Raw genomic sequence first — 72,089 nt, forward strand, 5'->3', positions numbered from 1 at the left:
TCACACTTTTGCTCAGGCCTACAAAGTGGCGATTTTAGCAACGTGCTATAATTAATTATCTGTGGAGTATTTTGAGCTAAAACTTCACATATGTACTTTGGGGACAACAAAGATTTATTTTACATCCTAAAATTGTCTTGTGAAATGGCCTCTTTAAATGTGTAACCTTATACCATGTACAGTAAATACTGTGGTATACAATGAAGATAGAGTGAAAAAAGGCTCTTCTGGCTAAATGTTGATCATTTGTGTTGTTATGTTGCCCTATTTTGACAATCTACATACCTCCCAATTATGACACTTTAACCCACAGACAAAACTTCAGCAAACTCCAGACTAAAATGCATGTTTGTGCCGTCTTAACTAAAAACAACTTACACTGACTGATCTTAAAATATTTATGTGCCATTGTTTTGTGTTGTGCACACCAGTAGACTCCTGAGACACATTAAAACTAAACGCTGCTTAAATGCCATAACTAACTACAGCTTATTCCTGACTTAATATCTGTGTGTAAAACCAGGCCATGTCTTTTTAAACATTATAGAAGCTTATGCTTCTTTTAATGCATTCATTTAAAAATGTATATAATCAATTATCTGTAGTTTAAACTTCTATTTACTTTTTTCCCATCCAAATGTGAATTGTATGTGTAAATATCTCACTACTAGAGGACAAATACTCGCACTGGCTTGGATGTTGAATCAGTTTAATGACACACATCAGAGAAATTTGATCTGTTATTCTCTTATTTCACCACAAAATTCAAATCATATTAATTCATTTATGACAGAGCATTTCCACAAAGGTTTGGCTACTTGAGACGATAGCCGTTTCTCATTGTCAAGGAAGGATCCTCGGAAGCTAGAATTTCAAGGATGCTACGTCATCGACGTCCGTCGAAGGACTGTTCCAATGTCGAGGATCCTTGAAATTTCAGCCAAGGACTGAGTCCTTCGTTCGAGAAATATCCCATATACAGGAAAGAATGCAAATTTGTATCCTTCGTGCTCTTCACGCGCTGAAATCACCCGCAGCACCGAAAGCACACCTTTCAATCACGCAATCACGCAATGACGTGCACTTGCTAGCCTGTTCCATTTAACGTGTTCTCTGAATGCTTAAAAGGAGCCTCGCCTAGCCTCTGAAGGAAGTGACTTGTAAGGACTAGTCCTGCCAAGGAAGTATCCTTGACATTGAGAAACGGCTTGTGACTTTCTGTATGAGACTGACATCTAGTGGATTTGTTTATTATATGACTGACACACCAGTTTGCACACGTTTCATAAACACAACCAGGAAATACTTTGAGTTCAGAGAAATTGAAACTGATTCCGGGCTGTTTAGTTTTATTGTTTGTAAGTAAATACGGTGAAATGGCAGAATCCAGTATTTCAATGGTTCAGGATCAGTTCATCTGTTCAATCTGTCTGGATCTACTGAAGGATCCAGTGACCATTCCCTGTGGACACAGTTACTGTATGAGCTGTATTACAGACTGCTGGGATCAAGATGATCAGAAGAGAGACTACAGCTGCCCTCAATGCAGACAGACCTTCACTACAAGACCTGTTTTAAATAAAAATGTGGTGTTTGCTCAGATGGTGGAGATACTGAAGAAGACAAAACTCCAGACTGATCAACCTTCTCCCAGTTATGCTGAAGCTGGAGATGTGAAGTGTGACGTCTGTACTGAGAGAAAACACAAAGCTGTCAAGTCCTGTCTGGTGTGTCTGAACTCTTACTGTCAAAATCATCTTGAACAACATGAGAAATTCTTCAAAGGCAAGAGACACAACCTGATAGACGCCACTGGACGACTTCAGCAGATGATCTGCCCTCAACATGAGAAACTTTTAGAGATTTACTGTAAAACTGATCAGATCTGTATATGTCTCTTGTGTATTGTCGGAAAGCACAAAAATCACAACACTATACCAGCGAAAGAAGAGAGGACTGAGAAACAGGTAAGAGATGAAATGTGTTAATGTGATCAGATCTGAGTTTGACTGGTAAAAAAATAACTCTACTGTACATTTTATCTGTTTAATTATTATTTCCAAATCCAACAGAAAGAACTGAAGGAGACACAGAGAAAATACCAGCAGAGAATCCAGGAGAGTCCGAAGAAGCTTCAGGAGCTGAGAGATGCTGTGGAGACTCATAAGGTGAGTTTTGATCAGAAGAACAACTGCTGTCTGCTGTTTCAGATCTGTTTCAGACTCAGTTAAGACTCTCATCCAATCAGTCAGTGAGGAGTTCAGTGCTGGATGACTTTCACTGAAGTTCACTGTGTGTAACAGACTGTGTGATGTACCAGTAAGAGCTGAATGAATGCTGCTGATTCTAATGCTCCTCTCTCTGTGTGTCCTAACAGCGCTCTGCACAGACAGCAGTGGACGACACTGAGAGGATCTTTACTCAAATGATCACATCCATTGAGAGAAGACGATCTGAGGTGATACAGCTGATCAGAGATCAGGAAAAGACTGCAGTGAGTGAAGCTGAAGGACTCTTGAAGCGACTGGAGCAGGAGATTGATGATCTGAGGAGGAGAGACGCTGAGCTGGAGCAGCTTTCACACACAGATGATCACATCTATTTCCTCCAGGTAACAAAATCTGAAAAACACAACAGTGATCTTTAGTAAGTGAAGAGCATGTTTTACTGAGATTATATTTTCTATGAAATGTTTCAGTGTCATGAGTTTATGTTTGTGTTGTTTGTCTTTGTGTTTGTGTAGAGTTTTCAGTCTCTCTCTGTTCCTCCTGGATCTTCAGACTCACTCAGCATCACTGTCAGCTCTCTCATCTCTTTTGATGATGTTGGAAAATCTGTGTCTCATCTGAGAGAGAAACTGGAGGATTTCTGCAGAGAAGAGATAGACAAGATATTTGATAAAGGTAAATCACTTATTTCTCTCATATCATGTAAAAATATTTTTTTAAACTGTAAAAAAAAATCCGTAGAAATTGCAGCTGGGTTGCTGTTAATTTACTGTAGATTTAAATTTATGTTTTTAACTGGCAACATTTTGTTCAAAGTTAAATGAACATTAAACATTTACAAGTCTTTGTTTTTATAGAGTAAAACTAAAAAAAAAACAGCATCAAGCAAAGCATTCTGTTAAACAAAATCTGAAGCAAAAAACAGAAAAAGTTTGATGATGATTTCTGGTTCCCAGAATGCTTTGCATGAGGCTGTTATTGTATAGTTTTATTCTGTAAAGATTAATACTTGTTAATATTTAAAATTTATTTAACTTTGAACAAATTCTTGCCAGTAAATAACATAAATGTAAATCTACGGTAAATTACCGGCAACCCAGCTGCAATAACATTTTAATTTCTACGGATTTTTTTTACAGTGTATTTTGTAGAAATCGAGAGAATATCGCTCGCTGTTTCTGAATGAATATTTTTCCACATAGTTATTTCTGAACCTAAAGACATGAACAGTGATAATCTGCATTTCAGTCATTTTAAACTCCTCTATAATGATACTCATGAATCAAACTGAATGTGCAGAATAAACAGAAAATAAATAACTGTGCTCACTTACAATGAAACATAAATGTGAGATCAAACAGCAGTTCATAAATCAAGTTTCTTATTTGATATTCAAATTTCATTAGCCATTAAGTTTTTCTATAAACAAAAATTCTTAACACTTAAATTTAATGATAACAAAATATATTTTAAACTGTACAACTACGGAACAGAGAGACTTTAACAATGTTCACACATTCACAATCCTTTTACACACACAGGATTAATATAACAGTAAAACAATCAGATTAGATTCTGTCTATACTGTAAATGATCTCTATTCAGTCTTCAAAAACTAAAATAAATAAGACTTTTTAATAAGTTTCATTTTAATTATTGAAATGTACAGTTTTACATTCAAATGATGTTTTTGATTTGTCTCCATCAGATTATCATCACTTCACTGCAGATCCAAACACAGCATATAAACGTCTCTGTCTGTCTGAGGGGAACAGAGTGATTACTAAAACTGACACAGTCCAGCCGTATCCTGATCATCCAGACAGATTTGATCGTTTTCCTCAGGTGTTGTGTAGTGAGAGTGTGAGTGGACGCTGTTACTGGGAGGTTGAGTGGAGTGGTTCAGTGTTTATATCAGTGTCATATAAGAGCATCAAGAGGAAGGGAGTGGGTAACGAGTGTTTGTTTGGACGTAATGATCAGTCCTGGAGTTTGTGCTGCTATGACTCCAGTTGTTTATTCAAACACAATAACATTGAGACTAAACTCCCAGTAGTGTCCAGATCTTCTAGAATAGGAGTTTATGTGGATCACAGTGCAGGATCTCTGTCCTTCTACAGCGTCTCTGACACAATGACCCTCATCCACAGAGTCAACACCACATTCACTCAACCTCTCTATCCTGGGTTTTATGTTTGTCCTGGATTAGTGAAAATGTGTAATATAATATAGATGATACAGATAGTCTTTAAATGATTTTGTCATATTAGAAGTCTGAAAATGATGAATCAACAAAAAAGTCTTTCATTTTCTAAGTTTTTCATATTAAAAGTCTGAAAATGATGAATCAACAAATAAGACTTTCATTTTCTAATCAGCAATTTTAATTGTAGTTCTAAACGTAGTTTCGAGAGGAGCCTAAACATTCAGGTCTGTCAATCATCATTATAGGAGTATATAAGGCAGCCTTCTGGCCTCCGGGTCCAGCTGCAGTTTTTCCGGCATCCCTCCTCCTCCCCATCTTTTCCTTCACTGCTCTCTTTCTTCCTCTGTGCATTTCTTTTGCAAGGAGGGGTTGAACTTGGGGCTCGAGCCCCGGCCTCAGGTTCGCTCTCTCTGAAAGTTCAGAGCTCAGCTGTAGAGCTCCCTTCGAGGACAGCAAGCCAAGTTTGTTTACCATTAATCATTAAGATCTGAATGCGCAGGGGAACTATTGAAATAACTGATTGTAATCTTATATTGGTAACACTTTACAATAAGGTTCATTAGTTAACATTAGTTAATGTGTTAACTAACTTAAACAAAATATGAGCAATAGATTTGTTACAGTATTTATTCATCTTTGTTAATGTTAGTTAATAAAAATGTAAGCTTTAATTGTTTGTTCATTTTAGTTCAGAGTGCATTAACTAATGTTAACAAGATTTTAATAAAGTATTAGTAACTGTTGAAATTAACATTAACAAAGATTAATAAATGCTGTATAAGTGCAGTTCATTCTCAGTTCATGTTAACTAATGTAGCTAACTAATGTTAACTAATGAACCTTATTGTAAATTGTAAGTGTTACCCTTATAATTATATTTTGTCCTGTCAAACAGAGGTAGCTGCAGTAGTTATTCACAGTTAATATTATTCATCTACAGTCATGTATTCTTTTATGTGTACAAACCACTATAAATAAAATGTTATACAAGCCACTAAAATGTATGGGTCTGAATTCGAAATGAATCTCAATTCACTTATTTTTAAGAAAAACATTTAATTTTTGCATTTAGTTCGACATAAGTTTAATCCAAAATTTACAATGCAAAATATACAACAGTGGATTTATAGTAAACATTTCTAAAAGTATGTTTAAAGAACATCACTAAAGATAATTAAAGTCTGAATTGCACATTACTTTAATAAAATGTCTCTGTAAAATAAAACCATTAAAGGGGACATACCATGAAAATCTGACTTTTAGACCGAATAATGAGGTCTATGATGACGTGATCATAGCAACCAGCGCAGGGTGAGAGGCGCGCAAATGCAGCAAACATGTTGGTGATGCGAAAAGATACAGAACAACAAGTTTTCCTTTTATAGTTTAACCAGCTTGTAAAACCTTTAACTGTATCATCAACACAAGGAAGACACAGTGGTAATAAAATTGAATTTTTTAACAAAAGATGAAAACAAGAAAACTAAAAACACTACTAAACGATACTAAAATACTAAAGAATAGAAAAAAATGGAAACTAAAATGCAAAGAATAGAAAATACAAGTGACTGAGTTGAATTTAATAAATGTTGAAATTGATATATTTTAATCATACTGTAATGTTGAATTTCTATCATTAATGTTTTAAAAAAGCTATTTCATAGAGACATCCGACAAATTGATTTTGGAATATTTTTAACCAAAAAAGTTATGGATTGCGGCTTTAAAGTCATTTCTGTCAGGATCCTGCCAGATATCTGTTTGTATTTAGATCTAGTTCCACTTGGCAGGGTTTGACAGTACAATGTTTTATGTGGGAGATGCGTGGTTTTAGTATTGGTTTATTCTGACCACGCATTTCCCAGGTCTCGTCATTCCCCCCCCCCCCCCCCCCCCCCCCGATCCCTTACTCATTATTCTTTTCAGGTGTGGGTCATTAAGTTTTCCCTATTTAAAGTCCTTGTGTTTGGTGTCTTGTAATGGTCCGTTTTGCCCTGTCAGTGAGTATCTAAAGTCTGTTTAGTTTAGCCTAAGTCCAGTTGCTTGCTATTGTTTTTGTAGTTTAGTCTAGTTAGTACAGTTCTGTGTAAATCCTGTCTTTTGTTCAGTTTATTGTTTGTTATTTGCCCCATTGTGGGTTTTGTTTTCTTGTTTTATATTTAATAGTGTTTATTGTTCATATACGTCTATGCTTGGGTTCGTCTCTGAAAATCCTGAGACATATCGTTACATTAACCAGAAACAAACATAAACAAGTATAATACACATTACACTGAATTTTTTGTTTGTTTTTGGTGCCACCCCATTAAAATTTTCTTTTGGCGCCACTATGACAAACACACTTAAATTGAACGAGAACTAAACGTTTATTAACAATAAGGTTTTTGTTAGACCGCTTTGTTGAACGCTTTTTCCTCTGTCATCTCTTGTCAATCTTGCCTCTCTCATGAGCAGTCAGGTTGTATTACTGTACAGTGAGATTTTATTTCTGTCCCATGGGAAAATTAATCATGGTTTTAATATTGATATTGTAACCATGTTTTTTTTTGGCAGGTTGATAACTACTTGACTCGTCATAGTTTAACTACAAATACCATTGTTGTTTTTTTATTATTTTCAGACCAAATACTATTGTTATATTCTGGTTACTTTATTAAGACAATGTCACTATAGTTTGCTACAAATGAAACCAAAAACAAGTTGCTTTAGTTAAATTATGTATAATTTTCATCAGGGATGTTTTTAACTTAAAGAGATCATATTGTGACATTTTTAAGATCTAAAATAGGTCTTTGGTGTCCTCAGAGTGCATATGTGAAGTTTAAGCTCAAAATACCTCCAACATGTTAAAATTGCCACTTTGTAGGTGTGTGCAAAAGTCTGCCATTTTGGGTGTCTTTAAATGCAAATGAGCGGATGAAATGCAAACACTGATCACAAAAATGGTGGTTTGTTATTTTTTCTTTCTCTCTGCGCTAAATGGCAGTGCCGTGGTTGGATAGTGCAGATTAAGGGGCGGTATTATTGTAATTGGACTTGCTACCTACATCACAAAACAGGCAAAATCTGAATAACCTATATTTTTTCACAAGGTTGCAAAGAATGGTTTCCCAAATCTTTTTTTTTTTTACCAAAAAAGTTACTGAGTTTTCACATTTTCAGAAGCACTGAGGATCCAATTATAGCACTTAAAGTCCCCATTAAACGGAAGTAGCGATTGCCTTATTATCCCAGTGCTGACGTATATACGAGTGAAACCAGAGGGCTGTTCCATCAAACTCGCTTGGAAAAGCGAGAATTAAAATGAAAAACCTGACTTGAATTACCCAAATGTATCAGTCGTGCTTAAATCAGTTCCATAACGGTTAGTTGAGGTTTACGCAGTCCTACTAATTTGAACGAGGCTCAAGAAGTCAAGATAATTGCGCGTGCACGCTAATCTTGAGCAGCCCTATGTCGAGCGTGGATCAAATCGATCAAAGTTAAAGAGAGAGCGGTGATTTGTGATAGAAATGTATGAAGAATTTACTACTGACTAAAAATGATAATTCTGCTGCAATAAACAAAATCATATAAACAGCCGTGAAGTCCTTATGGACTAAATACTTTCATGCAGTTTCTAAATTAAAATCTACAAATTACGGTGAAATCACAGCCTGAAATTATTTCAACCTCGCCAGAAATTATAACCTAGTGGTCAGTGCGCTCAAACTCCTCAACAGTGCCGTCTATGACCTGAGTTCGATTCCCGTCTCATGATACTTTTGTCTCTCCTCTTTGCTTTTTATTTATATAGCACCTTTCCAATAGCCCTAAGGCTAGCCAAAGTGATTCACATAAAGGAGAAAATAAAATACAACGTACAGAAAACAAATTATAATAAAATGTATAATGCATTGGTCTAAACATTTGAGAGGCCTATTACATACCATATAATTAAACATTGTCTATATTGTATTCATTATTATTGTAACAAATTGTGTTTAATTTATAAGGCTATAAAAGTACATCTTTACACTGATAGTGGTTGTAAGGGTGGATTCACTACAGTGGTTCAGTCTGTAGGAACGCCGAAATGACTGAGAAATGTTAACAGCAAGATATTATAAAACTGTGTATTTCTGGTCAATTATCACCCTTCTGCAACCTATACCAACAACGGAAATAAGTGCAGTTATAATAGCAAAATATGTGGGAGAGCATTGCTAGAATATAAATATATTGAATTGCAATATGTAGCGTTTAAGTATTAACACTAAATCAAAACTAAACAACAGATTTGTAAATGAAAAGGTTTAATAACAGTACTGACTTAAAGTTACAATTGAAATCGTTACACTATAAATCATGAAATGGTACTTAATACAAACAATTAACTGTTTCCAATGTATGTGAGATATTACCTGATAAGATAGAGAAAGAAAGAAAGTTTATGTGGCGAAGTGGTCTTTTTACAGCAATATTCAACACTCAAAAGATATACAATAGACTACGCCACCCTGGGACTATACCAGGGAATCACAGTTCACTTAAAAATGTTATAAGGAACACAGGTTCATTCTACTGAACAAAGTGAGCAAGAGACGTGGGTAGCAAAATAGAATTTGTTTATTTGTACAAAAGTTTAAAAATGCAGAAATAAAAGTAGTCACCCAGCCAATTACTAAAGCTGGAAATCACAATCCACAATAAGGATTTACATTTAATTCAGAGCTGTAGCCTATTGGCATCAGATGGGCTAAGAGAGGGAGCAAAGAGGAGAATCACACTAAGTGCACACACGCACACACACACTCACTCCAATACCCGTGATTTTATCAGTGGTGCTCACACAGCATAACACAGCACACAGTGAAGGAAAGCCTCACTGCCGTCGGACACACAGCTCCTGTAATTGTGATACAAAACAAAATAAATCAAATCAATAGAAATTAATCAATGAAAACTTATTAAATGCAGGGGAGCAAAAGAAACCCTTCCAACATAAAGAAAAGAAATAAATTCTAGCTTAAACAGCTAGATAATAACACAAAAGGAAAAGGAAAAGAAATTTAAAGACAACAATGTCCAAGAGAAAATCTCAGCATCCTGAATCAGTCCAAAATGAGAAACACCACAAAGGAAAAATGAAGAAATAGATAATCTGAATGAGCGCGGCCCTCGAACTCGTTATTTCCCAACGTACGAGGAAAAGATCTTTAAATACAGTCACAGTAGGAGCAGGTTTCAACCAACAACTCCAAAATCGGGCCGCGCTAAATCACCCAGGACAAAATGATGAAAACACACAGCAAAAATATAAAGAAAAAGAAACGAAAGCAAATCCAGCAGGAACAAAACAGCAGCGTGCTTCTATATGTAGTAGGGGAATGCAGCACGCACAGTCTTAGCCCTAACAGATAATATAAGATGATTAGTAAACTAATTATAGTTTATGAACAGCAATCGGAAATATAAACGCACATACCAAATAACGCAGCCGCTTGCCAAACCAAAAGCAAAGCTGACGTCAGTATCCACGGGATAGAGATGGAGATGCCAAACAGCATATATTGGATGTCCCAACTCAAACGGTAAACACACAGGAATGCTGCAGTAAAGATAAACATAGCTGACCCCCACACCACATCACCTAAAACCTCTGGTAATATTAAATCTTACATACCTGGAACTAGGCAGTGTAACGAGCCAGACCGCGCGTAACGGTTGTTTACAGTAGGCTATAAATGACACAAGCACTAGTGTTACCATACCATAATCCGGTATTAGATAGAGCCGAACGCTAAAGCTAAAAATGCTTACCTCTACAGCGTACACAAAGCCCCCACAATGACACAAGCAGTGCTAGAATAGACACACAGCTGTGTGTTAACCACAGACCTCTGTTGAATGCCGGTAAACGGGAAGAGCGCAGGCACAGAACAGATGACGCACATCCGGCCCGCACAAAACAGCCATTTATACACACCTCCCTGCGGGACGATAGGCTACCAATAACATGACGTCACTACAGGGAGGATCTAACTACCCTGCCACATTTAGAAGAAAGAGAATGACCATTAAGAACTGTAATCTAGGCCTAAAGGCCTAAACCCAAGAACTCAGGTAAAGAAGAAAAGCAGAGGGCAGAAAGCAAATGGCCAATGCCAAAAGGCAAAAGCCCTGGGCTGCGTTTCCCAACAACGTTGTCTCTTAGCGCGCTACGAAGACTCTTAAGTTAAACCTTAACTACAGGTTTACCTTTTCTAGGCGTGTTTCCTGAACTGTACCTTAGAGGGTTTCTTAAGGTATACTTTCTTACGTACGACGTTACCAGCTGCTGTCCATGGCGATGGTGCTGAATAGGTTGATATCGATTGCTCGACAATCAATTGTTCACTTTATGTAATAGGTACTTCGCTGCGTTATGAGAGAGCGGTGTTATTTATTAAAGAAACATTTCAGAAATAGTTCAAGTTACATTTATTGGGAATATCTGGTAAAAATATTTCAAATTGCAAACAACTAAATATAAACCTTGTATATGTCACGGCCGGGGGCGGACCCGAATAAACTAAAGGTCACACCCCTCTCAGTTCTTCCACCTCGAGGAGGTTCCCAAGACCACCCCAATGACCAGACAGACCAGTGTACTATAATTAAAATAAACTTTATTAAATATTTAAAAAAGGGAAAAGGGGGAAGGGAAAAAAGGGAAATTTAAAACTAATGTGGCTCTTCTTTGCCTCCAGGGCCACTTGGGGAAAAGACTGGGGACCGGGGCTCTGGCCCAGCAATCCGTGGCGCGCTCCGCTTCTCCTGGAGGCAGAATCAAACACAGTCAGACCAGGGTAAGTACTCCTTTGCTACTCATAGTACTGGGGGATCCTCGTTCCCACACAGAGCTTCACTGATGCAGGTAGGTAGTTGCTATAAGCACAGCACAGGTTTATTTCACAGGTTGCATTACTCACAGTGCCGGGGGATCCTCGTTCCCACACAGAGCTTCACTGGTTCAGGTAGGTAGTTGCTATAAGCACAGTACAGGTTTAGTTCACAGGTGGCGTTACTCACAATGCCGGGGGATCCTCGTTCCCACACAGAGCTTCACTGGTTCAGGTAGGTAGTTGCTATAAGCACAGCACAGGTTTATTTCACAGGTTGCATTACTCACAGTGCCGGGGGATCCTCGTTCCCACACAAAGCTTCACTGGTGCAGGTAGGTAGTTGCTATAAGCACAGAACAGGGTTATTTCACAGGTTGCGTTACTCACAGTGCCGGGGGATCCTCGTTCCCACACAGAGCTTCACTGGTTCAGGTAGGTAGTTGCTATAAGCACAGCACAGGTTTACTTCACAGGTTGCGTTACTCACAGTACTGGGGGATCCTCGTTCCCACACAAAGCTTCACTGGTGCAGGTAGGTAGTTGCTATAAGCACAGCACAGGTTTACTTCACAGGTTGCGTTACTCACAGTTCTGGGGGATCCTCGTTCCCACACAGAGCTTCACCAACACAGGCATGTAGATGCTAAAAGCACAGAACAGGTTTATTTCACAGGTTGCGTTACTCACAGTGCCGGGGGATCCTCGTTCCCACACAAAGCTTCACTGGTTTCAGGTAGGTAGTTGCTATAAGCACAGAACAGGTTTATTTCACAGGTTACGTTACTCACAGTGCCGGGGATCCTCGTTCCCACACAGAGCTTCACTGGTTCAGGTAGGTAGTTGCTACAAACAGTGGATTTCGCTACAGTGTCGGTGTACCGTATTCCTTCGCCCCTCCACTTTGGCTGTCCGGGCGTCGTAGGGACTAGTGGGTCCGATGACACGGAGCCGAACGCTTCCCAAACTCCCCCTCCTTCTTCCACGACCGGGGTCACGAGCTGGGGCGAACTTTCGTCGGGGCTCCGTTCACCACAAGCTTCTGTTGAAGAGGTCAGTACACACACCGTTACGACCCACAATCCGCACGGTACACACTTGATACTACTCACTGTGTTTTACCACTGTCCGTTCTGTGTACAAACGAAGCTCTCGTTGTCACACCCCGGGCACAGGGCTTGGTTTTCTCTCTCTCTGTAGGACTCAGGCCACAACGGATGTCGTCATCTCGTGACTCGTCGGAGGCTCGGCAGTTTGAACGCTACAAGCACAGCATACACACAGCAAGTAAAGCGTAAACACCATCAATCAGTGAAACTCACCCACAGCACTCTTATACAATTTCACGTGAATTTTAGATCGTCCTTGCCACCTGACTACGACGACCTCGAGAGGATGGTTGGGCAACAACTGGATCACAAATGAGGGAGAGATGTGCGATATTCACAGGCCCGGCGTGTTGGTTATCACTCCCCTGGCTCACCTGCACTTCCTCTTTCCCACAGGGCCACTGGCTTACTGGTGAACGGTGCTTCGTCCGTGCTTCCGGTCAACCCGCGGCTCACCCACGCTTTCCTCTCCAGTGGGGCCAGGGACCTCAAGAAACACAAAAAGCACACACCAGGACAACTCTTCATACAAGTTATGTACAGATAAGTACCACAGCGGTTACTCATGCTTTGTTGCCAATAACCTCTGTTCACTGCGCTCTTGATGGCTCTGTGTCCACTCTTTCTCACTGAAACTCCACAATATTCCTTCGTCAGCTGATTGTCTCTTCCTCTCTTCCCCAGGAGAGCGATCCGACCAGCATGGTCCGTCTGCAAAGCAGCAACACAGCGTACACAAAGTATACCACCAGCACCGGTGTAGTGTCCCTTTAATTAGTTCCACAGCCCCGTCCTTCTCGCCTCTTCTGGCAGCCGCACTCTTTCCTTACACCATAAGTGTTTTTAGCGGATCAACGGCGCCCTTCGGCTCCTCCAGGGACGGGGCGTGTGTTTGCATTTGCCCAAGGCATAAGGGGACTCCCACCCGAAAACCAACCTCCCTCTTTGTGCTTCCTTGGCCCTTTTTATATGGCTTGCCTTCACCCTCACCTCCAATCACAGGTTGCTCCATTTAATTTGCCACACCTGCTGCTCATTCCCTTGTCATCAGCGTTGGCAGGGAAACCAGGAAGCAAAACTGATTAAAAATCGGGCCCGGGCGGAAACCATCTCCAGGCGGAACCTTTCTCCGCCACTTTTGGTTCCGCCCTATCATAGTCACCCGGTGACATATATTTTATTTTATATCAAACCCATGCAAAACTCGCAACTTCATGTCCAAAAGTATAATGCATAAAGTGCTTCAATGCATCCATTATTCCTTCACTTTAAAGGATAATTTATATTAGGGGTTCCCAATAAATGCGCTGCACAGGGAAATAAGGTGGGTCGTGCAAGTCACCTGGCTTGGCATTACACTTAAAATATAGAAAAACAAATTGTTGTTCATTAGTTCACGCGTTTATGTGTTTGGACACTACGCAAGCAGCGCGTTTACAATGCGGATAACGCTTAATGGACGCATTTCTGGAGCCGCGCCTGTCTGTTAACCTTAAATATAACATAAAATATATATTATATGATATATAAATATATAGTATGATTGTTTTAGGTTTAAGCTTTGATTAGTTTTAATATGGAAAATTTGTTGACCTTATACAAGCAATTATCAAGTGGAGCATTTTCTTTTTAATGTTTATAAAGAATATGGCATGCAGTTGCCTCAAAGTTATAAAACATTAAAAAAACTTCGATGCAAAGTCGAATTAACATCAATAATAATATTTAGGAAAATCAACAATTATGATTTCGTGATGAATGTGCTCCCGTGTGGCATGCAATTTTTTTTAACTTGATTTGTTTTATTTGCAGCTAAAATGGCCGGTAAACTAAAGATTTAACGGATATGAAATGCACAAATAAAATAGTAAGATTCGCTGTATAGCTGCCTGCCATAGTTTCACCAACTCCTCCACCCAAAATCTTTTTTTAATAGTTTCTTTAGCCTGTAATAATAGTTCACAGCTGATGTTCCTTTAGAAAAAAATATTAAAAATCTAACAACCATCAGTGTAATAATGTCTAATTATGTGAATGTTTTATTCTTTAAATAAATAAAAAATTTAACACGGAGTGTACTTCAACTTTTTTTTAAACAGATATTTAGTTATATAGACTGCAATCTACACAAGCTTTTATCACAGTCATGGCCCCTAGCGGAGTCAAGTGGGATAAGGTAAAGCTAAGAGTGCTCCAGACCAACCTTCCGAACGAACGACTTACAGAAGTGATACGTAACTAAGAACGTTTCGGGAAACACGTATTAACGATAAGGTACAGCTTAAGGTACAACTTAAGAACGACGTAGAGCTAAGAAGGTTTCGGCGAACGCAGCCCAGATCTCATTAAAACCAAGACCTATATTCTCTTTCCCTTGACCATGTGACTAAACCAAACATCATCCATTTAAACTGACCAATCAGAAGACCACACCTTTAACCCCCACTGTTTTGAATGAACAGCTGTGACAATAGTCTGTGATCACTATCAGTAAACACAGGAATGCAGATGGTACAGTATGGAAATGGGAGTGGTGACGAAGTAAAAAATTCCTATATTTTTAATCCTACAACAATTTTAATCTGTTAATTTAGGAAGCATTAAATGATGCTGTTCCTTTGAGGCTGGTGTGTAGGAAAAATAAATCTGCTCGGTGGTACAATGATAAATCGTGAACTCAAATGGAAGAAAGATAAACTCCAAATTTCATAAGAAATGCTTATAGATTCTTTGGGGGTTTTTCAACGGGCTATGAAAGCGGCCAGATCACAACATTTCTCTGAGATTATCCAGAAAAACCTCACAACCCTAGGTACTTTTCTCAACAATTAATGATTTTTTTGAATCCTAAAATAGAAGTGTCTGAGGATATATCTCTTGAGTTTTGTGAAAGCCTCTTGAATTTTTTTGTCGAGCGTATAGCAGACATACGAAAGAATATTCAGCATAGTTCATATGTGCCTTCGGATACACCTGTTACTGAGTTATTTAGCTTTGAACCGTTTTTAATTTGAACGTTTTTAATGACATTTTAATGGCTAGGGACGCTGATGATGTAAACCTACTCCTGCTGTCAGATCTCTCAGCAGCATTTGACACAATAGACCACAAAATTTTGCTCTCCCGTTTGGAAAATTGTGTAGGGATCCGGGGAAATGCTTTGAAGTGGATTAAGTCCCACCTTCAAAATAGAACTTTCTCTGTGAAGATGAGAGAATGTATGTCCTCGTCAGCGCCATTACTCTGAGGCAGAGTCGTATAATAATAGAGTTACGACACTCACATGGACGTCCGTTGTAAGAATGGAATGCGGAAGTAACAGCGTGTCATGGAGTGACGCATAGTTACAAACGCAGCACTGAAGCCCATTCATTTCAATGGCACCTGCTGGTAAATCGATGAAATTACCGTTTCTCTTTACCTTTTCAGACATTTTATGAATATAGTCAACAGTGATATTTTATGAACTCTGCTGTAGGTAATGATTATCGTTAATAATAACTAGTAAATTTTTTATATTTTAATGAGTTGTGTATAATGTGTGAATAATATAGATTTAATGGTTTAATATTTTATTACTGGTGGCCATCTACTTTATACTTATCTTTTTTATATATTACGAGTAACACTAGGGGGCAACAGCGACAAGCTAAATGCCTTATAAGAAAGTCACACTGCTTCACAATGCTGCTATGTGTTTCATTGTGTTTGGTAAGTAATACGAGTGATGTATCCTCGAAAATCATGTATAATTATATTAACATTTAATGTGTACTATAAATACAATTAAATATGAATTTAGTGTGTTTTTGTTATGCTTCACTGTTACAAATAACCGCGTTGGCGATCTTTTTTTGTGATTATAATATAGTAAAAGTGTAGGAATTATGGTTTTAGCAGATTGATAGCCATTTATATAGCCATATTTTTGCTACAAAAATAAAAGATAAACTGTGTTGCTGTAGTTGGTATAGATAACCACAGTTATCTTTGGGTCACCATTAACTGTTTATCTGTATTAACTGATTTACTGTACTTTCCATAACTCCCTAGTAAAAAACGTTATAAACATAGTAAGTATAGTGATCAATTCACATTACAAGCTAATATTTACCTAAAATAGCTGAAAACCTATGCAAACAGATTGACAGCCCTGCTTGGTTTGGAACTGCAGAACGTTACATGAATCACGTGACCGCGCGGCAGCGAGATCAAAGCGTTTCGTAACTCTTGCTGCGTCCGAAAACTCAAGGCAGTGACTCGTTGCCTCGCTGCCTCATGAGGAAATGACTTCGGAGGCATGAAGGTAGCTCAGAGAAAGACTTTCGGACACACTTCAAAGGCAGCGTGCTTGAAATTTAAACAGAGAGCGCCTTTGTGATAACTAATCACATATTTGAAAACTGCAATACTAATTTCTCGCTAGAAATGCAATTAAAAGGTGTAAAAGTGAAAATCTACCTTTATTTACACTAAATTGGTGGTCCAGTCGCGTCCTTGGCCGCCATTTTATTTTTTCTAACTCGACCGGACTCGACCAATCACATTCTTAATGTACGTCCACGCATAGGTATCTCAGGAGACAGGAAGTAAACCAAACATTGAATTCGGACATGCCTTGATGCCTTGCTGCCTTGGAAAGCTGCCTCAGAAGGCAGCAATTTAGAGTTTTCGGACGCAGCCTCTGTTATTATACGACTCTGCTCTGAGGTATTCCTCAAGGTTCCATTTTAGCTCCAGTTTTATTTTCATTGTATATGTTTTTTTTTTTCAGTTGAGACAGATATCTATAATAAAGCCTTTTATATCACGGAATGATATGGAAAAGATGGTACATGTGTTTATTTTTGGTTAGATTATGGCAATTCCCTTTATTATGGTGTTAGACAAAAAAACCTAGAGAGATTACAATTAGTTCAAAATGCGGCCGCTACACTTCTAACAGGCACGCAGAAATATGAACATATTACACCAGTTCTACGAGAATTACATTGGCTGCCGGTCCCTTTTAGAATTGAGTTTAAGATTTTATTATTTGTTTTTAAAACACTACATTGTACTGCTCCAAAATACCTAGTGGATCTAATTCAGGTGCAGAAACCTAGAAGGGCGTTACAATCTGAGTCATCAAACCTGTTAATAATTCAGCGGGCCCACAGGAAGATGCGGGGGGACCACTCATTTGCTGTTGCCGCCCCTAAGTTGTGGAATAACCTTCCACAGTATGTTCGTGAGTGTTCCTCTCTTAATGAATTTAAGCGTAAATTAAAATCTTATTTATTTACTGTGGCATTTGATTGCGTATGATTGGTGGTGGTAATAGATAGCTTTATCTATGGCCAGTGTAATTAGAGAGATGGGTTTTATAACTTTTCCTTCGCATTGAAGGTTTTAGTGTTTTATTATGTATTTCTGATGTTGGGTCTGATGTATTTTATCATAGACCAAACGAGGGGTATAGCAGTTGTGTATTCTTATTGTCTTTTATATTAAGCTTTTATTGTGTAACAATGTTTGTTTTATTATATTATTATTATTATTATTTTTTATGTAAAGCACTTTGGTCAACTTCTGTTGTACCTGTTGTATGTGCTTTATAAATAAATTGAACATTAATGCATTCATTTAAAAATGTGTATATTCAATTATCTGTAGTTTAAACTTCTATTTACTTTTTTCCCATCCAAATGTGAATTGTATGTGTAAATATCTCACTACTAGAGGACAAACACTCATACTGGTTTGGATGTTGAATCAGTTTAGTGACACAAAAAAGAGATATTTAAACTGTTATTCTCTGATTTCACCACAAAATTTCACTCATATTTATGCATTTATGGCAGAGCATTTTCACAAAGGTTTGGCTACTTGAGACTGTGACTTTCTGTATGAGACTGACATCTAGTGGACTTGTTTATTATATGACTGACACACCTGTTTGTACACGTTTCAAACACAACCAGGAAATACTCTGAGTTCAGAGAAACTGAAACTGTTGGGCTGTTGTTTGTTTCTTTCTTTCTGTAAGTAAATACGGTGAAATGGCAGAAGCCAGTATTTCAGTGGATCAGGATCAGTTCATCTGTTCAATCTGTCTGGATCTACTGAAGGATCCAGTGACCATTCCCTGTGGACACAGTTACTGTATGAGCTGTATTACAGACTGCTGGGATCAAGATGATCAGAAGAGAGACTACAGCTGCCCTCAATGCAGACAGACCTTCAATACAAGACCTGTTTTAAATAAAAATGTGGTGTTTGCTCAGATGGTGGAGATGCTGAAGAAGACAAAACTCCAGACTGATCGACCTTCTCTCAGTTATGCTGAAGCTGGAGATGTGAAGTGTGACGTCTGTACTGAGAGAAAACACAAAGCTGTCAAGTCCTGTCTGGTGTGTCTGAACTCTTACTGTCAAAATCATCTTGAACAACATGAGAAATTCTTCAAAGGCAAGAAACACAATCTGATAGACGCCACTGGACGACTTCAGCAGATGATCTGTCCTCAACATGAGAAACTTTTAGAGATTTACTGTAAAACTGATCAGCTCTGTATATGTTATCTGTGTATGGTGGGGAAGCACAAACAACATGATACTATACCAGCTAAAGAAGAGAGGACTGAAAAACAGGTACTGTAAGAGATGAAAACACGGAGTGATGTGTTAATGTGATCAGATCTGAGTCTGACTGGTAAAAAAATCACTCTAATGTTAATTTTATCTGTTTAATTATTATTTCCACATCCAACAGAAAGAACTGAAGAAGACACAGAGAAAATACCGTCAGAGAATCCAGGAGAATCAGAAGAAGCTTCAGGAGCTGAGAGATGCTGTGGAGACTCATAAGGTGAGTTTTGATCAGAAGAACAACTGCTGTCTGCTGTTTCAGATCTGTTTCAGACTCAGTTAAGACTCTCATCCAATCAGTCAGTGAGGAGTTCAGTGCTGGATGACTTTCACTGAAGTTGACTGTGTGTAACAGACTGTGTGATGTACCAGTAAGAGCTGAATGAATGCTGCTGATTCTAATGCTCCTCTCTCTGTGTGTCCTAACAGCGCTCTGCACAGACAGCAGTGGACGACACTGAGAGGATCTTTACTCAACTGATCACATCCATTGAGAGAAGACGATCTGAGGTGACACAGCTGATCAGAGATCAGGAAAAGACTGCAGTGAGTGAAGCTGAAGGACTCTTGAAGCGACTGGAGCAGGAGATTGATGATCTGAGGAGGAGAGACGCTGAGCTGGAGCAGCTTTCACACACAGATGATCACATCCATTTCCTCCAGGTAACAGAGATCTGAAAAACACAACAGTGATCTTTAAGAAGTTAGGGCATGTTTTACTGAGATTATATTTTCTATTAAATGTTTCAGTGTCATGAGTTTATGTTTGTGTTGTTTGTGTTTGTGTTTGTGTAGAGTTTTCAGTCTCTCTCTGTTCCTCCTGGATCTTCAGACTCATTCAGCATCACTGTCAGCTCTCTCATCTCTTTTGATGATGTAGGAAAATCTGTTTCTCGTCTGAGAGAGAAACTGGAGGATTTCTGTAGAGAGATAGTGAAGATATTTGATAAAAGTAAAGCACTTATTTCTCTCACATCGTGTAAAATAATATTATATTTTGTAGAAATAGAGAGAATATCACTCACTGATTCTGAATGAATATTTTTTTCAACATAGTTACTCCTGAACCTGAGACCAGGGAGCAGTTCCTAAAATGTGAGTCTAAATAAACAACAAATAAACACACTGATGCTGATAAAGACATGAACAGTGATAATCTGCATTTCAGTCATTTTAAACTCCTCTATAATGATACTCATGAATCAAACTGAATGTGCAGAATAAACAGAAAATAAATAACTCTGCTCGCCCACAATTATACATAACTGTGAGATCAAATATCAGTTCATAAATCAAGTTTCTTATTTGATATTCAAATTTTATAAGCCATTAAGTTTTTCTATATGCAAAAATTTTCTACACTTAATGGGAAGTTCGCTTTGGAGTGAGGGTTCTGTCGTCGTTTGCTCACCCTCATGTTGTTCTAAACCTGTAAGAATTTATTTTTTCTGATGAACACACAAGAAGATATTTTGAGAAATGATGGTTAAAACATAGAAGTAAGTGACCATAGACTTCCATAGTAGGAATAAAAAAATATGATGGAATTTAATGGGTACCGTCAACTGTGTGCTTACCATCATTTATCAAAATATTTTCTTCATCATTTATCACAATACTTTCAAAATATTTGTTTCCTACTGTGGAAGTCTATGGTCACTTCTGTGTGTTTACCATCATTTCTCAAAATATCTTCTTTTGTGTTCATCAGAAAAAAATCATACAGGTTTAGAACAACATGAAGATGAGTAAATGATGACAGAATTTTCATTTTAAAGTGAACTATCCCTTTAAATTAAATTATAACAAAACAGGATTATGATGAAAATAACAGTAAAACAATCAGATTAGGTTCTGTCTATACTGCACATGACCTCTGTTCACTTCTTAACACATTGACAGTCTTCAAAAACTAAAATAAATAAAAATTGAAGTTTTATTTTAATTATTAAAGTGTAAAATTTTACATACAAATAATGTTTTTAATTTGTCTCCATCAGATTATCATCACTTCACTGCAGATCCAAACACAGTAAATAAACATCTCTGTCTGTCTGAGGGGAACAGAGTGATTACTGACACTGACACAGTCCAGCCGTATCCTGATCATCCAGACAGATTTGATGTTTATCCTCAGGTGTTGTGTAGTGAGAGTGTGAGTGGACGCTGTTACTGGGAGGTTGAGTGGAGTGGTTCAGTGTTTATATCAGTGTCATATAAGAGCATCAGCAGGAAGGGAGGTCTTGAGTGTGTGTTTGGACGTAATGATCAGTCCTGGAGTTTGTGCTGCTCTGACTCCAGTTGTTCATTCAGGCACAATAACATTGAGACTAAACTCCCAGTAGTGTCCAGTTCTTCTAGAATAGGAGTTTATGTGGATCACAGTTCAGGATCTCTGTCCTTCTACAGCATCTCTGACACAATGACCCTCATCCACAAAGTCAACACCACATTCACTAAACCTCTCTATCCTGGGTTTTATGTTTGTCCTGGATCAGTCAAACTGTGTGATATAACAATATAGATGATGCAGAGAGTCTTTAAATGATTTTGTCATATTAGAAGTCTGAACATGATGAATCAACAACAAAGAAATAATAAGTCTTTACTTTACTAATCAGCAATTTCCAATAACTGATTGTAAAGTTATATTTTAATAATTGTATTTTACAATATATACAATCCTGAATATACAATGGTAAATTTATACTAAACATTTCTAACAATACGTTTAAAGACTATCACTAAAGTAAATTAATGTCTGAATTGAATATTACTTAAATTAAATCAAATATAAAATAATAAAATGTTACTCTCATGCATTAACTAATGTGAACCACAATACCGTCAGTTACTATATATTTTTTTTAATAAAAACATTCAAATGAAGAAATCATAAAATACCCAAATCCATTCTTACAAGAAGCACATAGACCACACAGAAATAAAAGGTCACTAGCCGGGGCAGTACATTTTTATAAAGTACACCTTTGCACCTAAAGAGTTCATATTAGTACCTCAGAGGTACATATTGGGTATCAAAAAGGTTTCTTCTGACAGTGTAGGCTTTATGACCTTATGAACTTGTATTTGGCTGTGTGGTAACTACTGTCATGGTTTCTGTTTTTCATAATGAAACACCACCGTTTTTTTTTATATCTATGGTTGCTTCATTGACATCGTTTGAAGAAATGCATTCAATGCTTCAATCTGTGCAGCCTGAAAAACCAACAATATAAAGATTTTAAAAACTTTAAGTCAAGCATCAGTCATGTCAGTAAAATTAAATCTAGCTTTACACTTTACTGTACCTCTCTTCTCTCCTGTGCTGGAGAATTTCATTTGACTTCACAAAGACAACAGAGTCCCCACACTGAGTGAGGAAACCAAAATCTCCTTCTTTGGGTCGAAATATACCCTGACATTAAAATGAAAACATGAAATATTAATAAACAATTTAAAATTAAAGACATTCTGTGTGTTTTCATTTCCCTTACGAAACAAAAATATATTGCAGTATATTGGAAAATATCATGTAATATATTAGGCAACATGTTCCCATATATGGGATTTAATATTTATATTTTCCAATATATTGAAATATATGCATGAAACATACATGTATATATGATACAAAATATATTGTAATCAAGAACAAAAAGGGCACTATATTTTTTACATGTAATAGTTTGTCTTTATATGCTTTGATATATTGCAATATATGCATAGACCATACATGTATATATGAGACAAAATATATTGCATTCAAGAACAAAAAGGGCACTATATTTTTTACATGTAATAGTTTGTCTTTATATGCTTTAATATATTGCTATATATGCATAGACCATACATGTATATATGAGACAAAATATATTGCAATCAAGAAAAAAAATGGCACTATATTTTTTACATGTTATAGTTTGTCTTTATATGCTTTGATATATTGCAATATATGCATAAACCATACATGTATATATGAGACAAAATATATTGCAATCAAGAACAGAAAGGGCACTGTATTTTTTACATGTAATAGTTTGTCTTTATATGCTTTGATATATTGCAATATATGCATGAAACATACATTTATATATGATACAAAATATATTGCAATCAAGAACAAAAAGGGCACATTTTGAAATGGACATTGGTAATTTAAGTTGCTTTAATTTATATTTTGTATATTTTTTGTTTAATGGCACTCTTTTAAAATGTAATTTATGTAAATACAATGCAACACATTTATGTAATGTAATGTAAAGCCAATCACATTTTGGCGCTTTGGTACATTTCTCGAATCATACTCACAATTTGCAAAAAAGTAAGTGCATTTCTCACAACAATTTGTACAAATAGCAAAACATCATGGATAACCTGCAAAAGCCACTCTTTTACTCAAAATACTTAGTTCATCTCTCAAAATTAAATATCTGTGTCAATGAACATGTCAGTGCCATCAGAATAACAAGTCATTGTGTCATTGTGTACGGATAAGACAGTCAAATTGTTTAGTCATGTTGTCAATATAACAGTTTACTCTGAAGTGATGTTCTGATGTAAACTATGGCTAAAGTTTTGACAACAAGTATTGTAAATTGTAAGTTACACTTAGTATAAGTTATGTGTGAGTTTGATTGCAAGAGACTTGACAAAATTTACATTTACGCTTTTACTGTTTGTACTGTAATTCGTTGAAAGACCATGTCATAGTGATACAGAAAAATAAAGACAGCACTGCAAGCACTGCATAGCATAAAGAGAAAAAAAAAGTAGAAATGTGAAAATTATAGATGTGTAAAAGATGTCTAACCATAGCCCAAGAATAGATGATGCATATACTTTTGGAACATGTAAAAGAAATGAAAGCAAACACCTTGAACACACTTTGCTTACATGTTGGAATATCATACATCTTCAAGTTATTTTGGCAAAAATGGCATGTAACCAAATTCAAGGTTATTACAGTTTTTCTCGGTCGCTTTGGTACATTTATCGAATCATACTCACAATTTGCAAAAAAGTAATTGCATTTCTCACAACAATTTGTACAAAAATCAAAACATCATGGATAACCAGCAAAAGCCACTCTTTTACTCAAAATACTTAGTTCATCTCTCAAAATTAAATATCTGTGTCAATTAACATGTCAGTGCCATCAGAATAACAAGTCATTGTGTCATTGTGTACGGATAAGACAGTCAAATTGTTTAGTCATGTTGTCAATATAACAGTTTACTCTGAAGTGATGTTCTGATGTAAACTATGGTTAAAGTTTTGACGACAAGTATTGTAAATTGTAAGTTACACTTACTGTAGTATAAGTTATGTGTGAGTTTGATTACAAGAGACTTGACAAAATTTACATTTACGCTTTAACTGTTTGTACTGTAATTCGTTGAAAGACCATGTCATTGCCATAAAGAAAGATAAAGACAGCACTGCAAGCACTGCATAGCATAAACAGAAAAAAACAAAAGTAGAAATGTGAACATGATAGATGTCTTAAAGATGTCTAACCATAGCCCAAGAATAGATGATGCATATACTTTTAGAACATGTAAAAGAAATGAAAGCAAACACCTTGAACACACTTTGCTTACATGTTGGAATATCATGCATCTTCAAGTTATTTTGGCAAAAATGGCATGTAACCAAATTCAAGGTTATTTAGGGTAGAAGTGGGTTACTCATAGCCGGACTATATTGGATCTATAGTTAGCAGTCATTTCAACGTCTCGGTTTTTGCTTGCTGGGGACGTTTCTGTCTGTTAGAGAAAGTCAAGATTCACCTGGGAGCAATTTACCAATTCAGGACAGATTTATAAAAAATGTCTAATGGAAATGTATAGAAATATGTTTGGCCATATCCTGTATTTTGACAACATGTTCAACCATTTTGCATGTAAAGACTTATACTATGAACTAATGCCTAAATATTGTGGGGGGTGAGACTATTCAACAGAGACCAACTATAATATATTTTGATCAACATGACATAAGCAACTGATAATGTAGGAAAAAGCAGAGCATTGTACATAATCATTTGCATGGATGTACCAAGCATTTGCAACTTGTTCAAAAAAATGAGAAACTGCTTTTTTGATGTGCACAAGTGACACAATGATGTGAGAATTGAACAAGTAGTTTTGAGAATTTCAATTCTGATCTGAGAAATGTACCAAAGCGACTGAGAAAAACTGTAATAGGCCTATAGAGCTCTGTACCTCAAATTGGGTTTAGTATCTGTGCCTGATTAAAAGAAAATAAAGGTGGCTTTTGATAGATTACCCATCAGTCGTGTTAATATGTGGTGTAAATGTTTGTATATTGCAGGTTGCATATTTAAGTATTTATATATTTTAGATGTTTCATGTACATATACTGTATATATCCCAAATATATTCATACATTGTATGTGCATGTTCTCATATATGTACACATATTGTGCATACATTTACAATAAATATGTACATATATTTCCATCTAATTTTAAATATATGCAAAATGAATTCCACAAGATATCGAACACATATCTACATATATATTTCCATATAGTTGTACATATATTTGAAATATATTCTACCATATAGTAAACATACATGTGACACTATATCTGTACATATATTGTTAATACATGTTCCCATATATGCACATATATTTCACATATTTTCCATCTAGTTTTACATATATGTAAAATGTATTCCACAAGATATCGAACACATATCTACATATATATTTCCATATAGTTGTACATATATTTGAAATATATTCTACCATATAGTAAACATACATGTGACACTATATCTGTACATATATTGTTAATACATGTTCCCATATATGCACATATATTTCACATATTTTCCATCTAATTTTACATATATGTAAAATGTATTCCACAAGATATCGAACACATATCTATATATTTCCATATAGTTGTACATATATTTGAAATATATTCTACCATATAGTAAACATACATGTGACACTATATCTGTACATATATTTTTAATACATATTCCCATATATGCACATATATTTCCCATATTATTTAACATATATTTAAAATGTATTCCACAATATATCGAACACATATCTACATATATTTCATGTATATTTCCATATAATTTTACATATATTTGAAATATATTCTTCCATATAGTAAACATATATGTGAAACTATATCTCTACATATATTGTTAATACATTTTCGCATATAAATCAAAATACAATATTGCAGATATTTATAAATATAATATTGCATATATTTTTTAATATATAAACACATATATTATATCCATGTACAATATATTGAAAGTGGCAATAATTTGTATATTTTGCAATATACTGCAATATATTACACATATATAGAATATATGTACCATCAATATATTATTCCTTGTATTGCCAATGTATAATATATTGGACAATGAAAAGTAACATAATATATTGCAATATATTACAATATATTTCAAGTAATATATTGGTAAATATATTTTCCTTTCGTAAGGGTTGTTTACATTTTATTAAATTAACAAAGGATTTTACCTAAAGCAACTTACATTACATTCCCAGTCAACACTTTGATCTCTCAGTGAAGTCATCAAGAGCTTACAAGATCCTCAAAATGTAGTCACAATGTGCGTCACAGTGAGATAAAATTGTAACCACACAGTGCACTCACGGTGTGCTCATATATTAAGGTCACCATATGAGGTCACTGCACACTCATACTACCCATAAAGCACATTGTATGAAAAGTACCAGATGCCGCTCAGAGAACTAATTTTCTAGCGTTTGCTATTCGGAAACATGTCGCAGAGACGTCAGCATTTAATTGCAAATAATATACAGACAATAAAAAAGTGAAAGAGACATGATTGTCTCTGCATTTAACCCCTCCACTGAGTAGTGAAGCCATCTACTCCAAGTCATGAACACACACAAACGCACATACACAAACACACACACAGCAACACCACAACAATCAATCACTTCCTGCCAGCTGTGGGAATCTAACCACCAACCTCTGTGTTACACACAAGTCTGACTTTCTAACCGCTAGTTGTTGACATTTTATATGGTATATACATTACACACCATGTATATAAAATGTTGTGTAGATAGTGTCCTAAATTTGATCCTATGATCATTCCTATAATATTTCTTAGAAATTATAGGTAAGAAGGGTGACATTCTACTCTTGGGCCAACATTTTCTAGACATGTGTGCTGTCCTGCTATAACAGAATGAGTGTGCCGTTCCCTTAAAATTATGACTATAGTATGAGCACACAGTAAGTGCAACGTGACTTCACATTGTGACCATGATATAAGTCACAGATTGTCACTAATATTATGGTTACAATGTGAGGTTATGGTACACTCAAAGTATGCTCATCATGGTAACTTATTGTGCAATCAACATTCTGAATTCACAATAAGCTTACATATAGCTCACACAGTGAATTATCACGGTATGAGAATGGTGTGAATTCACTGTAATCCTCCAGTATCCACCTTTTCCTAGTGAGATATAGGAAGTAGAATTCCCTGCTTGTGTTGTATTGCCTCATTTTAACCTTCTCAACATTTTAAAATCACAATGAGCTCACATATAGCTCACACAATGATCTTGTTTGATCTCACGTGTTGACTGGGTTAGGCACGCAGTAACATCATCACTTTGTTACTGCACCGATATCGAAGTGCTGCAAACTAAAAAGTGCTCTTGTATAGTGTTGATGGTTGTTCACAATTTGAGAAAGACAAATAAGCTACAAAAATAAACTTTTTGTAAACTTTCTACTTTTGTTGTATATTTTCTTTATTTTTCATTGTTCCTGCAGACCTAAACATGCTTTAACAGTTATAGTTTTTAATCAAAATTAACGTAAGCTTTTATAAATGATTTTACTTTTGAATTCTAATTTCTATTATAAAATATTATAAAATGATGTTATAAATAACAATACACTCTTTACCATGTTTTTGAGACTTGTCCCTTGATTTTTTTTAAAGCATACCTTGCAATATTATGTAAATACTGTGGTATACAATGAAGGTAAGGTGATAAAGGCTCTTCTGGATAAATGTTGCTCATTTGTTTTGTTATGTTGTCCTCTTTTAATAATCTACACACCTCTCACTTATGACACTTAGACCCGGATTCACAGACAAGACTTCAGCAAACTCCAGACTAAAATGCATGTTTGTGCTGTTTTAACTGAAAACAACTTACAAATATGTATGTGCAATTGTTTTGTGTCGTACTGCACATCAGAAGACTCCTGTTTTTATCTGAGACACATTTAAACTAAAAGATATAAAGTTCATCATTAACTAAAACTTATTCCTGACTTAATCTCTGTCTGTAAAACCAGGTCATGTCTTTTTAAACATTATAGGAGCTTATGTTTTTTTTATGCATTCATTTAAAAATGTGTATAATCAATTATCTGTAGTTTAAACTTCTATTTACTTTTTTCTTTTCCAAATGTGAATTGTATGTGTAAATATCTCACCACTAGAGACAAACACTCACACTGGCTGTGATATTGAATCAGTTAAGTGACACACATCAGAGAGATTTGATCTGTTATTCTCTTATTTCACCACAAAATTCAACTCATATTTATGCATGTTTGGCTATGCGAGACTGTGAGTTTCTGTATGTGACATCTAGTGGACTTGTTTATTATATGACTGACACACCTGTTTGCACACGTTTCATAAAAACAACCAGGAAATACTTTGAGTTCAGAGAAACTGAAACTGATTTCGGGCTGTTGTTTGTTTAGTTTTATTGTTTGTAAGTAAATACGGTGAAATGGCAGAATCCAGTATTTCAGTGGTTCAGGATCAGTTTATCTGTTCAATCTGTCTGGATCTACTGAAGGATCCAGTGACCATTCCCTGTGGACACAGTTACTGTATGAGCTGTATTACAGACTGCTGGGATCAAGATGATCAGAAGAGAGACTACAGCTGCCCTCAATGCAGACAGACCTTTAATACAAGACCTGATTTAAATAAAAATGTTGTGTTTGCCCAGATGGTGGAGATACTGAAGAAGACAAAACTCCAGACTCCAGAGAAACTGGAGGATTTCTGTAGAGAAGAGATAGAGAAGGTATATGATAAAGGTAAAGCACTTATTTCTCTCACATCATGTAATAATAATATTATATTTTGTAGAAATTGAAAGACTATCACTCACTGATTCTGAATGAATATTTTTTCAACATAGTTACTCCTGAACCTGAGACCAGGGAGCAGTTCCTAAAATGTGAGTCTCAATCAACAAATAAACACACTGATGCTGATAAAGACATGAACAGTGACAATCTGCATTTCAGTCATTTTAAACTTCTCTATAATGATACTCATGAATCAAACTGAATGTGCAGAATAAACAGAAAATAAATAACTGTGCTCGTCCACAATGAAACATAACTGTGATCAAATATCAGTTCATAAATCAAGTTTCTTATTTGATATTCAAATTTCATAAGCCATTAAATTTTTCTTTAAACAAAAATTCTTAACACTTTAATTAAATGATAACAAAATATATTTTAAAGTATACAACTACAGAACAGAGGGACTTTGACAATGTTCACACATTCATAAACCTTTTACACACACATTATGATGAATATAACAATAAAACAATCAGATTAGATTCTGTCTATACTGTAAATGATCTCTGTTCACTTCTTAACACATTGACAATCCTCAAAAACTAAAATATATAAGAATTAATTTTAATTATTGAAACGTACAATTTTACATTCAAATAATGTTTTTGATTTGTCTTCATCAGATTATCATCACTTCACTGCAGATCCAAACACAGCACATAAATATCTCTGTCTGTCTGAGGGGAACAGAGTGATTATTTACACAGCCACAGTCCAGTCGTATCCTGATCATCCAGACAGATTTGATCGTTGGTTTCAGGTGTTGTGTAATGAGAGTTTGAGTGGACGCTGTTACTGGGAGGTTGAGTGGAGGTTTCAGGTGGATATATCAGTGTTATATAAGAGCATCAGCAGGAAGGGATTGGGTGATGAGTGTCTTTTTGGAAGTAATGATCAGTCCTGGAGTTTGTGCTGCTCTGGCTCCAGTTGTTCATTCAAGCACAATAACATTGATACTAAACTCCCAGTAGTGCTCAGTTCTTCTAGAATAGGAGTTTATGTGGATCACAGTGCAGGATCTCTGTCCTTCTACAGCGTCTCTGACACAATGACCCTCATCCACAGAGTCAACACCACATTCACTAAACCTCTCTATCCTGGGTTTAGAGTTTGTGGATCAGTGAAACTGTGTGATAAAACAATGTAGATGATACAGAGAGTCTACAAATAATTTTGTCATATTAGAAGTCTAAACATAATGAATCAACAATAAAAATAATGTTATGCAAACCACTAAAATGTATGAGTCTAAATTAAACTCAATTCGCTTATTTTTAAAAACAGACATTTCATTTGTAAAGAACATTAATGACAGTACCTTTACTATTTATTAAAAAAAAATTCAAATGGGTGAAGAAATCATAAAATACCCAAATCCATTCTTACCAGTAACACATAGACCATACTGTCAGAAATAAATGGTCCCTAGCTGAGGCGGTACACTTTCATAAAGTGCACCTAGTTTATATTAGTACCTCAGGGGTACATATTGGGTATCAAAGAGTGAATAACAGGTATATTCAGTACATATCTATATCTAATTCAACCATTTTTTTCTGACAGTGCAGGCTTTATGACCTGATGAACTTGTATTTGACTGTGTGGTAGCTTCTGCCAGGGTCTCTGTTATTTCATGATGAAATACTACGGGTTCTTTTTTCATATCTATGGTTGCTTCATTGACACCCTGTTTAACGAAACTTCCATAATGTTTCAATCTGTGCAGCCTGAGAAACCAACAATGAAAAGATTTTAAGTTTGTTTAGTTTGGAGAAAACAAATGCTTTCAAGAACCTCTGACCGAATGTTGGTTTACGCAGTCTCTCTCTCTCTTTCACCCACTTTCGTTTGCCTTTGTGCTAAATCCACAATCCCCTGATTGGAATAGTGATAAAACAACAGGGTGGTGAATAAAATATCAACTTAATTATTGTAAGTATTAATGAATGACTCAGCATTATCAAAATAATGATTGCTTGTTTTAAACAACACTATTCAAACCCCCTAAATGTTCTACATTTTATGGTGGAGAATGTGGGCAAGTTTTAAACTTTTTGCTTGATCAGACCTGTACTCTGGGGACACCAAAGATTTATTTTACATCTTAAAGTTTTGTGAAATGTCCCCTTTAACACCAGGGAATTTACAGAAGATGAATAAATGTATGTCCATGCCTCCATAAAAACTCTTGTATACTTTGTATAAACTTTGTATACCTTAAAGGCAGGGTATCTGATTTCATCCAGCAACATTTTAGTTATGCTGGTTGAAAGCCTGCTTACATCCTGATAGCAATCACTATGTTAGGTTGTCTAAATGTATTTATATGTGACCCGTCACAGAAACCAGTGACACAAGTCGGCAGCACAACTTTTGAGAAAATGAGAATTAACTTTTATTTCAAAATTGGTGATTTTTTTTTTGTTTAATCTGTTAGTTGAGATCATGAAGAAGCTTCTCCATGTTTGAGATATGATTTTTTATATATTTTGAAAGCATACATTTTGCAGTTGAAATCGGCTTGTTTTCCATGAGATTCTAGCATGCAGTGGGGGTGTCATTGTCTGTGTGTATTTACATACTGGATAAGCAGCTTTTGTTTGTTTTGTTTTTGCCCCCGCCCCCCAAGAAAACAGCGTGGCTACTTAATAGGGATAGTTCACCCAAAAAAGACCTGCGTTCATCTTCGGAACACAGTTTAAGATGTTTTAACATTAGATTTAGTCTGAGAGCTTTCTGACCCTCCATTGAAAATTTATGTACGTTAAAAACCCATTCAAATCTAAAATCTTTCTAAATAAATTATTAACATAACATGATGAAAACGCTATAAGAAACATAAAAGGGATAGTTCACCCAAAAATGAAAATTCATTCATCATTTACTCGCTCTAATTTTGTTAAAAACCTGTATAAATGTCTTTGTTCTGATGAACACAAATAAGGTGTTTTGAGGAATGTTTGTAACCGAACCGTTCATGAGCACCATTCACTCTTATAGTACACCTTTTCCTACTATGGAGAGAATGGGGCTCACGAACGGTTTGGTTATAAACATTCCTCAAAATATCTTCCTGTTCATCAGAACACAAATAGTTGTCAAAGTTGCTTTGTGTCCTCAGGACCTCTGATTATATAATCACAGACATTAAAGGCAGAGTAGGCAGGTTTAAGTCTAAAAAAAGTCTAAAACACTTTTTTCCAAATTTGTTTAAACTGTCTTTATATACCAATACATAAGTAAAATGTAAGTACTCTGAAAAAGAGAGTATAAAAATCGAGTGTCTGTAGACCTCTCACAACTGTTTTAAAGCTCCCGTTCTTTCTGTGATTTTGAAGCTTAGATTGTGTTTATAGTGGGCAATATAACATGTGTTCATGTTTCACGTGTAAAAAAACTCGGTATTTTTCACACAATTTACTTCTCTGTATAGCGCTGTTTTCACTGTCCTCAAAACAGGCTGATGTCTTTCTTGTTCTGTGAAGTCCCTCCTTCAGAAATACGTATGGAGTTCTGATTGTGTCGTTTGTTTAGTGTGCTGTGATTCGATAGCAGCTTAGCTTAGCAGAGCCGTTTGAGCCAAAGCTGGTGACTGACGTATTCCTCTGGGCGGAGCTCAGTCAATGAACTGTTTTACTGACGTCATTAAAGCAGGAAATAGAGGGCTGTACTCCAAACCGGCCGTTCGTTGTAGGCTTTTAAAGAGGAATTCTATTGAAGAAAATATATCGCCTGGCAGTAAACTTTGAGCTTTATCATTTGACAGGTATTATTTATGCTATTATAGCAACATTACACACTAACTAGGGTTTAAAAAATGGTTTCAGGAAGAACGTGACCTTTAAACACAGCTCATTTTTTCATTCACTCCACCCCCTCCCTTCTGGGTTTCTTCTAAAGCCACGCCCCCAAAACACATGAACGCACGAAGCCGACCGGCTCTGCTGGGAGAAGAATTTACCTGAGACGAGTGGAGAGGAAGGAGCGCGGTGCATGTAGTGACATCATGTCACAATCACATGTAATAATACACCTAACTTTATCACTGTGAATATAAACAAATAGGATGGCTTTTAGTACTCACTATTAAGCTAGCATATCGATACTGGTAAAGTTTAAAATATATTTAGTTTGATTCGGTAACAAACAGCATCGTCGACTCGGGGAAAAGCCACACGATATTTACTCTCGTTTGATTTCTTTGTTTATTCCTTTTTTTGCCTCGATTGCCTTCGCTGACTGCATATGCAGGTACTGTGAGTTCTGAATGCTCTTTCTCTCCCGTACTTTTGCTCTTCCTAGAGTGCCTCGTGCATGTTCAAATCAATCATGTGTGGGCAGATCCTGTAGCAACAAAGGTGGTGCCATGGTCGCAAGAGAGAGTGATAGTCGCACAAGCCAATCATTTGTTTCGTCCCGAATGGAAATAATTAGCTGTGTTTAAAAAGAGGTCTATAGACACTCCGGTTTTATACTCTCTTTTTCAGAGTACTTACATTTTAATTATGTGTTGGTATATAAAGACAGTTTAAACAAATTTGTAAAAAAGTGTTTTAGATAATTCCTGCCTATCCTGCCTTTAAAAAATACCTATGTGGGTAATTGATCGCTTTGGTTTGTTGCAGAGATATATATTTTTTTCATTCTTATTATATCATATTATTCATTCTTGCCTGGTCCAATACAGCCTACATAATAGGCTTGTTCAACTTCATGCGGCACCGCAAGAACCGATGCTTGCATCTTTGGTGGACAAGATCACTTCAACAAAAGGGCTTTTCACACTTGAAATAGTTATCCACAGGTTATTGGAATCCTGGGTTATCAGTTTCATGCTTCACACTGTTCATACTTAACCAGGGGTTAAGAGAAAACCCTGGGTATTCATAATTTGACGTTCACACCGTGTCAAACTGACTGAATTAAAACAGTTTAAATAACCACTGGCTTTGCCCTTTCTATGTCAGTGACAGAACAGGTTGCAACGTTAATCTTTCTTGGCTGTTTTAAGTATCCTGGGATTTACTGAAATTCAGGTGTTTTCAGTACACAGATGGTGATTTGAGGTACGTGCACTTCAGTTTCTGATTGGCTGTCTGTTGTTAAGCATTGAGTCATAACATTATAACCCCGCTTCATTTCACACTAAATGCGTGACCACACAAAGCAAAGGTAACATAACCCTAGGGTAATTTCAGGAATAACCCCACTTCTTAATTACAAGTGTGAAATGCTCCTTAACCTACGGTTAAAAGCGAGGTTAAGAACAAAGATAACCGGTGGTCATGCGCAGTGTGAAAAGCCCTTAAATAAAGATCTAGTTTTAATCCATCAACAACAAACACCCGCAGGGTTCCCACACATTAGTAAACTTTCAAATTCAAGGACCTTTCAAGGACTTTCCAGGTCCAATACCCTCAAATTCAAGGACTAAATGTGGGGAGACATTTCAAGTGAGAGCAAAGTTACATCGTGTTACCTTTTAAGATACATTGTTAGAGTTACATTTTGAGGGAACTCGCACTGCGTCACCGCGGTGAGACTTTGGGGACGCCTCCAGGGGTAAGTGCGTCTGAATGTGTATATCAAATTCTACCAATATTGAGGCTTAATGACAAAGACAGGGTGACGCAGAAGCCAGAAAGTATATCGCTATCTAAAAGATTGCCAAAGATGGCGTTACAGGGACACAGGAAGTATGGCAAGGGAGACGCAGCGTCTCGTTCCCTTCTCAGGGAACAACAGTTACATATGTAACCCGAGACGTTTTCATGTGTCAAACACAACTATGCAAAAAAGCATTTTGGTATGAATCAACATTCGCATACAGAAGATATAAGCATTTAAATCGAACAGTTCAGCACGTGTGCCTAAAAGGCTAGATATTTTATGATATTATCTTACACTACACGGGGAAAAATATGGATTTTTTTCCAGAAAACCTCTCGCATAAAATAGATTCAAGCACTTTCAATGACCTGTATCTATGTATGTATATTTTCAAAAACTTCCCAGAATTTTCCCCCCAGATTCACAAACTTTCAAGGACCGGTGGGAACCCTGCACCCGATACAGGTCACGTGTATCAGAAATGCAAATGAAAAATTCAAATGAGCTACAAATTTTAAAAATAAAATTTATTAGCATCTCTCTACTATGTGTATAAATAAAAACATTTATAAGAAATAATGCATATACGCCTTAATGAGCTGAACAATAACTGGATTATATGTGATACAAAGAAACAGAGGCTTATTAAACTCTGTTTTTGTCTCATTTTAACATACTCGGTTTCTTAGTATATGTCGGTGTGAATGTACCTCAAAATTCAAACTTTGCAAACATTATCCATAATAACAACAAATTCAAAACAGCAACGATGGAAAAGAAAAAAATTAAAGAGTTTTGGCAGTTTTACAATTTTCATTTAAGTGTGAACTTTGCAAAACAGCTTCAACATTGACGAAAAATGGTTACCAAAAAGTGAATGAAAATACGGTACTGATAAGTGCCTCACTGCGATCATTCATCCAACAGCAATTCTGACCAAATGTACTCATTGTTTGCCTTGATTTAAACATCGGATAACAATAAACAGCATTGTTAGAAAGTTCTGACAGTAAGCCAAACCATTTTTTCCAACAAAACTGTGTGCATAATGAATAAAAAGTGGTAAAACAACAGATATTCGTATTGATAACATGAGCATTTGTCAGTATATGCATGAGGCTGGACCTTTACCGTAACATTATCATATAAAGATGACTATAACACACTTGTAACATTCTGTGGGCTCTTTAATATTGTGTTTCCTAAGGCAAAGACCTCCTCTTCCTATGCCATCCACAACATGATGGTTTTTGGTCATGCTTTCAACACACGGGATGGTTGAAATGAAATTTAAAAACCAAACGGATATGTACAAGTAACGAATACTAGCAAAAACCCAAAAGCGGCCTGAAAACGTTGTCAGTGTTTGGTCTGAGGTAAAAAAGAAAATAAAAACGACTGAAACGAACGCGCACAACACACGAAAATGCAGATGGCTACAAGGCAACACCTTCCCTTTAAATTGCAACACTGGTGTGATGCTACCAAGAAACAATGAGCTGCAGTTATACTGTGTTTTGATGTAACAGTGATAATTTGGCTTTTGTAAAGTCCATATTTTGAATGTAAAAAAATTGAAAAGGGGGAATACATACTTTAAAAAATAAAGAGTGTGAATTAAAGTGATGTGCCAGTGTATGAGTGTTAGATGTCGTCATAGTGGATGATGAGAACCCTTGGTGATCTCTAAAGTCAAATGGAATGAAGGAAGTACACAAGAACTTTGAAGGGTAATGTGCTCTTTGCTCATCCCATGTCTTTAGAGTGCAAAGATACCCTTATATTTGATGTGTTGTGTGATACACACGCACACACATATACATATATAGATAAATAAATATACGTATATATGCATATGTTTAGCTCTGCCGTGTCCATAACTCTGAAAAACTAAAACTCTGAAAATTCTTTTGCACATTTTTCTGTAACAGACACGCGAATATCTTCCTCTTCATAGTCGTCAAAGTTGCTTGTGTCCCCAGGGCCTCGGCACTTTGGTATGAATGGCGCCTCCACCTGGTGGGTGACAGGAGATAATAATGAAACTCAGAATGGGCTCAAACTGATCAACTCTGTAACTACAGACATCAGCGCTGTACCTTTCTCTCATAGATTGCTATCCAATCTGTTGTGGCGAACCATTTGTGGCTTTTGATATCATTGACGCCATTCCTGAGGTTCCCGTAGCGCTTGGTCAGGTCCACCTGGAGCAGATTCCTCAGCAGATCTTTCAGATCAGAGCTAAAGTGTGAGGGGAATCGTACCTGAAAGACATTAAATCAACATCTTGACTGATTCATTTGAACACACACACATGAATATCCTAAAGGGGGTCACACACCGTACACGCAGCACCGCGTCTAGGACAACTTGGAGGTATCGTACACCAGATGTACACATTAAATAGCGTGAGCTTATTCAGATAGCATCTTCAAAATGCAAAATATACGTTAGCAGCCAAGGTTAAAGGAACAGTATGCAAGAAATTTATATCAATTAATCATAAAATGGCTCTTATATGTCACTGGACATAATCATTTTCATTTCAAATACTTATATCACTCACAAAAGTGGTCTGGCCAGGATATTGTCATTTAAAAAGTGGAGTTGCAGCCCTCAACTGATGTTTATGTTGTCATTTTGTGTATTGACCACCAGTTGTGTAATTGCAGTACCAGGTTTAGCCACAAGTTTTGTGATTGCAATGCCACTTTTGGCCACAATCCTACATACTGTTCCTTTAATCATTAATGATTTGGGACAAATATGATGTTATTTAATGTTAAACTATGTGAGTGGCACGACCGGGATTTGAGCAACTTCCTGAGTCGTAGCTGGGCGCCGCGGAGTGGCTCCACGGACAGGCGCCACCTGTCGGCACCGGTGTGTGTATACTCATAGAAAACAATGTGTTTGATTTTTTTAGAGTGGCACTGCATGTCCGGTGTGCGACCCCCTTAAGTGTTTAACTCTTTCCCTGCCAGCGTTAAAAAAAAAAAGTTGCCAGCGCAAACATTTTTTTTCTATAAATATATAAACATACAATATATCAAATGAAAAAACAGACCCTTCATTTTTTTTACCCTTCAGATACCCTTTTTTGACCCTTCAGACAAAAAACAAAACATTCACAGAGTTTTTACTGTTTTTTACAGAAGCCAAGAGAGTTTGCTTGCTTCACGAATTAATTTCTCGTAATCTGGAGATAAGAAAAGTTGTTTTCTTGTAATGTGATTAAAGCTTACATGTACTCAATAGAACGTGTTGTTTTGTTGTACTGTAGATAGCAAAAGCAGATTTTGTTAAATTAGCATGGATGAACAAATGAGATTTTACTTGCATCAGGGATTTGCTGAAGCTGAAATAGATTTGTCCATAATTGACAATCTGATAGTGAATTTAGGGACTGTGTTTCAAGCTACTCCATAATATATACATTTCTACTTTAAACAGCATTTAAATGGAATGACTTAAAAAACCCAACTAACAATACTAATGAAGATAGAAACGTGTCCATTATTACTTAAGAGATTGTCCCTAAATTCACAAACGTCAAACATCCAACTTTTGTTTATTTATTAATGGTGCAGTGTGTAAATTTTAGCAGCATCTAGTGGTGAGGTTGCGAATTGCAACCAATGGCTCAGTCCACTGCTCATCTCTTGCTTTTGAAACACAGAGAAACTACGGTAGCCGCAACCGGACAAACATGCCATTGTTGGAGACCACTTAGTAAAAAAGTTTGTCCGTTAAGGGCTTCTGTAGAAACATGGCTGCACAAAATGGCGGCTTCCATGTAAGGGGACCTCAGTGTGTTTAGATAAAAACATCTCATTTTAAGGCAACAAACACGTAACGGTTCATTATGAAAGGTCTTTATACACCCTGATAATTTAGTTTTGTATATTATTTTGCATTTCTGTCAAAAGATCCTTCTAAAAATTACACACTGCACCTTTAAGTCTATCAGCAATTAGCTACACATGTGGTAACGGCGAAGACCTCATATGCATCAGCAGTCAATTTCAAAATAAACTAAATATAAATGGACAGGAAATTACATTATGACATTTGAATTACCATGTCAGGATAACGTGAAAACAGCTTTTGTTATCTCGAGATCATGAGAAAATTAAGTCGTGATCATGAGAAAACAAGCAAGCAAAAATGAAAATATGGATGACCTCTATCGGCTTCCGTAGTTTTTGTATCAGTGTATGCTTCAGTGTTTTATAAGTTGGGGAAGATCACCACCTAGTGGATAATAGTGGAAACTCGCTCGCACCTTTCCAGACACAATTTTCTCGTAGATCTGAATGGGTTGGTCTGCAAAAAACGGAGGATATCCAGCTGCCATTTCATATATGAGGACACCGAGGGCCCACCAATCCACGGCCTTGTTGTATCCCTGAATTAAAACAGAAAATTGGATTTGGATCTCGATTTTTTTATAAATGACATTTGAACAGAAGTCAAGTCAATGGTTGTGACCTTGCTGAGGATGATTTCTGGTGCCAGATATTCTGGAGTTCCACATAATGTCCAGGTTCTGCCTTTTACTCTCTTTGCAAACCCAAAGTCTGTTACCTGTCAGAGGGGAAAAAGCAAATGTTGAGGCAAAAGATTTTTCTTAAAGAAGCTGTATGTAACATTGACCTCTAGTGGCTGAAGCTGGTATCACAGTCTTAATTCAAAATATTGGAGATGGTGGTTTATTCTTCATCTCTCTCAGGTTGCCAGACACATGTAAGAGCGCATGCGATGATGGAAAGCATACATTTATCTGTTAAATTTTATGTTTGCAAATTTTTGTGTTGATTGCAAATTACAAACATGCTCGTGTGGATATTTATACCTGAATCTGTGGTTCATTTAATAACTGGTAACCAAGCTGTTAGCTGTTAACACTTTTAGGCTAAATTGGCAGTGACAGAATCACACAGACCCAAAAAAAAGACATTCTGACCAGGAAGTACAATTTCAAAAAGATAACACTGAATTGTAGCCAATGTTTCCAAGGCTGGATCACATTTTTTTTATATATATATATATCTTTGTGTGATGTTCTGTAGATCGTGGCTTTAAAATGTTATGAGGAATGATTAAACAAATGTAAAAAAATTATATAAATGCATGGCCCCCTCCCAACCCATGCACACACACATAGATGATTTGACTATCTGTCGACTATAGAAAGATTCGACAATTCTGATTCTAATGTGTAAATCCTTAGTCGAGGACACCCCTAATATGATTCTTTTTTTCCCGACAAACACAATTTAAGTTCTATTAAAAAAATGCCCTGCCTATTCCAAGCTTTATAATGGTAGTAAATGGTGCTTCTGATTTGAATCCCAAAAACTCATCCATCATTCACAGAAGTAATCCACTTGGCTCCGGAGGCTAGTTATTTTAGTATGTAAAGTTTTAAATATTGATATTTTTCTTACAAAATTGCATTGACTGCCCTCAGAAGGCCTTTATTAACCCACAGTGTGGTTTACTTCTTCTAAAGGATGGACTTCAAATCAGAAGCACCATTTACTACCATTGTAAAGGTCGGAGCAGCCAGGATGTTTTTTTAATACAACTTGGATTGCGTTTGTCTGAAAGAAGATAATCAAATGCATCTCGGATGGCTTGAGGGTGAGCAAATCATGGGTTAATCTTCATTTTTGGCTGAACTATCCCTTTAAGTGTTTTATCCGTTTCAGGATGTTCTCACTTGACACTGCTTTTCCCGCTAGTTACCTGTATGTAGCCATGCTGATCAATGAGCAGATTCTCAGGTTTCAGGTCTCTGTAAATGAGGTCTAGCGAGTGGAGGTACTCAAAGGTCAGGACGATCTGAGCTGCATAAAACCGTGCATGTGGTTCACTGTGGGTCAGAGAAATTACATCGAAAACTTCAACACAAGAGTTTAGTAAACCAGAACAAAAATAAATAAATAAAATAAATAAATAAATAATAATAATAAGCCACATATCATAACGATATAGTGACAGCATACAGTATAGTACTACAAACTAAACTGAATAACTTAACTTTTACGTTATAGCTTCACTACAGGCACTTAAGTCATCATCAATTATATATACGATCCTATGTAGCAGTTTTGCATTATGCTTGACTCTGACAACAGATGAATGTTTTCATATTTACCTGAACCTTCCAATTCGTCTAAGATGTGAGAACATCTCCCCTCCTGGTACATACTCCATCACCATATACAAATTAGAATTGTCCTATAGGGGAAAGGGCAGAATTTAAGCGATAGTTCACCCAAAAAGTGTTGTTACAAACCTGTATTAATTTCTTTGTTCTGCTGAACACAAAAGAAGAGAAATGTTTTTAAGCAGGAAACAGAAGCACCATTGACTTATTTTTTCCTACCAAGTCAATGGTGCTTCTGTTTTACAAATATCTTCCTCTTAGTGCAGCAGAACAAAGAAATGTATACAGGTTTATAACAATATGAGGCAAAAAATTTCATTTTTCGGTTAACTATCCTTTGAACAAAGCGAGACAGAAAGCACTGATTTTCAGAGGCTGAAGCAGATATACTTTGCATGGACATGAAGTAGTGATCCAGCTCAGAAGGTATTGCAAGTGTTTTTACATTTTTGCTTTTCTAATCGTTGCCCGATTATATGACTAGTTGCATTTTATTAGTTGAAACAGATGTTTGCCATGCTGTTGCTTATGTAACAAAGTTATTTAGAAAGTTTACATTTCTCAAAAAGTCTGTGTTCTACCAAAATAATGCATTTCCTTCTGGTCCACTACTATTCACATAAAAGTGATATTGGCCTGAAAGTCAGTAAAGGTAGACTAATTAAAAGTACCTATTTCCTAACTGTTTACCACAAAAAATTTAAAAAGAACTACATATCTGCGTATTCAAGATGAATTTATTTGTTTCTATGGAGATTTGTCTTTGACAAAAGGCTGACACATAAAAATACATACAATTGTTGGCCTAGCAGATATATACAGCATTAGTCCATTAATACAAAATGCTAATAAAAGGAGATCATGAGGGTTTTCAGGTTACCTTAAAAGCATATTCCAATCTGACGAGGAACGGAAAGGACACTGCTTGCAATATTCTCTTTTCATTTAATGTGTGCTCCACTTGTTTCAACTTTACCACCTAAAATTTGAAAATAAGACAAAACTGTTAAGGAAACTTTTGGTTGTGTTAATGCCCGAGACACAAATTAATGTTGTTATCACAGAAATAAGCCCTTTGTATTATACTGAAGTGGCTTATTTCGCGATACCAACTGGCTGTCTGTACATGATCCCGCTTATTACATGGCTATTTACCTAATTAGTAAGGTAAGAAACATTAAATGAATGTTTGATTTGAAATATTTTAGACCTTCAGTGAGGAAAACCTGTTTATGTTCGGTTTTAAGATAAGACATAAAGACATTTAAGATAATTTTATTTGTAAATATAATGTCATGTTATTAAAAGACATTTTTATATTTAATTGTTAAATATAAATGTTAAACAGTACCCCAGGATGCACGATTATGACAAAAAAGTGTCGATCAGTCACCTTGATATTAAAATTGTGATTATTATTGACGATTGGTACATTTAAAATTTGTGTTTTTAAGGTTTTATAACTTTCTGTGAAGCAACTGCATGGTAATTTCTAAACATTCAAAACGAAATAATATAATGTCAATAAAAAAATATTGGGTCAATGACGTGACGTTAATTATTTTGTGTCCGTATGGTTCAATTAAATGTAAAAGGGTTAAAATTTCAGAATAAATTTGCAGATTTCTTGCATACATTCTCTTTTTTTTTAGGACCAAGTTTAAAATTTCTGGTTTTCACTTGCCAAAGATTATTTAGAAAACAGGTGTTTTCAGCATATGTCAGGACAAATGAAGAGTTTGGTTCCAAAACGTGATAAATTAATTTTGACAAATTTCGGTAAAAACGTGTTTTCTATACCAAGAAAGTGACAAGATGAAAACCACTATTTTCTGTTACAAACTTTCACATAGCATCTTTAGGTTATAAAAACATAAAAAATTCAAATCCATAACTTGATTTTCAAAGATTTATTATAAAAACGAATTATTTTTTCCACAAAATGCAATAAATCCATGACAGTTTTTTATTTCAAAATGCTATAAATCTATTAAATCAATGTATAAATGTGCATTCATCTTTACCATTTTATATTTATGTAGTTGACTAGTGGTATACAATGATTAAAAAATAAACATTAATGGCATTAATCAAAACACTTACTTTGTTATATTAAAAACACATTGCTGCGGTTATACTTGACGTCGTTGCTTAGCATTTTTCACAGCGATCAGCTGTAAAATGTTTTGGTCCCGCACGATTTTCGTTGACTTTGAGTAAAATAATACTCAGTGCGCCGCCATTGTTTGTTTACATTGCGTGACTGGTGGGCTGTAATATCAGGAATGGATTTATTGCGTTCTGTAAAAAAGGAGGAGTGGCGTTTGTCGCATTTTGGGAAAAAAGGGAGAAAAGATGACAGAATATCACGGCGGATATTGGATTTTGCGTAAAATTAAGATTTAACTATTGACCTGATATAATACAGATTTTGGCAGTAACTCATTTTTAAAAAAAAATGCTGTTTATCGCATTTTGGAACCAAAATCTTCAAATATTACAAAAACGCATTAAAATTTACATTTAGAAATACTAATATGGATATATATATTTTGTGCATTGAAATAAACCTGATGCATGCTTTTAAATATATATACACATGTAAATTTGAATGCGGTTTTGTAATATTTGTCGTAATCATAATATAATAATATTTATTAATAATAATAATAATAATAATAATAATAATAATAATAATAATAATAATTATTATTATTATTATTATTATTTATAATATATATATAATAATTATGATTACGACAAATATTACAAAACCGCATTCAAATTTACATTTAAAAAAAATATTTTTTTTATGATTACGCTTACATGCCATCAAGGTGGATAAAATATTTAATATTTCTCATTCTTTGGCGCAATTAGCAGTTACACCATTTCACATTTTCAGGTCCATTCAGTCTTAACTTTAGGGCTGGGTATTGTTAGGAATTTCGCAATTCGATTCGATTCTTGAGGCTTCGATTCAATTCGGTTCGATTCAATTCGGTATTGATTTACTTGCTTCGATATCAATTCAATAAGAAAGAAAATACACAAGCAATTAAGTGCCTGAGTATATTTTTAAATAATGTGTATAGTATTACTAATGTTTGATCACGTTGATGGCGCAGGCTTGAAAGAAGTGCTGCTGTTTGCCATCTTTGATCTTTCTGTTTTGATAAAGCGAGTCTTGTACAACGCTCAACGCTCTCACTAGAGTGTTGCCCACAGCGCCACCACTGGCCTAGGAGCTGAATCGATTCATAGGATTTGATGAATCGATATTGAATTGAGAAACAAATAATTGCAATGCATTGATGAATCGATATTTTTACCCAGCCCTACTTAACCTAGATAAAAATGTTGCAAATGTAATTTTTTATTGCATCAAATTAACATAAATACACTTTGTGCATTGAAATAAACCTGATGCATGCTTTTAAAAAGTTTTTTTTTTTAAGATTTTTCCATTTTCATCTTGCCAAACCGGTTTTGTCACTGACCCAATTATGTAAGTTATGTTGTTATCCAAAACAAATGGCTAAAGGAAACGTCAACTCATCAATTTTAAAAATCTCTGATTTAACCAATATATTTGGTGCCAGAACATAATTACTACGTAATTGAGACTTTTGCCGATTATACAATTGTTTCATCTGTAATTGTAATCCCTTATGAATATGGTCTTATGTGTTGTATTGTATAGGTGGAGGTGTTAATGTACTGTATAATACTATGTGAAGCGGCCTTGAGCCATGGAAAGGCACTATATAAATAAAACAACTTCTTCTTCTAATCCCGATTAGTTTTTCGATTAATTGTGCAGCCCTAACTGTCCCCGTCCAAATGATTTGCAGCATCCGGGTTACTGTGTGTTATTAGCTTTAGGCGGTTCTTATCTCAGAATAACATACCTTGGAACCTTGCGACTGGCCAATCAGAATCAAGCATTTTAGAATGCCATGTAATAAGTCTACATTAACGAGCGGTAACCTATGGCTTGCTACTAAACCCACCTTTTGTTTGTCCAGAATTTTCATAGCATAGAACTGATCTGCAGCCTTGTGTTTTACCAACATGACTCTGCCGAAGGATCCTGTGCCTAGTGTCTTCAGTCTGTCAAAGTCATCTAAGCCAGTTGTGCTCTGCAAGATAAGGCAAACTTATAAACAACTTCGCTAGCATCAACTTAGGAAATGCAATTCAAATTACAATGCAAGGCATTGCCATATTGTCATAATACAACGACTAAGAACGTGGTCTTATCCAATCGGAAATTAAAGGCCAGGAGAATCCGTTTAATAAACTGTAAAATTATAACATTTCTGTAGTGGTATTAAGTAAATACAAACTCATCGTATCAACAAGTTATTACAACTTTATTTTCATGATTTATAGCAACTTCTATAGATTTCTAAAAAAAAAAAACCTTAGCTATGTATAGTGTGTTAGGCTTGATGAGACTCGTTTTAGTGCACTTATGTACTGCTGTTCTTGTGTTGTTCTTACTGCTTCTAATGTTTACCTCATTTAAGTCACTTTGGAAAAAAGCGTCAGCTAAATGACATAGGGGCAGTTTCCCAGAGAGGGTTCAGGTTAATCCAGGACTAGGCCTTAGTTATATCAGGTAAATTTTTACAAACACAATACTGGTGTGCATCTGGAGACAAAACAATGGCACTAATATATGCTGAGATGTGTCAAGATGTTTTTAAATTAAGGCAGCTTTACGGGAAATTGCCCCTTAAATGTTAAAAAACTAGTCAAAAAAGTTGAAAATACTTATTAATTCAAGTGGTTTAAACTTAAACATTTAAGTGCAACAAGGAATTTTCACAGTGAATGTAAATAATCAAGTTGACACGGACATTTGCCTACTCTCCGGTGTGTGACGGTATCAGTTTTTCATGTTACAGCTATTGCTAGGACTTTTATAATGTTATACGGAATTAGCATGTTATTTATTTGAATAGTTGACATGGTCTAAGTGAATATTGAAGATATCAAGGTTATATTTTCACAAAATGTTATTTACATTAAGCAGGATGATTTTATGTAGTAAACAGTAGCTGCGTTTCCATTAAAGACTTGCGCAAAGCTTTAGCGTCATTCTCTAAATTTCAACGAAATGACGGAGTTTCAATTATATGATGATATTCGACTGAAAGGTAGTTTTTCCTCTTGCGATGAGTCATTACAAACATCTTACTGATGTTGGTAGGTTTACTAATATCACATCCATCTAACTAAGCATTATTTTTCACCGAAGGAAACGTTAGATTATTATCTAAACATTAACAGCAAGAAAAAACCCTTATTAGGGATGTTGCAGTGACCGAATTTTCCCACCGGTTAATTAGTGTGTGACAAACCCGGTATCACCGGGTGAGAGGGGCTTATAAATGCGCATGAAGCCGTGCACATTTTACTTTCACTTTTTATTTAGAGGCAATTGTTTAAATACAGCGCTTGCGTATGCTGCGTTAAACTGCTTAAGAATCCGCATGCAATGCGAGGGCAACAGTAGTTTAATTAAGTGCTTGAGCCAGTGTGCGCAGGTACTTCTGACGGAGCCCGCCAGTCCCAAGCGGAGCAACCGGCTCTTCCTCCATAAAGCGCTGCTTGAATGATCTCATCTATTGCTTATATTAAACATTGTACATGTATATTATAACAAAACGAGCAAGTGCGTGGCTTCTAATCTACACCGAATATCGCAACAAGCCTACCACTTATACTTAGGAGCACCAACACTTAAGCCCGATTTATAGTCGCAAGTAAGCTCTACTCCGTAGGTTATTCGTAGGGCTGCACGATTAATCGTATTTTTATCATGATAACGATATGCGTGCCCCACGATTAATTAATGACAATCGTCGCGATTAATGTGCAAAGACCAAGCACAAAACACACGGTCTAGAATCAAGCAAAGTGTTTGTTATGGGCGGAGTCAGAGTAAACGGAGTGTTTCTTTGCAAGTGCAGTCTGTGTTAAGGTAGAAATACGTTAGCATCATGATATTTACAGTCATTCGAATATAATGGCAGAGCAACAAGAAGAAAGTGCAGAAATATGTATGTTTAATTCCCAAAAAGGGTCATATAGGCCTACTCCATTGTTTTTGTAACCTTGAATTTGTTAAATCATTATTTTATTTTATTATTTTGATTTATGATTTATAAAAACAAAAAGGGAAAAGAACTTATGTTCAAACACTAAGAGTTATTTAGAAATGTTTTCATATGCCTTGTGCATATAGCCTATTTCTATTTAATACTTCTCTGCCGATGCTTCCGAATAAACATGAAACGTGAATTATTACCGGTGTAACCCGTGTTTTATTTATGTTTATCCACGCCGAAGAGACTGGAGTATTACAACAGAAAATAAGGGTTACATTTTGATATTTCGGATTTGAGGAAAGTGATGTTGATCAAGTCATGAGTCTTGTGCAAACTGTGCTCCTGTTCCGTCCAAACCTGAAATATCAAGAGTTTCAAAAGCTGAAGACACAAATCCCCGACCATCCACGACACAGACAACAATAACGGATCACGTATCATGTAAGTTAGCCGAGGATATGTGTCCAATAAGCACCGTGAGCAGCAAGGGGTTTAAAAAAAAAATATTGCCACATAAAAGGCATATCATAGGCATTTTTTTATTCAAAAGTGTTTTGTTTTTATTTTAGTTTAATTCTAATTTGATATAAATATATATTAGAGCCCTGCATTTCAGCCTTTTTACGCCCATTGGGTCGGGTTTCGGACCAATTTTAACATCACATTTGATGCGGCCAGTTCTCTGGATTTTTTAGGCTTCTCCACCTTTATATATAATAATTTAATTAAAAGAAATGTTGAGACATTGATAAATTGTAAAAGAAATACGTTTAACCTATCGCACGAGTCCACTACGCACATTTACAACGTACCTGTTGCAACAGTGTTTAGCGTCTCCGCCAGCAGCAGGACCTTCAGCGCATCGGGGAATATGGAGAACTGAATAAAAACCTTAAATACTGTGCATAATCTATAAAAGACTTCTTTCGGTAGTCATGTAAAAAATGCGGTGTAAAGCCTTGAATTTTAATTGATGCATAGCGTATGTGTAAGGTAAGCAACCTGCATGTTTATTTCGTTTCATGTTTATTTCGTTTTGTTTTGATTCATTATTTTTCTTCACCCCGCCGCGACTGCGAGCAACAGAGCAGCCCCCCTCCGCTTTTTAAAAATAGTGTGCTGATAATAAACATTTAAACTAACATTGTTATATGCTAAAAATATACATATTATATAGACGTTATTGTAGGCAAGTGAATTGTTGATTTGAGAGGCTCATTTGATCAAACAAGTCGTCAACATGACGTTAGCTGTCGGCCGCTAACCGCTTGTTCATTATCAAAAACCTTAATTTAACAAACAAAAAAGGCTCTAAAATAAATAAAAGATATTTTATAATTTTGACAGTTAAAACTGAACTGCTTTAATTGCTGCAATAGTCGTACAGCTGTAAGGAATCTGTGTAAGGAGTTATTTTTGTTATTTCTGCGGATTTCTTTTGCAAAATTTATGCGTATTTTGCGGAATTATTTTAAATGTTTTAAAAAGATCTAAGAGAATTGGAGCTGTGGATATTACAAAACAATAAAATATTTTATAATATAGGAATATAAATGTATATAATATTATATACATGGCTGTAAAGTGTAATAAAAATACTGAAGTAAATAGAAGTTCTTCACTAAAAGAATGATCGTATTTTTAATCGTGATCAAAAGTTTGAGCAAAACAATCGTGATCATCATTTTTCCTGGAATCGTGCAGCCCTAGTTATTCGTAGCCTGACGTGCACCTCGAAAAAATTTTAACAGCGCGTCAGTTCTATGCGGACTGCAAGCACTTTGATTGGTCCACCAGAACCCTTCCCATCCGGTAAAAAAAAAAACAGTGTCATAGGTATTTCCATTTGCGATGGTGAAAACAAAGATGGGCCAAGTTGAGGCGTGATTAAACTCAAACTGCAATAAAAGTCGATGTTTATTTACTTACACAAATCATACACAACAAGTTGCTGTTTCTTCTTCGTTTGTGGGTTAACTTGCCAAGCGGCTGCTTCTTTGACGGTCGCGCTGCTACTGTGGTTACACGCGTGGACACTGCATACCAGCGGTCTGCGCGTGTTTGCACGTCGATTGCGACGAAGACGCAAAAGTATAAATATAAACCGACGCATAACGTACGCCGTAGGACCAACGCACAACTATAACGAGCCCTATAGGTGTTTCTTGGAGGTAATAGTACATTATTTAACACCAAAAGAGATGTAGGAGTGTCATCAAAACATTATTGATAAGGAAAGTCTGTTATACTCTCACCTGTGGTGGAGATTCCCATTTCCTCAAGAAATCTTCTTTGGCTTTGGCTAGAAACTCTTTCACTACATGAAAACAAAAGAAAAAATGGTTGTAAGCATTAAAAAAAGAAAAGCAAACCTACTGTTGATTAATCAGAGACACTAAAATTGCAGTCAAGTCTTGTAATGAATAAATGTGAGTGCCATCAAACAAATGTACCCTCTTTTTTTGCTGGATCATAGCATGGCTATCCAGCTGACATGAAACACATTGCATATCAACTCAACAGTACAAATAAGACTGAATAAGGGAGGGTACATTTATTTTTCTAGCTATTTCTATATCCTACACATCAAAACCAGGCAATCTTACATACAGCAGAGGTAAAACGATGCTCTTGGTGATGCATGCACTGCTTCTGTAGTTATTAAACACAGGAGCGTGACATTACAGGTGTAATCTAAGACAATTTAACGTGAAATGAAAACAACACGGCAGACGTCAGTCGACCGCGGTGACGGAAACGTAATGAGCAAAAGGTCCATTGTCATTAAGAATTTACTGAGTTTAATTTACATAAAAGTTTTCAGTCACCGCGGTCTCCTAATGCAATTATGATCATACCAAAAGTCTCTATAGATCACCACGGATTTTCAGGAACATTCACCCACATGGATGGGATGATGGAGAAACAGACATAGAGATAAAGAGAGACACGAAGAGAGAAAGTTTTCTGTCAAACATCACATCGGTTAAGCTGTGCAAGACATGGATCAGACATGATAAAAATACATTTAAAAAAATAAAATAATGAACAAAAAGCAAAGACAGAGCAGATAGACAACAAGCGACTGCTGACAGAAAGGTGCTTAATGCTTTGAAGGATATTGTTGCTGTATGTAGTTGTAAAAGTTAATTTAGACGAAAAAAATGATTTGATCAGACGGCAGAAAAACATTATTTTTGGAAAAAATTGAAAGTTTTGTTACTTGAAACATGAAATCTGTTTAGTGCATACCCAAAAGAAACCAAATACACCATATCTCTATCTATCTATCTATCTATCTATCTATCTATCTATCTATCTATCTATCTATCTATCTATCTATCTATCTATCTATCTATCTATCTATCTATCTATCTATCTATCTATCTATCTATCTATCTATCTATCTATCTATCTATCTATCTATCTATCTATCTATCTATCTATCTATCTATCTATCTATCTATCTATCTATCTATCTATCTATCTATCTATCTATCTATCTATCTATCTATCTATCTATCTATCTATCTATCTATCTATCTATCTATCTATCTATCTATCTATCTATCTATCTATCTATCTATCTATCTATCTATCTATCTATCTATCTATCTATCTATCTATCTATCTATCTATCTATCTATCTATCTATCTATCTATCTATCTATCTATCTATCTATCTATCTATCTATCTATCTATCTATCTATCTATCTATCTATCTATCTATCTATCTATCTATCTATCTATCTATCTATCTATCTATCTATCTATCTATCTATCTATCTATCTATCTATCTATCTATCTATCTATCTATCTATCTATCTATCTATCTATCTATCTATCTATCTATCATAATATAAATAATATAAATGAAAAGAGTTTCTCCCTCTCTTGCCGGCCCACAACATTAACAACTCATCTCTTATTGTGCTGCTGACGTCATTACTGTTGTTTATACTGTCTGAATAAACACATTATATCAGGACTTCAAAACAAAATTTTATAACTTAAAATACAACAGTACAGGGATAGACAAATAAAAACTGAACTGAATGCAATAGGAACAAGAACCAGCAGTTCACAAAAATGTTCAGTGTTTACATCAAGCCACCTACAGATGTGAAAATATCAAAGCAGTGCAAATGTATTTTGCCCATACTATTGGCAACGCTGCATACCTATGCTTTATTACTAGTAAGGGTTAGGGCTGTGATGGTTGTCATTAACACTACACAACTAGGGCTAGGGCAGTTTTTTACCACCGCAATGGTAATGCACAAATTCACTGGGGTGGTGCAGTGGTTATAGATTGGGGGGGAGATGCATATAGGTCTTATATATAATGCATACATATATTTTGAAATATAAAAATGTAATCGAGGATCAGATATACTTTTTAACAAACGTGAATGTTCATAGGCGCCAAATCTTTTCTCCGCCGGTGGGTGCTCGTCACAGCGCAAAGCAATGCTTAGGTTTCTTAGCAACAAAAGACGCTTTGAAGTGACCACACGCTTTGAAGAGGAGAAAAGCAGTGCGGTCACATTTTCCTCGTGGTTTTAGACGCGACATTTGAAGTAAATGTTAAGCCACTGTGCGTATGTGCTTGGCCATTTCGGTGGCTACACTCAGGGGATCGGTGCATATCTGCGTGTTTATTGTAGCACTTCCACTCATTAAAAAGTTTCGGCAAATTTTTTTCAATTATGGTTCTAACTGACGTTTCAGGGGTTTTCGATGCGTATCACTTCTTTATATGGGCTTCCCCCGGAAAACTTCCCCCGGAAAACCCCGCCCACTCGTCTATCAGCGGGAGACGCTAGAGCTTGCTAACAGCTTATCACGCCACTCAACTTTGTTTAATTTCAAAAGTCAACAATGGCACGAAAGAAGAAGTGTGTTTTTGGATGTAAGGAGAAGACATCCAGCCTTATGGAAACAATGGATATAGTTTATTATCCAGGGTAACAGCGGAGTTTTGCGTGTGTGTTTGATGCAGTGGATTTTCCCAACCAGGTCATGGCGAGTTGCACGTGGTAAGTAAGACTTCTGTCTTATGTTGGAAATAGTCGCGTGAAAATTATATAAATGACACGAACATGTAGTGAATCATAAGTTAAAACAGTGTTGTATAGTGTTGCACGACTCGTACTCGCTCCTCCCGCGGTATAACTCCTCCTTCTTCATTTTTCGTACGTTATCGGAAAGATTCGGTAAAGCTAATCTTTCTTTTATAAATCTGATTAAACTAAAGACTCTTCAGAGATATAAAGGATGTAATACTACTCTATTATAGGTACTCCAGATTAACATCAGAAATGCAGAAACAGCGTGTGTACGTGAGCTTTAACAATAATAAAGTTGACTATTATTCTTTGTTAATCATACATTGTTTTAATATGCTCATGACTTGCAAATGTCTGAAAATAATAAACCAGACTTGATGAAATATACAACCTGCATATGCAACCTCCGGAGGCTGCAGCCTTCGGATTGAAAAACAGACGTTCTCTCTTGGTCACTCAAAGTTGAGAAAAAGTATCAATCTGCACTACTAGTACACCATTAGAACGCGTTTTCAGCGCGGCTGGAAAAATTATAACCCCAAAAAAGTTTCTCCCTTGTTGTTTCATGAGCATGCATTATGTATGCATCAATGTGCATGTGCAAATATGCGCATGCACGCACCCCCCCCCACACACACATACGAACCAGTCCGCTAAACACTCTGGTGTTTAGATAAAAGGGCGAACTCACACTTTCATCATAAACAACAAAGTTTATTTACAATGTAAGTAAGATGCGTGCACTCAAGTCATTGACAGTTTTAGTGATCATTCTTTTTGATCGCTTTCATATTATTCCCAGTTTGAATACCTTTTAATCATGCATACATATACTCCTTGCAGCTTGTTTTGTCTGTTTTAAAGGATATATGATCACAATCTGAAGAGCTATAATCAATCATGCTGTACTGAAAGCTTATCTTACAAGCTCCTCTCAGCCACTTCATTTTAAAGACACTTCTGATGCTGCTTTCTTCATCATTTGTAAACTTATGCATTCAAATTACATTAATTTATTTATTTATTTTTTTGAATCATTTTAATAATTTAATATGACCTTATAGCATTTTGCAATTGTTGTGCATATATATTTTTTGTGGTGCCAGCTGTATTTCTTGACAAACCAGGATGTGAATTTGCAGTGGGTTTGGTTTGTTAGTCCTGCACAGAGAAGTGACAGAAGGTTTGTTTGTTAATCTCTAAGCTGTTCCCAAGAACCAAGCATAGGCTGCTATGGTTTAAGTAGTTTTTTTATAAGCGAGGGAGAGGAATATGTTGCACATGTTGCAAACCAATAAATAAATCATGATACTTTTATTTTTTTAAACTATTAAAAATTTAATATTTACTAATAGTTTGTTTTCAAACTTACATATATAATAAATATATATAATAAATGTTATGATCGTTACTGTCCGATACTGCTTATAGTGATCGGCCCCAAAAAGCCTAATCCGAGCACCTCTAATTTCTAAGAGCTAGTTTCGGTTGCTGTGACTGGTTTGAAGATTTTTTTATAACAGATGTCTATGGGAGGATTCTTTCTTTTGCTTCATCCTTTTATGGTATGTTCTCGCTCCACAAGTATGTGCAGGTCTGGAATGGTTGTGAAGCATACTATGACTCCTTACAAGTTTAAATGCTTATTAAAAAAGGACTTCTGACTTCACAGTGAACTTACAGAAATGTTACGCTCAAAATGCGCCAGGTTTATATTTAATTTGGTTGCACAGAAAGCAACACACATCTTGAGCAAATATTGTGTTAGTAATGGGCATGCATTTAACGCTTGCACACTTAAGCAGATGCAAATAATGACAGTACACAGGTGATCTTATACATATAAGTTGATGTATTTTTTTATAATAAAATACTTAAAGGGCTCATATTTTGTGGCTAAAAAGCAAATTACTTTGTGTATTTGGTGTAATATAATGTGTTTGCATGGTTTATGGTTCAAAGAACGCATTATTTTCCACATACCATACATTTTTGTGGCACCTCTAAGTCCCGCCCACCATTTTGTACTCATCGTTCTGAGAAAGCGCGGTGTGAACCGATTGGCCAGCTATCCAGTGCGTTGCGATTGGCCGAATACCTTGATTACGTAAACAGAAATGTGACGCTACTAACCATGTTTTGATAGATACTATCGTATTTACTACCTTATCAATACAAGCCTGAATCTGACCCAGAAAAGATGGCTAAGCTGATCGATCAACTTTACCAATGGGATATGAGCAGAACGTAACAGATTGGTTAAGTAAGGATACAATCACTGCTCTGTGCTGCACAAAACTCGCGTTTTAATCGCCAGTAAGAAATTCATTAAATATGAAAACATCGCCTACTTAAAGGATGTCAGTCAGCAGAACCAGAATGTAGTTGCAAAGTTGGAATTGCTCCACTTTTTAGACGAATCCGTTGTGTACATCCAGCCTTGTAACTCCCCCGTATTTAGAAAGTAGTCCTTTCGTAAAATGTGCAGCACACAATCAAACATTTGGGCTGAAACAGTGTTGTTAATAAAAACTAAACCCTGTTTTTTATGTTTACTCTATTGGCATAGGATTGTGGCCAAAACTGGTACTGCAATAACACAACTGGTGGCCAATACACAACATGACAACATAAACATCAGTTGAGGTCTGCAACTCTACTTTCTAAATGAAGATATCCTGGCCAGACCACTGTTGTCAGTGATATAAGTATTTGAAATGAAAATGATTTCTTAATGTCTAGTGACGCGGATGAGGCGTTAAGCGCGGCGTGGTAGACGCGATTCCGCCTCATTCGCGCATCCGCTGGAAAAATTTGAACTTTGGCCGAAAAACTCGCCATGTTAATTAATCAGGAGCTTGCTCTAGTAGTGATGTGATTACAGGAAGCGAGTGGAGTCGCAGAAGCCCCTCCCACGACGTGAATTTCAGCGTGAATGTCTCCATAACTACAATTTTACATGCGGCTTTCACGTGAGAATACAGTGAGTACACTCAAAATGTTCAAGCGTCCCACTACGATTGGTAGACGCAAATTTGACGTCTCAAATGCATCTGGTGTGAACCAGATGTGAAGGTAATAAATATTAATAATTATTAATAATTGTACGTGAAGGTAATAAAAACTAAGGATGCACCAAAGGAAAATTCTTGGCCGAAGCCAAATAAAATTAAAAACTCAGCCGAAGACCGAATACCTGAACAATTTTTTTATTTTTCATTTTCCTAATTCTTTTGCCAATTATCTCACCATCGCACAAGTTACATTTTCAGAGTGTCCTTTTTACTAAATTTAAGCACAAGCAAAGGGAAAGAGTGAGAGACAGACAGCGGCAAGATTGACAGGAGATAACAGAGGAAAAAGCGCTCAACAAAGCAACTTGCATTGCATTACAAGGTGAAATGCTTTTGTGAAACGTACCCCTGAAGAAGATTATTCCCATCACAGTCCACAATGCATTTGGACATCTATCGCATTTAGCAGTGCATGCAGGTTAAATATTTGTCGTACTCAAACTAATATGCCTGCAGTTGATTGCATCAAGCCTTTCAAATCTACTAATGACTCTTATCCTCTGAAGAAGGTCTGACGACAAGCTGTTCACGTCAATGACCAATGCTGTGTGTATCTAGCCTGAGAAAGCTCTTTGTGCTACTGAGATTACAGGTTGACTAGGTTAGCGCATATGTCAATATGCGAGTAGTGCTGAGGAAAGAAATCACTCAACTCTGTTGTCTTGCAAGGGAATCAATTTCTTGACCATATTCATATACCATTAAGACCCACATGCACTTACAAAAAATTGTTTAAAAGGTTTAAAAAGTGCAGCAATTCAACAGCAAAAGCCTACAATACTACAATACGTTAGATTAGTTATCACAGTTATGAATTATCACAGGACAGACCAAAATGTTTGTGTTGAAAAAAAATGGCCAAAAATTATAATTTCTGTTACACTTGCCTCACAAAAAAATTATCATTGTCAAAGACTACATTTACATGTACACCAAAAAATGCACCAAATATTTCCAATAATCAGAGTGAGGACTCCCAGTAAGATGTTTATATGACAGGAGCTAACCATTTCACTCATGATAACATGCAGTTTTTTTCTGATTTTTCGCTAATTATTGTGGATATTATTCACTCATAGCCCAATGAAGAGCACAAATGATGAACTCACACATACAGTCCACTTTTTAGTTTACTTACGTTGAATGATAAACATGTTCCTATTAATGCATTTCGATATTTGGTGCCATGACGAATGTTACACATGCGAGAACCCATGACGTTTTGGTGTCAATTTAAACTAAATAGGGGAACACTATTTAGTTAATAATGGTATAAATTTTAAGTTCTTTCCACACACATAACTATATGGGGTGCACCGATATATCGGCCGATGATGCTTGCTATGCTTCTCAAAGAATTATGGTGAAATGCCGCTACATCCAAAAGCCAGAGGGCGCTCTCGTGCATAAACTCAATATGCGCTGCAGATAAAGAACCATACACACTATGACACGCAGCTCCAGGATATGGCTTAAGGATATATTTATATTGCTGTTCTTCAAACATTTTCAGGTATTTTCAAAGAATATGTATAATGATTATGTCTGACGAGTGTTGCTTTTTTAAAAACATTTTATAAACGACTCAAACAACAGTGATTTCAAATCGATAAGGACTTACTGATCAAAAGCCGTAGTACATGAAATAGCTGTGAATAATATCGGCTGTGCGATTTAGAAGAGCTACCGGCCACATATTATTAGTGTATACCGGCATTTATCGGTGCACACCTAATTTATTTTTATCAAATTTGCAAGTCGTTTGGACTATCTTATTATGACGATTTGCCACTTTTGGTCTCTATGAACACATCTAAAAAGATAAAGGCTGTGTAAATATAAATTCTCCATTTAAAACATGTCAAACTGGGACTACCAATTGGTTTGTTTGTTTTTTAGAAAGCTGCAGATTATTTGCTTTTGGGTGGCATCAACTTAGCTCTCTTAGTAGCTGGACACGTAAATTTACCGTCATCAATATTAATATCTCTATAAACAAAATAAGAAGCGGAAAGCTTTGATTATTTCATACACGTTTGAGTACAAACCATGAAGGGACATGAAACACACTGAAGTGCTTTATCCTAAATGTATGGAAGAACTTAAAGGGGTCATATCATGAAAATCTGACTTTTTTCATGTTTATGTGATATAACTGGGTCCCCAGTGCTTTTATCAACCTAGAAAATGTGAAAAAGATCAACCCAGTAACTTTTGGTAAAACATTTTATGCAAGCATGTAAAAAATGAAGTCATTCAGATTTCGCCTGCTTTGTGACGCAAGTACAATAATAACGCCCCTTAATCTGCACTATCCAACCACGGCACTGCCCTTTAGTGCACAAAGAAAGAAAATAAAAACAAATAATTGACAGCACAATTGAGTTTCAATTTCAACAAACCACCATCATTGATCAGTGTTTGCGTTTCATCAGCTCATTTGAATTTTAAAGGACACACCCATTTTTGTTCACACCTACAAAGTGGCATTTTTAACATGCTATAATAAATTATATATGGGGTATTTTGAGCTATAACTTCGCATACGTACTTTAGGGACACCAAAGAATTATGTTACATCTTTAAAAAAATCTCATAACATGACCCCTTTAAGTAAGCTCTTAACGCGTTAATGTAAAAAATACCAAACCAGTCACAAGCGTTTCCAATTTAAGTAGCTTCGTGTTGTTTACTGATGTCAACAGGCCTGACCTGACAACTAATGCTCATTTTATACACCCTTCAAACACTGCTTTACAGCAAAACACAACTAAATTAACCACATAAAATGCATACTGTTTACATGGCAGATTAACCAATTTAAACTTAAAAATAAAAAAACACGTGTGAACGATAAGAGATCTTGTTTGTCTGAGTGTTTCTTCTGATAAAAGCTGAGCATCACGACCATCTGTCCGGGCCCACCTAGCAGATAGCTTACTAGCCGCTAACCTTTGGGCTTTATCGCATACTATAAACAGAGGTCACAAAATACAAACAGTTTTTACACGGCCCATTTACTGCAATTTAACGACTCGTATATATAATAATATCACTTTTGTGTACTAAACATAAATACCACTAACTGCATTAGGCCTTTGGTTAAGCTAGTTTTACTCACTCAAGGGTTTCCAGATGACAAGCAACTACAGCAGTGGGTTTTAAATACTAAAACTCTCGTGATTATTATGATTAACATAAGATAAACATCTCTCGTTACCGTGCAGTTGTGTTTTAAAAGCGCATTTGCATTAAAGACGTTTGCATTATCCAAACTCACTAACCCAAACTCACATTATCCCTAGCTAACAAGTCCAACAAATATTAACCCGCCACTATGAATCTGAAAGTGATCTTGTTTAAAAGTTGAACAATAAAATGTTATTAACACTGATGATCGCTTACCGCTCTCCAGCTCATTGCCTTTCTTGGCGGTAGCGGCGTTTCCCATCGTGCGCGAGACACGGGCGACTCTCTGGCGGGAGCGCGGACGAGACGACAGCGAGTGCTCGGAGGACGCTTCCCTGCACGCGACACCTCGGCCCGTGTCTTTATGTCAATACTTTTCACGGACGGCAGTCTGCAGAAAGACAATCCTGCAGCAGGACAGTCTGATCCCACGGCAGCGCTTCCCCTTCCGTGCCGCAGATGGCAACCTCTCGTCTCCGCCACAGCGATCGCGGGGAGACTCCTGACTTTCTTGCAGGGTTTCTTGAACACTGATCAGAGATCAGTCTTCGGTCTTCTTCTCCTGCAGCGGAAACATGAAAGCGAGTGCAACCGCAAAAGAGCTCGTGCCGCCACCTGCTGGACGTACACCCAATCTTCTGTTTTTGGCTAGAAGGGATACAGTTACGGCCTAAATCTCGCGAGATGTTGGGTTTAGGGTTAGGATTTTAATGAAAACAGCATTCAGCGAATATAGCGCCCAATGACTAGTTTCTGTCAGTCTTTGGTGTCTGAAGGGATAAAGCTGTCATTTATCGGATTTTGATAGATGACAAATTGTGTTGCCACTGTGTCTTGGAACAAAAATGATAGCGTCCACCTGTGTGTCTGAAGCTCATTGATGCCAGAGGGTAGAAGAGACTGTCGCTCATTATTCACAGTGACCCGACCACATGGCCACAGTGTGACAAATTACCAGCAGCTACTGTACAACAGTGGTGACCAGCCAGGTCCCCATGCTAATTGGATGGCAACGCCAATAATGCATGAAATGGGCCCAAGATCATTGTGATTCCTGGTGCATCACATTGATGGCCAAGGAGGAATACGGCAATTACCCTCAGAGGACATGGCAGCTGAATGAACTGTTGGGCAGATACGGGCTGGCAATGTTTTTTTGGGACAGTTATCACACCCATTATCACAACTGCACCATCTCGGACAGCTTTAGGTATCTGAAAACCGTTGATGATTAAGTGCACCCATTCATGGCAACTGTGTTCCCTGCCAGTGATGGCCATTACCAAGAGGAGAATGCGCCATGCCACACTGCCAGAATCAGCAAGGAGTGGTTCAAAGGACACAATGGTGAATTTCTGTTGGCCACTTGGCCTCCAAATTCACATAATTAAACATTTGGAAAAACTTGTATAGAAACACTTGACTGAAATGTTAACAATGATCTTAAAATCATTTGATCTAAATATGTTTGATTAGATGCTTAAACATTTCAGTATATTTCAAAAACAAAAATATACCTGTGCCAAACAGATTCATTTCTGTTATTAGAAAACAAAAAAAATGTAATTTAAATAAATAAATACATAAATTGATGACTTTTGACTGAATTTTGAAGAAACAGCAGCCAATAAGAGTCCAGATTAAATGTGAACTTCTTTAATATTCTTCCAAATTCATCCAGCTTCTTGATAAAATGACAAGTTTTGATTTATTTTGGATTCTTTAAGTCACAACATAATTCCCACAGTAACATTTGTGTTATGCTATAGTTTGGACAAATGTATTATTATTCTGTAATGTTGAAAAAACTATAGCCTACATAAAGTACAAAGAATTGTTTCGAAACCGGTAGTTGTATTTTCATGATATATATTTAATACATTTAATGAATATATATTATACAGCTTTAATGAATGAATACCTAAAATGTGTTTTTGTCTCTTATATCTTAAGAATCAGTAACATAAAGTTTTATTTACTAAATACACTGTTGTATATAGCAGATAGAGAACCAGCGAACTCCAAATAGTGCCATCTTGTGGTTCAAACTTAGATTACTGTTTCAGAGGACAAAGTCAGTTGATTTTACATAAACCAGTTATGCTGAACATGCATGATTCTTCTAACAAAAGAGAAAAGATGACCTGGATATATATATGTATATATGAAAAGTTTTGATGTGGTTTTATTAAGATACATGACAAAAAGTGTTCTGGAGGTATGAAAGTAAATGTCTTCATTATATGTTGATTTCTGAGATGGGTGTGTAAAGCACATGTCAGCAACTCCTGATAGCTGGGATGGAAAACAAATGTACTGACAAAAAATATAACTAATATATATCTAACTAATATATACTAATATATATAGATATAGGTAGATATCTATGGTAATACATATTAGGAACTTTCTTTAAAATATTGTTCCAGTGACAACTTTTGTACTTTTATTTCTGAGAGTGTATGGGGTATGAAATTATATATTGGGGTATAATTTTGCAAAGATGGCATTGATGATTTCAATTTAAATGAAGCAAATAGCGTGCCCATTAATTTATTATATAGCCTACTATAAAACACATACAAAACTTAGCACGATTTCTTACCAAAAAAGTATGAATATTCCAGATGCACCGAGGTCAACCGATTGATTTATATGAGACAATATGCAAAAGCGATCGCTATATGCTGTAAATCTTAGATCTGGTGCTTCACAATGTCATAGAAGAACCATTTTTGGATGTATGCTTTCTAAAAAAAAAAAAATCTTTCTGTTACACAAAAGAGTCTTTCAAGTGAATAAAAGAGCACATATTTTATTGCTAAAAAAACAACGTTATTTTGTGTATTTTGTATAATACAGTGTGTCAAAAAACACATTATTTTCCACATACCATACATTTTTGTAGATCCAGATTTTACTCTTTTCCTGAAATGCACGGATTTGTAAAGCTCTGTGTCCCTGATTGGTCAGCTAATCTGTATGTTGTGATTGGTCTGAATATCTCAGATGTCAGCCAGAAACGTGACGCTCCTTACCATGTTTGAAAGATTCACTCACAATGCAATGCTAACTGGAGTTAACTTACAGGCTGTGAGTCAAAGCGAGAGGAATTATGATAATGTCGGTCTGTACTACATCACCAATCCCAGGAAGTAAACTGTTGCCTACAATCCGTGTGTTTGTTGAAGTTCAAGAAAAAAAATTTACGTTGGAGACTATAACTTGCGTCATCGTTTACATTTGCATATCTTTAATATGTACTTATACACACCAAAGTAAAAGCAAAATCATGAATCGACCCTTTAAATAAAAAGAAAGAAATGGTTATTTTAAGACTTAACTTAACTTTGACTGAAAGTGGCATCACTGTGAAGAATCCTTTAGCATCTTTATTTTTAAGAGTTAAAGTTTGGATTAAGAATTTGATAATGAATGATAATAATTCATTGATTATCAACATGCTAAGTGGCTTTTGAGGATCACCTTAAAGAAAGAGTTCAAGTTTAAAAATGAAATTGGCTTTACATCTTGTATGCTGGTGTTATTTTTTTTTACTGCAGAACACATACAGATAATGTCTAAATAATCTTCAGCTTTTTCACAACACTGTAAAAAAAATTCCATACACTGTAAAAAATTTCTGTAGAAATTACATTATTACTGGGTATTACTGGCAACTAGCTGCCAGTAACTTACCGAAGATTTTACATTTTGTTATTTACTGGCAACATTTTGTTCAAAGTTAAATGAACATGAAACATTTTTAGACTTTATCTTCTACAGTAAGTTACTGGCAAATTACCGGCAACCCGGCTGCAATAACATTGTAATTTCTACAGAATTTTTTTTACAGTGAACGATTACAAAATAAAACAAAATTATTTAAAAAAATAATGCCCCCATACAAATGTTTCCTATCCCACTTGCCCCTTTCATTTACAATAAACTTTTTCAAGCAACCCCATGTGTTTTAATTCAATAAGAAGGAGAATAAGCAGGTTAAAAATGTTCTTTACCATCAAAGGTAAAAATTGTGCTTGTGTGATATGTTAAAATGTGCAAAACTAAGATAATCAAATCACAAAACAGTAAAATGTATACTATTTTTTTTATAAGTTTATTATCAATCAATATAGCTATTCACATGTAGCATACAACAGCATAATAGTGCTGATAAACTTTTGGTCTGTGCTTGCAGTTCTTAATATTTAGTCCTAGGTAGAAATGTTTAAATATTATTATCCTACATGTTTATTAAAATACCACCACTCACTTTAGCAGTGCTATATTATTTATGTGAACACATGGTAAATGTATTATTTTCCGTTTTGGTCTTTTCAGAAAAGTATTTGTATCATTGATGTCAGAATTATTCTTAAATGTTTGGATTCACCTGTAGATGGCAGCAGTGGACATGGATTTGTTTTTGCCAAACAGATTTTGATGTCCTCCAACATTGTTTCAGCTCCAATGTTATAGACCAGGGGTCTCCACCCGTTTTGTGAGCAAGGGCTACCACAATGGATAAAACAATCTGGAGGGCTACTTTTTTAAAATATAACCTGGTGCCCACGGGCACATGGCGAGCACTGCTATAGACCTTTTTCATGCCTTTTAAAGGAATTGCTTGTTTTTTAAATATAAATATGATATTTAGATTACTTGTTCAATATAAAAGAAATGTTTGGATGTCGTTTAGATGTTTGAGAGCTGTCCTAAATGAGAAGGACACAGTAATGCTGATAAAGGCTTTCATCTGTGGACATATAAGTCCTACTAAGTCATAAATACTGTAGGGCGAGAGAGTTCAAGAAAGGATTTTGTATGAAATTGTACATTCTAGTACACAATTGATCTGTGAATGTGATGTGACAATGACAGGTGGATTTTTTCTTTTCAAAATAAAACAAACTATATTAAAGCCATAATATGTAAGATTTTTGTAATAAAATATCCATAAATGACTTTTTGTGTTACTTTAACTTAACAAATTAAGTTAAACAATTTCAACTTGTCTTACTTATCACAAGTCAAAACTAAGGTTGAGTTGACTCGTTGCATGCTGCATTCTTTTTACAGGGCAGCATCTTATGCTGAGGACCAGCAAACCATTATCTCATGCTGGTCCCAGCATGCAAAACTATCACACAAAAATAATGTTTCATTAAAAACAGATGCAGTATTAGATTATAACAATCATTTTTGATTTATATGTTAACAATCACTGACCGGGTTGCATTACATGAATCTGGGCAATTAAACAAACAAAAATCATTGAGCTGATTTACTGTTTCCTACAATTGCGATTTCAATGTAAATAAATTCTGTATGGAGAACAAAAACATTTTGTTTATAGTTATATTATGAGAATCTATGAGAAATGATTAGGAGTCCAGCTGGAAAAGATCTTGAATGGTGATCTGGATTGTGTTCTGTTAATTGGAGATCTCTGTTCAATGAAACAGTGACTTGAACGCAATTAAAATCTCTCTGAAATAAAAGACATGCACAAATAATCCAAAAAATACTACAGCGACTACTCACACATGCAGTACAATTTTTCAAATGTTATACCTTTCAGAATAAAGATTTAATTTATTAAAACACAAACCCTATAAATTATTTAACAAAGAAACTTTGTGTATTTTTAAGAAGGCTATTTCTATAAGCATGACTGCCTTTTTGAGGAGATGTCACTGCATGGTAATTTGTGTAGTCAACAGCATGTGTAATTGGAAACAGATCTAGTCCACCAAACCCAAACCTACTAACTTATATGCACTTTCAGAGTTATCGTGCGTTATCATGATGCCCTTGCTAAAACTGGATTATAAGTACTGGAATAAACTTTTTAGTCAGTTTTTATCACCACTTCTGAATGCCTTAAAGGATAGCTGTAGTGATGTAATCCGAGACCGGACTCGAGACCGATTTCTGCTTTCACGGACTCGTCTTGAACTTGTTCCTTCAAAGACTCTGTCTTGACTCGGTCTGAAAATGACATCCCATGGTGCAATGCAAAGATACCGCCATCAGAGCCTTTTATTTATCTCTAGAAAAAATGTGGTAGGGTTTTTTTTAATGATAGTAAAAGCATAGTCCATATTAACCTCTTGAAAAGCACCCCCACTCTGACCCAAACCATGAACTTTGAGCTTCATTTTCCAGGTTTCAAAATTATTTTAAGATAAAAATTAAAAAAGTTAGAGAAGCTGAAGTACATTGTAATATTTTTTTTTGCATAACATCTTTTAATACTAAAAATCTTAATGATAAATATGTGTGTGAAACCTAGAAATGCAATAATCCCAAAGCCACTAGTCTAAATAAGTTATATTTCACGTTTGAGGTCAATAGGCCCAAAAATTAGGTTCTTGCAAGGGTTTTTGTAAGACTTGTGCCTTTTCTAAGTGCCGGTCAGCCCCAAAATAAAAGTCTTTTGTTTACATGCATACACGTTAGTTCTTATTATTATTTATCCTTATGTAAGCGTATAAAATGACGTTTCCACACCAGGAAATAAAACGTCACACAAAGATCATTGGATTCATTATCTAATTGGCTTCGTTCTGTCTATCAATATTTTCCACAAAGTCATTGAAGGAACAAGCGAGCTAGACGTCATGATATTTGACAGCACTGTTTGGATATTATACTCCCGCCTACTTTTAGAAACAATGTTTGACCGCAGTTTTGAACGCGAGTGTAATCTCATATACAAGTGTTACGATGTAAATATTTCTCAGATTGTATATTATATTCTATTACAAGACATTCATGTGAAATCTGATGTAAACAATGGACAATATATCTATATTTCACGGATTATACGCATTTGTGGACAAAAATGGTCTTTGGATGTATTTTATTGGAGAGTTTTTATGGGTTATTTACACATCTGAAACAGACTGGATTCGATTTGCAATCGTTATGTCAACACAAAGGTAAGGAGTCCCGTTTATATTTTGCATGTTGTCATCTTCTGGACTAACAAAATACTATATTTATGATGCTAGAGCATCTGTATCTCAAAACAGAGAGCATGCAATGATGCTAAACCCGTAGACATTTTTAACGATGTATAGTAATGTTAATATTATTCATGTTTGTAGACAGTAGGTATATAGATAGTGTTAGCAGCGTTAAAAAAAACTGACGTCTTTCCGCCCCCGAGCTAGTGCGCGTTGAGAGGTTAAAACATTAAGACTGATCCTCTAAACAATTTCCAATCTAGCTTATTCTGTAGGCCTAACTGTTTAACTGCTTATTAACTGGGGTGATATTAAATCATGAATATGAAAACTGAAATGTTTTTATGGTCTTGGTCTCGACTCTGCCTCGACTACTAACCGACTCGGTCTCGACTCGGACTTGCTTCCTCAAAGACTCGGTCTTGACCCTTCAAAGACTCTGTTTTGACTTGGAGTGGCATAGGCAGTTGCTTCTCCATCACTAGATAGCTGACCCAAAAATGACCCATTTACTTATTGGAAGATATTTTGAGGTCTGTTTGAAACAAAACCGATCAGAAGCCCCATTGACTTTCATAGTATCATTTTTTCCCATGGAAGTCAGTGGATCAAACATTACTCAAAATATCTTCATCTGTATTGATCAGTACAATGAAATATATACAGGTTTGGAACAACATGAGAGTACGTAAATGATGACAGATTTTTTTATTTTTGGGTCAACTATCCCTTTAAAATAAGTTTCACATGCTCTCTCTTTTGAAGTGCATTTGTCTGTCTTCAAAGATATAAAAAAACAAAGATAGTGGTTAATAATATGATTTTTATTTAGCAGTGAAGCAATCCCAACTCTTCATCTGTTCTCAAGGTTTCTCTTTGAAAATGTAATAAGAGTATTTACAAGGTGAGGTTTAATCTTACAGCTGAACTCAGACCAGAGTGGTAAAGTTATGATACATGTGATGAAATGCCATAGAGCTGCACATTCATAAAATCTTTAGATGGTCATCCGGTAAGTCTATTGTATTAATCACACTGTAAAATCTGCCTTTGTATACAGTAGAAAGCACCAAGGGGAAAGGGAAACACTCTGGATTGCCCATTACTTTTAGTCAAGTGAATATTCCCAAGCAAATACCTAATTTTAGTCTCTTAAAGTTAATATATTTCTATACTGCCACGCAGAATGTAGATTAAAAGACCAATACCTCATTTTTATTAGTTGATTTTTATTATAGATATTATAAAGTCATGAAGCTAACACGCCACTGAATCACCAGATCATCCTAAATCTCACTTACAGGTGAAACTGCTGAAACACCACATCAGGTAACATCAGGAGGAAAAGTTCATTTATAAGTTTAATACGTTGACGTGGCATTCTGCTATCCCTGATGAAAGTTTAACTCATGGGTTGAATTTAACATTAATAAATGAATTTCTCAACTGGAAACAGGCTATGGAGACTTCTGCCAGCATACCAACTGAATTGAATCACTTGCCATGTGGAAGAAATGAAAGTGAAATATCCATCCTGGTAAATGTAGTTTACAGGCTAAAGGAAACAGGTAATACATTGCAGTTCTTGTTTCTAATAGGTTGAGGAAAGTTATTTCTTGGTACCTCAGAAAGAGAGTGGAGTTGATATACTGTAAGTGTGTACGATATGGAAAGTTTACTGAATTATATCCTGGACAATGCAGTTGCTCTTGTCAGCCTTGGCCAGGGAGTTTGTACCCTTGAGGACCAAAAGAACCAAAGACCTACCCAGAACTACACAACTTCAAAATAAGACTCACAGATAGGGAAAACACAAAGCCGGATCATGACACATATGGCAGTGTTAATATTATAGTAAACACATGTATCATTTATAACAAGGGCACTGTGAAATAAAGGTGCCCTGTATTTATCATACTCGACAAATATGGGGCTGGATGCCAGTACTCAGTTCCCAGAAATGATGATCCACAGACCATCCTACTGATGAAAGCCATAGACACACCAAAGTTTAATATTTAATCATCCATGACCACCACGTCTGAGCCAACACTATCTGCTCCACAACAGGACATGAAAAATGAGGCACTTAACCTGTCAAGCATATAACAGAGAATTCAGTGTTGATAATCAGTACAACAGGATATAATCCTCCAGCCTCATCTCTATTTTGCTGTTTTGGACCTTGACCCTTGGGTTCAAACATCACATGAGACCTCAATACAGAACAGCAATCTTCATTTCATGCTTTTCCAGCTTCATAGTAAATACTAAATATCAGGCATTCAATGGGTAATGTTAGTGTTCAACAGTGGGTAGGGTGACCACACGTCCCATACGTACTCTGGAGGTCGCATTGGCTGACAACATCCTCGAGGTTTAATATTTCAAAAAAGCAACTGTTACAAGGCCATGAATCCAAGTTGGAAACAATACAGTGTGGAGTCCCTCAAGGCTCTGTGCTGGGGCCTAAATTATTTATTTTATATATTAATGATCTCTGTGACGAATCAAAGATTTTACACGTTTTGTTCTTTTTGGGGATGATACTAAATTTTTTGTATCAGGTAAGAACTTAAAAATATTAATGAAAATTATTGAACAACAATTTTTCCTACTTCAGAAATGGTTAAATAAAAATAAACTGTCCTTAAATTTAAGTAAAACAAAATGTATGTTGTTTACAAATCAAAAAATGCCCTGATAATGCTTGTTTGATTTTAAATGGAACAATTATTGAGAGTGTCAGAATTTAGGTTTTTAGGAGTACTCATTGATGAAAAATTTAAATGGAAGTCACATATAGATTATGTAAGAAATAAAAATTTTAATAATATTGCTGTTTTGAGTAAAGTTTATGTTAAATTATAAGGCAACAAGAATCCTATATTGTTCTTTTATTTTACCATATCTGATGTATTGTTTGGAAATATGGGGTAATTCTTATTTCACTTAATTAATGCCCCTGTTTATTTAGCTATTTATTTATTTATAAATTTATTTTAATTTGTAACTTTTTTAATATAAGAATGGGATAGAAGTTTATAAGATTTTTTTCTTCATCCTACTCCTGTTCTTCTTGTCATGGAATGTATTGTTGTTGGGTTTGTTGGATTGTTGTTGTGGCATTGCATTACCATGAAAAGCAAATGAAAGAATAAAACTACAGTGATTTTATGTCTTAAGAGAAATAAATCTTAATTTTTGTAAGGGCTGTCAAAAGATTAATCGCGATTAATTGCATACAAAATAAATGTTTGTGTTTGCATAATATATTTGTGTGTGTATTGTGTGTAATTATTGTGTATATAAATACACACATATACATGTATGCAAAAACAAACTTTTGTTTGCGATTAATCGCAATTAGTCTTTTATTATACTCAAATGTGAGTACTTCAATGACATTTGTGGTCGACAAATACAACTTCCAGAGGACACACACAAAATCCTGTCTGGGAAAAATGGCACGTATGGTCACCCTAACACTTGGTTTACTTTTCATATTTAGTAATTTAGCAGATACTAAGGAACAGTACAACTTTCTGTACCTTGAAAATGTTAAGAAATGGCCCAACATGGCTGTCTAGCAAAGGCCATAGTTCTGCTTTGAAACAAGCAAAGCTTTTCAAGAAAATGTATTCTTTAACATTAGCTAATGTAAGTCAGGCCTTACTTTGCTTATGAAACCAAACATGCCCCAGATATTTGTGAAGAAAACCGTAATTGTTCACAGAGATGACAATGGACAGACATCAATTTGACCAACATCTGTTAGTTTTATTATTTTTCCTCATTTAAATGTTTTGCACATAAAGATTTGTGGAGTTAAAATCATTATCATTTTAACAAGCACCGCAAACTTGACTAACACATCAAAGAAGCAATGTCTTAAATAAAATCCAAAATGGGCAGGAGTCTGAAAGAGAGAGCAAATGCCAAAACCGCCCATCTTTTAGTTTCACCAATAAACTCATATTGGCTTTCACGTGCTTTACTGTTAGCCCGGCAGTCCTGCTTCAAAGTCACTGATTGATAGATGAATGAATAAATGAATGAATGATCTGGTTCATGTGCCTGCAGGCCAGCTGGCTTTTCGTCCCAGGCACACAAACTGACAGATGCAGTATGTTGTCCTGATTCACCCGCATCTGTGTTCCAGCACTAATTCATCTACTGCACGCCTATCACCGACATACCATCATGTTATAAAGCAGATCTGCTTTGCTCAGTGACACATGTATCCAAACACAGAGCTTGTACCATGTCCAGGATTTAATTGCAGTGTTAACAGTAATTCTTTACAGAGAAACTTTCTCCCTCCAGAGACCACACTGAAGGATCTGTGTTTGGGATATTATTCTTTGGATTGGAATTCAATTGGTTCAATGTTTGGGCCTAATGGAACAACGAAGGCTATTACAGTTTTTCTCAGTCGCTTGGAGCATTTCTCAAATCATTCTTAAAATTGGCTAAATAATGCATGCATTTCTTGAAACAATTCGTACAAATTGCACAACATCATGGATGTCCTGCAAAATCATAACTTGTTCAAAATCCTTTCAAAAGTAAATTTTATGTCAGTGAACATGTCAGTCCCATCAAAATGGGAAGTCCGTGTGTCATTGTTCATGAAGAAATGTTGAGTCATGTTGTCAAATACACCACTTGTACACAATTATATGTGTCAGTATTTTCTGATGTAAACTTTGTACGAATTCCACACATTGTGATTTTGAAAAAAAAATCATATACAAATAAAACTGTAGAATATAAAACTGTACACTGTAAGAAATATCACTTTTTCAAATTTTCAAGATTCACTTGACAGCAATTTATCAATTCGGTTCAAATCCAGCTTCAAAGGGCTCTAAACGATCCCAACCGAGGCATAATGGTCTTGTCTAGGGAAACATTAGTCATTTTCGCCAAGAAAAATAAAAAATATGTACTTATAAACCACAACGTCTTGTTTTGCACTAGCCGTGTGACCCGCTAGCTTGACCTTACATATAACATAATCACGTCGAAAGGTCATGCAATATGTATGCGAAATTATCACTACCACAAATGTGGAGAAAGAGGAGCGTTCAGATGTTGTTGTATGTGGATTGATTCTAATTAACGTCTTTGTTTCAGTTTATTGTGTAAAATGGTTCCCAAGTGTGAATTTCATATGTAACGCTTGAACATTCTACATGATTATTCAATACGTAAGAATGTGCTGGCACATCACACGGCTAGTGTAAAACGAGAAGTTGTGGATTAAAAGTACAGATTTTTTATTTTTCTTCCCAAAAATTGTTTCGCTAGATAAGACCCTCGTTTGGGATCGTTTAGAGCCTTTTGAAGCTGCGTTGAAACTGTGAACTGTTGAGGTCCAATATATTAAATTGAGAAAAATAAGAGAAATGAGAGAAATGTTTTCCTCAAAAAACGTAATTTCTTCTCGACTGAACAAAGAAACCTTAAAGGGATAGTTCACCCAAAAATGATTATTCTGTCATCATTTACTCACCTTCATGTTGTTACAAACCTGTATATATTTCTTTGTTCTGATAAACACAAAGGAACATATTTTGAGAAATGTTTGTAACCAAACCGTTTGTGGACGCCATTTACTTCCATACTATTCTTTTTTCCTACTTTGAAAGTCAATGGGGTCTTTTTGGGTGAGCTATCCCTTTAAGACATAGGGTCCTCTAAACACATGGTCTAAAGCGTACATCACACAGTCTAAAAGGACATTTCTGAATCCACTTTTTTAAATTTAACGAAGGGAAAAATTATCTATGCGCCTGGCGCACATTCTAAAAGGGTTGTTCCTATTCTCATAATGAGTAATGGGTGTGTTTTGGGCATAACGTTCAATAAATGAGAATCTCAGCTCTCATCCCCTTTCAAATCCAGTTGCGCTTGCACCATACCAGATTGCCTATTTAGATGACACTGGTTATTTGTGTAATTAAGCTTTGGTTCTCTTTACTCGTTATTATAGTGATGAAGTAAAAAATGCAGTTTTAATTTCTGTTAAAGTGTTATGCATGATTATTGTAATCTCCAAATTTTTTTTATAAGAATAATTTACAAATATGCAAATTTACAAGCAAAAAACAACACACAGATTACCTAGGAAACCAAAACATTTGTTATTTTCAACGGGGCATTTGTTCAAGAGATCAGTTTAGCAACTAGTCATACCATTAAAAAACGAAACTGGAAGTAAAATTCGGATCCAGATGTGTATCGCGTCAGCGCACGTGCGTCCGATGAAACAGTCTATAGCCACATATTACTAACGCGCTCTTTAAAGGCGGAGTGCACAATGTTTGAAAGCCAATGTTGATATTTGAAATCACCTAAACATACAACCCCCTACTCCAATAGAATCTGAACCTTCTTTTGATAGACCCGCCCCACACATACGCAACCCCGGCAAAGATGTCAGTTAGTAGACACGGCCCTTACTGCTGATCGGCTACAAGTGTGTTTTGGTAATCGGCCCGACTCCCTTTTCCAAAGCGTTTTTTTAAACATTGTGCACTCCGCCTTTAAATAACAAAAACAATATTGCGCCATTGACTTTAGACTAGGTTTTAGTTGGTCAATGATGTGGTCTATTTAGTTGCATCAAAATAGCA

At 35.8% G+C, this 72,089-nt stretch overlaps 2 protein-coding genes and 1 pseudogene across 2 annotated transcripts; 2 read left to right on the top strand and 1 right to left on the bottom strand.

Annotated features, from left to right (window-relative positions):
- Window positions 1–1,058: 1,058 nt before the first annotated feature.
- On the top strand, window positions 1,059–4,520 carry LOC141350969 (E3 ubiquitin/ISG15 ligase TRIM25-like). The gene is made up of 5 exons (XM_073856852.1): window positions 1,059–1,967; window positions 2,073–2,168; window positions 2,378–2,611; window positions 2,744–2,951; window positions 3,937–4,520. Exons 1-5 carry the CDS (start codon window positions 1,377–1,379, stop codon window positions 4,458–4,460), a joined length of 1,653 nt encoding a protein of 550 aa, XP_073712953.1. The 5' UTR covers window positions 1,059–1,376; the 3' UTR covers window positions 4,461–4,520.
- A 13,678-nt stretch (window positions 4,521–18,198) lies between these two features.
- LOC129443094 (E3 ubiquitin/ISG15 ligase TRIM25-like) lies at window positions 18,199–35,208 on the top strand (annotated as a pseudogene).
- Window positions 35,209–35,358: 150 nt separating this feature from the next.
- On the bottom strand, window positions 35,359–59,044 carry LOC129443122 (cAMP-dependent protein kinase catalytic subunit beta). The gene is made up of 10 exons (XM_073856863.1): window positions 58,691–59,044; window positions 49,396–49,457; window positions 45,035–45,163; window positions 41,902–42,000; window positions 41,010–41,092; window positions 40,598–40,724; window positions 39,338–39,433; window positions 39,132–39,254; window positions 36,946–37,110; window positions 35,359–36,862 (listed from the first exon to the last, which is right to left on the bottom strand). The coding sequence occupies exons 1-10, from the start codon at window positions 58,734–58,736 to the stop codon at window positions 36,737–36,739; spliced, it is 1,056 nt and encodes a 351-aa protein (XP_073712964.1). The 5' UTR covers window positions 58,737–59,044; the 3' UTR covers window positions 35,359–36,736.
- Window positions 59,045–72,089: the final 13,045 nt, after the last annotated feature.

The sequence above is a fragment of the Misgurnus anguillicaudatus genome, chromosome 2, assembly GCF_027580225.2.
Source record: "Misgurnus anguillicaudatus chromosome 2, ASM2758022v2, whole genome shotgun sequence".
In the NCBI taxonomy this organism is placed as follows: Eukaryota; Metazoa; Chordata; class Actinopteri; order Cypriniformes; family Cobitidae; genus Misgurnus; species Misgurnus anguillicaudatus.

Bases quoted from the DNA above. Each gene is read 5' to 3' on its own strand.
- LOC141350969 (XM_073856852.1), top strand. From the start codon at position 1,377: ATGGCAGAATCCAGTATTTCAATGGTTCAGGATCAGTTCATCTGTTCA. The intron at 2,169-2,377 runs GTGAGTTTTGAT...GTGTCCTAACAG, and splicing joins ATGCTGTGGAGACTCATAAG to CGCTCTGCACAGACAGCAGT. The intron at 2,612-2,743 runs GTAACAAAATCT...GTGTTTGTGTAG, and splicing joins ATCACATCTATTTCCTCCAG to AGTTTTCAGTCTCTCTCTGT.
- LOC129443122 (XM_073856863.1), bottom strand. From the start codon at position 58,736: ATGGGAAACGCCGCTACCGCCAAGAAAGGCAATGAGCTGGAGAGCG. The intron at 49,458-58,690 runs GTAAGCGATCAT...GTTTTCATGTAG, and splicing joins AGGCAATGAGCTGGAGAGCG to TGAAAGAGTTTCTAGCCAAA. The intron at 41,093-41,901 runs GTAACCTGAAAA...TTTCCCCTATAG, and splicing joins GATTGGAATATGCTTTTAAG to GACAATTCTAATTTGTATAT.